General features: G+C 47.2%; 1 protein-coding gene across 1 annotated transcript; it reads left to right on the top strand.

The window, feature by feature from the left end:
- Positions 1-36,701: 36,701 nt before the first annotated feature.
- LOC140495679 (CD40 ligand-like) lies at positions 36,702-57,671 on the top strand. Its single transcript, XM_072594663.1, has 5 exons — positions 36,702-36,932; positions 37,773-37,907; positions 39,170-39,233; positions 42,962-43,051; positions 55,489-57,671. Exons 1-5 carry the CDS (start codon positions 36,702-36,704, stop codon positions 55,899-55,901), a joined length of 933 nt encoding a protein of 310 aa, XP_072450764.1. The 3' UTR covers positions 55,902-57,671.
- Positions 57,672-72,089: the final 14,418 nt, after the last annotated feature.

The raw sequence follows: 72,089 nt of genomic DNA, 5'->3' as shown, positions 1-72,089 counted from the left end.
GTGAGGGGGAGTGTGTGTGTGAGTGTGGGAGTGTGTGTGTGAGGGGGAGTGTGTGTGTGAGTGTGGGAGTGTGTGTGTGAGGGAGAGTGTGTGAGGGGGAGTGTGTGTGTGAAGGGGGAGTGTGTGTGTGAGGGAGAGTGTGTGAGGGGGAGTGTGTGTGTGAAGGGGGAGTGTGTGTGTGAGTGTGAGAGTGTGTGTGTGAGGGGGAGTGTGTGTGTGAGTGTGGGAGTGTGTGTGTGAGGGGGAGTGTGTGTGTGAGTGTGAGAGTGTGTGTGTGAGGGGGAGTGTGTGTGTGAGGGGGAGTGTGTGTGTGAGTGTGGGAGTGTGTGTGTGAGGGGGAGTGTGTGTGTGAGTGTGGGAGTGTGTGTGTGAGGGGGAGTGTGTGTGTGAGGGGGAGTGTGTGTGTGAGTGTGAGAGTGTGTGTGTGAGGGGGAGTGTGTGTGTGAGTGTGGGAGTGTGTGTGTGAGGGGGAGTGTGTGTGTGAGTGTGGGAGTGTGTGTGTGAGGGAGAGTGTGTGAGGGGGAGTGTGTGTGTGAAGGGGGAGTGTGTGTGTGAGGGAGAGTGTGTGAGGGGGAGTGTGTGTGTGAGTGTGAGAGTGTGTGTGTGAGGGGGAGTGTGTGTGTGAGTGTGGGAGTGTGTGTGTGAGGGGGAGTGTGTGTGTGAGTGTGGGAGTGTGTGTGTGAGTGTGGGAGTGTGTGTGTGAGGGGGAGTGTGTGTGTGAGTGTGGGAGTGTGTGTGTGAGGGGGAGTGTGTGTGTGAGGGAGAGTGTGTGAGGGGGAGTGTGTGTGTGAAGGGGGAGTGTGTGTGTGAGTGTGGGAGTGTGTGTGTGAAGGGGGAGTGTGTGTGTGAGGGAGAGTGTGTGAGGGGGAGTGTGTGTGTGAAGGGGGAGTGTGTGTGTGAGTGTGAGAGTGTGTGTGTGAGGGGGAGTGTGTGTGTGAGTGTGGGAGTGTGTGTGTGAGTGTGGGAGTGTGTGTGTGAGGGGGAGTGTGTGGGGGGGGTGTATGAGGAGGAGCAGGAGACCACTCAGCCCCTTGACCCTGCTGCCCTGTTTTAGATGATCCTGGCTGATCGTGTCTCAGCGTCATGCTCCCTTTCCTGCCTACTCCCCGATCTCCCTCAAAGCTGTTGTTGTAAATTCACTCAATGCCCCAGATTCTGGTGATGGACATTCTCCTTATCTTAGTTTTAAACCTGATCCCCCTTATCCTAAAACTCTGACCTCTGACCTCAATCTCCTCAGCGACTTCAGGATAGTATTGTCCAGGAAATGATCCCGGATATAGGCAGCATCTTGGTGAGGTTTGAGGATCTGTCCAGCAGTCACCGGCTTTAAGCTGTAACTGTTGAATTTTGCTTTCGCCTCACACTCTATCACTGCTCACCCTGACTACACCCAGATATTTGTAAATGTTGACCCATATGTTCATGAACCATTGTAACACAGTGCCCCCGGTTCCCCACCCCCTCATTCACCCCTCCCCCAGTGACCACCTCCCTATTCCCGACAATCCTGACTGCCATCTCTGACGCTTCATTCCATTGGCCAAAGTTCCAAACCTACAGCAACAACTGAATTGGTCGAATTTCTGAAATTCGTTATAGACTCATAGAGATGTACAGCACAGAAACAGACCCTTCGGTCCAACCCGTCCATGCCGACCAGATATCCCAACCCAATCTAGTCCCACCTGCCAGCACCCGGCCCATATCCCTCCAAACCCTTCCTATTCATATACCCATCCAAATGCCTCTTAAATGTTGTAATTGTACCAGCCTCCACCACATCCTCTGGCAGCTCATTCCATACACGTACCACCCTCTGCATGAAAACGTTGCCCCCTCAGGTCCCTTTTATATCTTTCCCCTCTCACCCTAATCTATGCCCTCTAGTTCTGGACTCCCACACCCCACGGAAAAGACCTTGTCTATTTACCCTATCCATGCCCCTCATAATTTTGTAAACCTCTATAAGGTCACCCCTCAGCCTCTGATGTTCCAGGGAAAACAGTCCCAGCCTGTTCAGCCTCTCCCTGTGGCTCAGATCCTTCACAGTGAGGATTTGAACTAAAGGATGGCATCATGACTCAGTGGTTAGCATTGCTGCCTCACAGCCCAGGGACCTGCGAACGATTCCACTCTTGGGTGACTGTGAAATGTACACAATCTCGCCATCGCTGTGTGGGTTTCCTCCTATAGTCCAAAGGGGGATGGATTGGCCATGGGGAATTACAGAGTTCCAAGGCTGGGTTTGGGAGGTGGATCTGGGTAGAATGCTTTTCGGAGGGTTGTAGGGATTTTATGATTCCAATCCTGGCAACATTAAAAATCTCACAACACCAGGTTCTAGTTTAACTGGAAGCACTAGCTTTCGGAGCGCTGCTCCTTCGTCAGGTGCTTGTGGAGGACACGATTGTAAGGCACAGAATTTATAGCAAACGTTTACAGTGTGATGTAACTGGGATTATATGGAAAAATACCCCGATGGTCTGTTGAGTCTTTCATCTGTTTGAATACCACGATAGTTTCACTTCTTTCATGTGTAAATCACAAAAGCTTTTTTTAAAAGTTACATTCTCAGGTTAACTGTAACAATTGGTGATAGTGAGACAATATGTTGAAGGTGTTAGCCCCCTGTGTTCTCTGTCTATGACCTGATGTTTAGATTGATTCTGATCTAAAAAGTGAGGTAATAGTCTTACATGGATTCATGCAGTTTTTGAGCAAAGTACAATGTAACTCTGCAAGTACAAATTCACCCCACAAAATATATGTGTATATGTGTGCAGGTGGGTTTGTGTGTGTGTGTCTGTGTGTGTGTGTGTGTGTGTGTGTGTGTCTGTGTCTGTGTGTGTGTGTGTGTGTCTGTGTGTGTGTGTGTGTGTGTCTGTGTCTGTGTGTGTGTGTGTGTGTGTGTCTGTGTCTGTGTGTGTGTGTGTGTGTGTGTGTAGTGCAGTGGGGTCACCTGTAATGTGACATGAACCCAAGGTCCCGGTTGAGGCCCTCCCTATGGGAACCGAACTTAGCTATCAGCCTCTGCTCGGCCACTTTTCTCTGCTGCCTGTCCCGAAGTCCGCCTTGGAGGATGGTCACCCGAAGGTCCGAGGTCAAATGTCCTGGAGGGAACACTCCTGTCTGGTGATTGTCCTGCGGTGCCCATTCATCTGTTGTCTTAGCCTTTGCTCGGTTTCAACCCTGGCAACATCCTTGTGAATCTTTTCTGAACCCTTTCAAGTTTCACAACATCTTTCCGATAGGAAGGAGACCAGAATTGCAAACAATATTCCAACAGTGGCCTAACCAATGTCCTATACAGCCGCAACATGATCTCCCACCTCCTGTACTCAATACTCTGACCAATAAAGGAAAGCATACCAAACACCGCCTTCACTATCCTATCTACCTGTGACTCCACTTTCAAGGAGCTATGAACCTGCACTCCAAGGTCTCTTTGTTCAGCAACACTCCCTAGGACCTTACCATTAAGTGTATAAGTCCTGCTAAGGTTTGCTTTCCCAAAATGCAGCACCTCGCATTTATCTGAATTAAACTCCATCTGCTACTTCTCAGCCCATTGGCCCATCTGGTCCAGATCCTGTTGTAATCTGAGGTAACCCTCTTCGCTGTCCACTACACCTTCAATTTTGGTGTCATCTGCAAACTTACTAACTGTACCTCTTATGGTCACATCCAAATCATTTATGTAAATGACAAAAAGTAGAGGGCCCAGCACCGATCCTTGTGGCACTCCACTGGTCAAAGGCCTCCAGTCTGAAAAACAACCCTCCACCACCACCCTCTGTCTTCTACCTTTGAACCAGTTCTGTATCCAAATGGCTAGTTCTCCCTGTATTCCATGAGATCTAACCTTGCTAACCAGTCTCCCATGGGGAACCTTGTTGAACACCTTACTGAAGTCCATATAGATCACAACTACTGCTCTGCCCTCATCAATCCTCTTTGTTACTTCCTCAAAAAACTCAATCAAGTTTGTGAGACATGATTTCCCATGCACAAAGTCATGTTGACTATCCCGAATCAGTCCTTGCCTTTCCAAATACATGTACATCCTGTCCCTCAGGATTCCCTCCAACAACTTGCCCACCACCGAGGTCAGGCTCACCGGTCTATAGTTCCCTGGCTTGTCTTTACCGCCCTTCTTAAACAGTGGCACCACGTTTGCCAACCTTCAGTCTTCCAGCACTTCACCTGTGACTATCGATGATACAAATATCTCAGCAAGAGGCCCAGCAATCACTTCTCTAAACTCTGAATATTGAGCTGGACCCCCACTGGGTGGTCAGATCTCAGACAGTGATGGCTGTGGTGGAACCTGGGACTAGCAGCTACAAGGTCTCTCTAATGTCTGGCAGCATTACAATGGCATACAAGAGGACCTACTGGGATAGGCCCTTGATGTCTGTGTCCTGTCCAGAAAATCCTCGTGAAGAGGCAGGTACGTTTTGCAGAGAAAACCTGCAGCTTAAACAGATTCCAGAAACCCCTCAGTCTGCCTCAGTCCCGGATCCTCCCCCTCCCCAGTCTCTGTCTCTCTGTAATCCTTCAGTCACTAACCTGCCCCTGTACCAGTCCATCTCCCAGCAGGAGCAGGGAACTGCAGGGGAATTGCTCACTGCCTGCCCTGGACTGGGCTTCTTTCCAGGTTCGAATATTCCCATGGAGCTCTCACTGGGAACGAGATGGGTCATTCCTGAGGGAGGCAGCAATGAGAATGTAGATAATAGACAATAGACAATAGGTGCAGGAGTAGGCCATTCTGCCCTTCGAGCCTGCACCACCATTCAATATGATCATGGCTGACCATCCTCAATCAGTATCCTGTTCCTGCCTTATCTCCATAATCCTTGATTCCACAATCCTTGAGAGCTTTATCCAACTCTTTCTTAAATGAATCCAGAGACTGGGCCTCCACTGCCCTCTGGGGCAGAGCATTCCACACAGCCACCACTCTCTGGGTGAAGAAGTTTCTCCTCCTCTCTGTCCTAAATGGTCTACCCCGTATTTTAAGCTGTGTCCTCTGGTTCGGCACTCACCCATCAGCGGAAACATGATTCCTGCCTCCAGAGTGTCCAAACCTTTAATAATCTTATATGTCTCAATCAGATCCCCTCTCAGTCTTCTAAACTCAAGGGTATACAAGCCCAGTCGCTTCAGTCTTTCAGTGTAAGGTAATCCTGCCATTCCAGGAATTGACCTCGTGAACCTACGCTGCACTCCCTCAATAGCCAGAATGTCTTTCCTCAAATTTGGAGACCAGAACTGCACACAGTACTCCAGGTGTGGTCTCACCAGGGCCCTGTACAGCTGCAGAAGGACCTCTTTGCTTCTATACTCAGTCCCTCTTGTTATGAAGGCCAACATGCTATTAGCCTTCTTCACTACCTGCTGTACCTGCATGCTTGCCTTCATTGACTGGTGTACAAGAACTTGAAACCTTCATCCCCCTACGCTCCCGGATCAATGAGTTCAACATGAGGCTAGATATAGAGCATTTATTCCACCGCCTTCGCCTCCATGCCTACTTCTTCAACCAGGACTCCTGCCCACCCTCTGACGACCCCTTCTCCTGCCTCCAACACACCCCATCCACCTGGACACCCCGTGCTGGCCTCTTACCCGCCCTTGATCTCTTCGTAGCCAACTGCCGCCGTGACATTGACCGCCTCAACCCTTCCACCCCTTCACCCACTCCAGCCCCTCACCCTCGGAACGCACAGCCCTCCACTTCCTCCGCTGCAATCCCAACCTCACCATCAAACCTGCAGACAAGGGAGGCGCGGTGGTAGTTTGGCGCACCAATCTTTATATTGCTGAGGCTAAATGTTAGTTTGCGGACACCACCTCCTACTGCCCCCTTGACCATGACCCCACCTCCAACCACCAAACCATCATCTCCCAGACCATCCATCACCTCAGGGGATCTCCCATCCACTGCCTCCAACCTCATAGTCCCACAACCCCGCACCACCCGTTTCTACCTCCTGCCCAAAATCCACAAATCTGACTGCCCCGGCCGACCCATTGTCTCAGCCTGCTCCTACCCCACTGAACTCCTCTCTGCATACCTCGACACGGTCCTGTCCCCCTCAGTCCAAGAACTCCCCACCTACGTTCGGGACACCACCCACGCCCTCCACCTTCTCCATGATATTCGCTTCCCCGGCCCCCAACGCCTTATCTTCACCATGGACATCCAGTCCCTGTACACCTCCATCCCCCATCACAAACGACTCCAAGCCCTCCGCTTCTTCCTTTCCCGCCAAACCAACCAGTACCCTTCCACTGACACCCTCATGCGACTGACTGGACTGGTCCTCACTCTGAACAACTTCTCTTTCCAATCTTCCCACTTCCTCCAAACCAAAGGAGTAGCCATGGGCACCCGCATGGGCCCTAGCTATGCCTGCCTCTTCGTAGGATATGTGGAACAGTCCATCTTCCACAGCTACACTGGCCCCACCCCCCACCTTTTCCTCCGCTACATCGATGACTGTATCGGCGCTACCTCGTGCTCCCACGAGGAGGTTGAACAGTTCATCCACTTTACCAACACCTTCCACCCTGACCTCAAATTTACCTGGACCGTCTCAGACTCCTCCCTCCCCTTCCTAGACCTCTCCATTTCTATCTCGGGTGACCGAATCAACACGGACATTTACTATGAACCGACCGACTCCCACAGCTACCTAGACTACACCTCCTCCCATCCTGCCTCCTGTAAAAACACCATCCCATATTCCCAATTCCTTCGTCTCCGCTGCATCTGCTCCCAGGAGGACCAGTTCCAATACCGAACAACCCAGATGGCCTCCTTCTTCAAGGACCGCAATTTCCCCCCAGACGTGATCGACGATGCTCTCTACCGCATCTCCTCCACTTCCCGCTCCTCCGCCCTTGAGCCCCGCCCCTCCAATCACTACCAGGACAGAACCCCACTGGTCCTCACCTACCACCCCACCAACCTCCATATACATCGAATCATCCTCCGTCATTTTCGCCACCTCCAGACAGACCCCACCACCAGGGATATATTTCCTATCAGCGTTCCGGAAAGATCACTCCCTCCGTGACTCCCTCGTCAGGTCCACACCCCCCACCAACCCAACCTCCACTCCCGGCACCTTCCCCTGCAACTGCAAGAAATGCAAAACTTGTGCCCACACCTCCCCCCTCACTTCCCTCCAAGGCCCCAAGGGATCCTTCCATATCCACCACAAATTCACCTGCACCTCCACACACATCATTTACTGCATCCGCTGCACCCGATGTGGCCTCCTCTATATTGGGGAGACAGGCCGCCTACTTGCGGAACGTTTCAAAGAACACATCTGGGACACCCGGACCAACCAACCCAACCACCCCGTGGCTCAACACTTCAACTCCCCCTCCCACTCCACCAAGGACATGCAGGTCCTTGGACTCCTCCATTGTCAGACCATAGCAACACGACGGCTGGAGGAAGAGCGCCTCATCTTCCGCCTGGGAACCCTCCAACCACAAGGGATGAACTCAGATTTCTCCAGTTTCCTCATTTCCCCTCCCCCCACCTTGTCTCAGTCACAACCCTCGAACTCAGCACCGCCTTCTTGACCTGCAATCTTCTTCCTGACCTCTCCGCCCCCACCCCCACTCCGGCCTATCACCCTCACCTTGACCTCCTTCCACCTATCGTATTCCCAACGCTCCTCCCTCAAGTCCCTCCTCCCTACCTTTTATCTTAGCCTGCTTGGCACACCCTCCTCATTCCTGAAGAAGGGTTTATGCCCGAAACGTCGATTCTCCTGCTCCTTGGATGCTGCCTGACCTGCTGCGCTTTTCCAGCAACACATTTTTCAGCTCTGATGTACAAGAACACCCAGATCTCTCTGTACTGCCCCTTTACCTAAATTGATTCCATTTAGGTAGTAATCTGCCTTCCTGTTCTTGCCACCAAAGTGGATAACCATACATTTATCCACATTAAACTGCATCTGCCATGCATCTGTCCACTCACCTAACCTGTCCAGGTCACCCTGTAATCTCCTAACATCCTCCTCCCATTTCACCCTGCCACCCAGCTTTGTGAAGCAGCTCCAGCATCTCCAGAACCTCCTACACCTCCAGCATCTTCAGAACCTCCTACACCTCTAGCATCCCCAGCACCTCCAGTAGGTCAGGCATCTCCAGAACCTCCAGCATCTGCAGCAGCTGCAGCAGCTCCAGAACTTCTGGCACCTCCAGGTACTCCAGCAGCCCCAGCAGCTACGGCATCTCCAGCTGTTCCAGCAGCCTCAGCAGCTGTAGCACCACCAGAAGCACCAGCACCTCCAAAACATCCCGCAGCACCAGAACTTCCAGGACCTCTCGCAGCTCCAGCTCCAGTAGCTCCAGCTGCTCAGCAGCCCCAGCAATTCCAGCATCTCTGGCACCTCCAGCAGATCCAGCACCTCCAGCAGCCCCACTACATCCAGCAGCCCCATCACGTCCTGCAGCTCCACCAGCTCCACCAGCTCCAGCAGTCCCAGCAGCTCCAGCATCTCCAGCTGCTCCAGGTCATGAAGGTAAGGAAGAAGGGAGCTTTACAGTCTCAGAATGGGCAGCACTGGTGCCCCTCCCCCACAAACACAACACTGACCAGCCCCAGCTCACCCTAACCACCCCCACCCTCACGCCCTCACCAATACAGTGCCAGTACGGTTCTCGCTGATGGATTGCGAGTGAAGGAGAGGGTGGATGGGCCTAACCCTGACCGCTCTCCCTCTCAATGAGCCAGTTCCTGTTCCCTTGTCCGCTCCTCATCAATGCCAGTCAAAATGGCAGCACAAAGCATTGGGCACAAACCCCTCTCGAAACTCAACCCTCCATTAAGATTCAGGCAAAAGCCTTCTCTATTCCTGATGAAGGGCTTTTGCCTGAAACATTGATTCTCCTCCTGGGATGCTGCCTGACCTGCTGAGCTTTTCCAGCACCACACTCTCGACTCTGATCTCCAGCATCTGCAGTCCTCACTTTCTCCTCAATCAAGATTGCCATGGCCTGACTCTCCATAGCAACAAGCTGGGATCCTACAGCGTGGCCTCTGACTGGAGCGGGGATCCCTGTCACCTGACGCCACACGGTGATCATGTGATACCCTGGAGGTGACCATCACTGGCAGATTGGAAGGAGTCGGGCTGTGTGCTGACTGGGACTGCCAGGGTTGTTCTGGGCTGGACTGCTCTCTGCTCACCAACGTGAAGCTACCAGGCAGAGTATCGTTGCATCACTCATTCTTGTTTTCTCCTGCCCCATCAGTGCCTTCACCTGAATCCCTCTGGTCAGTCACCCTGTGAGAGGCTGGAGTACACTCTGCCCCTCCCTCTGTCCTGTCTCCCTCACTGCTATGGCCAACCCCACCCACATACCGACTGTACCCCGACACCATGTGCTCAGGCCGATGGATTGTACATCACTCCCAGTGACTCATTAGGCGAATCTTTCAAAGATATTTCCCTCGACCTGAAACATTATCTCTGATTTCTCTCCACAGATGCTGCCAGAGTTTTCCAACAATTTCTGTTTTCATTTCTTTGTTTGTTTTTTGATTTGTTGAATGATATTGCTTCCTTTTTTAGCGAGATCAGCCCGATTCCCTAGACCCCAACACCCCCAGAGATCCACAAGGCACTGTGTGAGGTTTCTGGGCACTCTGGGGGTGAATACCAGCAACACTGTTAGGAGTGACGTGTCAGTAACTCAGGGTCATATTTCCAACATTGTCAGTGAGCAAGCTCGAAGGGATATGGGAAGAAACATCTTCCTCAGATTTGGAATGCGCTGGGAGGGTGGGGGAGGGGGGTTGCGTAAGAGGTTTCAAAAGAGAGCTGGGTATATATTTGGTTTGAAGGGCTATGGAGAAAGGCCAGGGGAAGGGATAGCTATTTCAGGAGCTACGACAGATGCAATGAATCGAACGGCCTCCTTCTGTTCTGTAAAATCCTAAGTTTCTCTGAGTGACATTAATCACCCACTGAAGGGTTGTACTGGGTGTTTTTCTGTGCGTTATTGAGGAGTAATACTGTTAGTGAGTAGATTTGGTTGATTTGGAGATTTCATTCATGTTTACTGATCATCTCAGACTGCATTGTGCTGTTACAGATAACGAAACACGCACCCAGGCTCAAGCAGATTGGCTGCTCACGTGGTTTCATCCTGCTCCTTATATTGATTCAGAAATCCAGCTCTTAAAACAACACAACTCTTAAAGCAATATCACTTTGATGGCAGGATAGGGAAGCTGGGAGTCCAGAAGGAGGGCCACTCGATCTGAAACATTAACTGTGGGTTCTCTCCTGGCCTGCTGAGCTTTATCAGCAATATCTGATTTTATTTGGGAAAGTTAGGAACTGTATTGTCCCTAAGCAACATTGGAAATTCTCTACAAGATGTGAAGGAATTCCTTGTCAATCATCTACTGTATCCAGTGTGGTCTCCTCTCCATCAGGGAGATAGGAACCTACTTGTAGATCATTTCAGAGAACATCTCTAGGATACCCTACCAACCCCACTGCCCTGTGACTGAACACTTCAACTCTCCCTCCCACTTCACCAAGGACATGCAGGTCCTGGGCCTGCTCCACCACCAAACCCTAACCACCCAACGCCTCATCTTCCACTTCGGGACCCTCCAACCGCAGGGCATCAATGTGGATTTCACCAGTTTCCACATTTCCCCTCCCCCCATATCCCAGTCCCAAGCCTCCAATTTGGCACTACCCTCATGACCTGTCTTACCTGTGCATCTTTCTTCCCACCTATGCACTCCACCCTATCACCTTCTTCCCCACCTATTGCACCCTCAGTCCCACCCCATACCCCTTGGGCCACAAGCCTCATTCCTGAGGAAGGGCTTATGCCCAAAATGTCATTTCTCCTGCTCCTTGGATACGGTATGACCTGATGTGCTTTTCCAGCACCACACTTACAACTCCACATTTCCCCCTGACTCATGCACACCCAAACACTATCGGTAATTTAACAAAAGCAATTCACCTAACCGGCACATCTTTGGACTGGTGGGGATGAAACCGGAGCACCTGGAGGAGACCATGGAGAATGTGTAAACTTCACCCAGACACACGCCTGAGGGTGGAATCAAACCTGGGACCCTGGTGCAGTGAGGCAGCTGTGCTAACCACTGAGCCACCTAAATAATTCAAGCCTGAACGAAAAGCTGAATCTGGTAGGACTCGAACCCACAACCATTGAATATCAACTTTGATAATAATGTAAAAGGCCAACGTGCTCTGCATTGCACCACACAGCCTCCCATGAGTAGCACTGCTGCCTCACAGCACCAGGGACCTGGGTTCAATTCCAGCCTTGGGTGGCTGTCTGGGAGACGATTACATATTCTCCCCGTGTCTGCGTGGGTTTCCTCCAGGTACTCCGGTTTCCTCCCACAGTCCAAAGATGTGTAGGTTAGGAGGATTGGCCATAGTGTTCAGGGGTGTGTAGAGAAGGTGGATTGTCTGTGATTTTTTTAAATTTTTTTCCCCAGCACCCATGGTGTGTGTGTGTGTGTGTGGGACACAGTGAGAGACACAAGGTGCACGAATCTTTATCCAATTTCCACCACCAGGAAGATAGGAAACACCCGAGTGACCAGTGACAAGCACCGCCCTTCACATCAAAGGGCAATGCTGTGTGATCAAAACAGTGAAGGGGAGGGTAGGGACTAAATCAAAATAGAGTTGGAGGGAGAAATAATACACTCCACTCCCTGCGGCGCCCACCTCTCCCTGAACGACTCCAGGGTGTTGGTGGACACCGCGTGCTCCTTCTCCAGAGACACCCGGGCTCTAACGTAACCCCGGAAGAGGGGCAGGCAGTCGGCCCTAACGACCCCCTCCACGGCCCGCTGCCTGGACCTGTTGATGGCCAGTTTGGCCAGGCCCAGGAGCAGACCCACGAGGAGGTCCTCGGACCTGCCCTCCCTCCTCCGTACCGGGTGCCCGAAGATCAGGAGCGTGGGACTGAAGTGCAGCCAGAAACAGAGGAGAAGGTTTTTGAGGAAATCAAAAAGGGGGTGCAAACGCCCACACCCAATATATACATGGTCCACGGACTCCACAGCGCCACAGAACAAGCAGTTGGGCTGGGAGTCCGTGAACCACCGCAATCTGCGGTTGCAGGGGACTGCTGCGTGCAGCACCCTCCACCCCAGATCCCCGAGAGAAAAGGGGGAGGACTCCCGCGTAGAGAGCCCTCCACTGGGGATCCCCACCGCCCGGTGGCAAATGGGCACGCCAAGGCGTGTCCGGACGGTGGATGAGGGAGAAGAGGTGGACGGTGTGCAGCAGCAGTCGATACAGGGCCTTCCTTTTTACCCCCTGGAAGGGAACAAAATTAAAATTCCGGAGGTGGCTCAGGCTCCCGCGGTAAGTACGGGACCTTGGGGCCAATGTGAAATTCCGTCCGGGCTGGGGTATTCACGTCACTTGAATTGAGTGGATTTGGCAAGTGCATCGATATGCTACATGCCATTTGGACACTCAGTAAGTAGATGTCAAAGGCAGCTTGTAGAAGAGAGCACCGCTCCAAAGGAGCACAGCTCGAGGTGACATTGTACAATAGCAGAGGATGGTTTTGACCCATCGACCTCTGGGTTATGGGCCCAGCACGTTCCCGCTGCGCCACTCTGCTGCTGCTTGTCTGTGATGTTCAGGGATGTGAAGGTTAGGTGGATTGGCCACAGTGTTCAGGGATATGAAGGTTAGGTGGATTGGCCACAGTGTTCAGGGATATGAAGGTTAGGTGGATTGGCCACAGTGTTCAGGGATGTGAAGGTTAGGTGGATTGGCCACAGTGTTCAGGGATGTGAAGGTTAGCTAGCACTCTTTGGGGGGATTTAAACTAATTTGGCAGGGGGATGGGATCCGGACTTGTAGTCCAGCAAGTAGGTTAGCTGTTTGACAGGATGTCCAAGAATGTAGGGAGGCTGTGGAGAAGGTAGCACTGACAGGGAATACTTGGTAACGAACCGGGACAAGTGATGGGCTTGTTAGTGGGTGAACATTTTGGTGATGGTGACCACAATTCTGTGACTTTCACCTTGGTTATGGAGAGAGACAGGTGCGTGCAACAGAGTAGGTTTTACAACTGGGGGAAGGGTAAATACGATGCTGCAAGACAGGATCTGAGGTGCATAAGTTGGAAGCATAGGATATCAGGGAAGGATGTCATTGAAATGTGGAACTTTTTCAAGGAACAGATACGACGTGTCCTTGATATGTATGTACCTGTCAGGCAGGAAAGAGATGGTCGTGTGAGGGAACCTTGGGTGATGAGGGAGGTTGAATGTCTTGTAAGGAGGAAGAAGGAGGCTTACATAAGGTTGAGGAAACAAGGTTCAGACAGAGCGTTGGAGGGATACAGGATAGCCCGGAGGGAGCTGAAGAATGGGATTAGGAGAGCTAAGAGAGGGCATGAATAATCTTTGGCGGGTAGGATCAAGGATAACCCCAAGGCCTTTTATGCGTATGTGAGAAACATGAGAATGACAAGACCGAGGGTAGGTCCGATCAAGGACAGTAGTGGGAGACTGTGTATTGAGTCGGAAGAGATAGGAGAGGTCTTGAACAAGTACTTCTCTTCAGTATTTACGAACGAGAGGGACCGTATTGTTGAAGAGGAGAGTGTGAAACGGACTGATAAGCTAGAGGAGATACTTGTTAGGAAGGAAGATGTGTTGGACATTTTGAAAAACTTGAGGATAGACAAGTCCCCTGGGCCTGACGGGATATATCCTAGGATTATGTGGCAAGCAAGAGAGGAAATTTCAGTACCGTTGGGAATGATCTTTTCGTCTTCACTGGCAACGGGGGTGGTACCAGGGGACTGGAGAGTGGCGAATGTTGTGCCCCTGTTCAAAAAAGGGAATAGGGATAACCCTGGGACTTACAGGCCAGTTAGTCTTACTTCGGTGGTAGGCAAAGTAATGGAAAGGGTACTGAGGGATAGGATTTACAAGTATCTGGAAAGACACTGCTTGATTAGGGACAGCCAGCACGGATTTGTGAGGGGTAGGTCTTGCCTTACAAGTCTTATTGAATTCTTTGAGGAGGTGACCAAGCATGTGGATGAGGGTAGAGCAGTGGGTGTAGTGTACATGGATTTTAGTAAGGCATTTGATAAGGTTCCCCATGGTAGGCTTATGCGGAAAGTCAGGAGGCATGGAATAGTGGGAAGTTTGGCCAGTTGGATAGAGAACTGGCTAACCGGTCGAAGTCAGAGAGTGGGGGTAGATGGTAAATATTCAGCCTGGAGCCCAGTTGCAAGTGGAGTTCCGCAGGGATCAGTTCTGGGTCCTCTGCTGTTTGTAATTTTTATTAATGACTTGGAAGAGGGAGTTGAAGGGTGGGTCAGTAAATTTGCAGACGATACGAAGATTGGTGGAGTTGTGGATAGTGAGGAGGCCTGTTGTCAGCTGCAAAGGGACTTAGATATGATGCAGAGCTGGGCTGAGGAGTGGCAGATGGAGTTCAACCCTATCAAGTGTGAGGTTGTCCATTTTGGAAAGACAAATAAGAATGCGGAATACAGGGTTAACGGTAGAGTTCTTAGTAAGGTGGAGGAGCAGAGGGATCTTGGGGTCTATGTTCATAGATCTTTGAAAGTTGTCACTCAGGTGGATAGAGCTTGTAAGAAGGCCTATGGTGTATTAGCGTTCATTAGCAGAGGGATTGAATTCAAGAGTCGTGAGGTGATGTTACAGCTGTACAGGACCTTGGTAAGGCCACATTTGGAGTACTGTGTGCAGTTCTGGTTGCCTCATTTTAGGAAAGATGTGAAAGCTTTGGAGAAGGTGCAGAGGAGATTTACCAGGATGTTGCCTGGAATGGAGAATAGGTCGTACGAGGATAGGTTGAGAGTTCTCGGCCTTTTCTCATTGGAACGGCGAAGGATGAGGGGTGACTTGATAGAGTTTATAAGTTGATCAGGGGAATAGATAAAGTAGACAGTCAGAGACTTTTTCCCTGAGTACAACAGAGTGTCACAAGGGGACATAAATTTAAGGTGAAGGGTGAAAGGTATAGGGGGGATGTCAGGGGTAGGTTCTTTACCCAGAGAGTGGTGGGGGCATGGAATGTGCTGCCTGTGGGAGTGGTAGAGTCAGAATCATTGGTGACCTTTAAGCGGCATTTGGATAGGTACATGGATAGGTGCTTAAGCTAGGACAAATGTTCAGCACAACATCGTGGGCCAAAGGGCCTGTTCTGTGCTGTATTGTTCTACAGTGGATTGTCTATAGTGGATTGTCTGTGGCTAATTCATCTAACCTACACATCCCTGAACACTGTGGCCATTCCACCTAACCTACACATCCCTGAACACTGTGGCCATTCCACCTAACCTACACATCCCTGAACACTATGGCCAATAGACCAAACCTACACATCCCTGAACACTATGGCCAATAGACCAAACCTACACATCCCTGAACACTATGGCCATTCCACCTAACCTACACATCCCTGAACACTATGGCCAATAGACCAAACCTACACACTCCTGAACACTATGGCCAACAGACCTAACCTACACATCCCTGAACACTAGGGCCATTCTACCTAACCTACACATCCCTGAACACTATGTCCAATAGACCAAACCTACACATCCCTGAACACTGTGGCCAATCCATCTAACCTACACATCCCTGAACACTATGGCCATTCCACCAAACCTACACATCCCTGAACACCATGGCCAATAGACCAAACCTACACATCCCTGAACACTATGGCCATTCCACCTAACCTACACATCCCTGAACACTATGTCCAATAGACCTAACCTACACATCCCTGAACACTGTGGCCAATCCATCTAACCTACACATCCCTGAACACTATGGCCATTCCACCTAACCTACACATCCCTGAACACTATGTCCAATAGACCTAACCTACACATCCCTGAACACTGTGGCCAATCCATCTAACCTACACATCCCTGAACACTATGTCCAATAGACCAAACCTACACATCCCTGAACACCATGGCCAATAGACCAAACCTACACATCCCTGAACACTGTGGCCAATCCATCTAACCTACACATCCCTGAACACTATGGCCATTCCACCTAACCTACACATCCCTGAACACTATGTCCAATAGACCTAACCTACACATCCCTGAACACTGTGGCCAATCCATCTAACCTACACATCCCTGAACACTATGTCCAATAGACCAAACCTACACATCCCTGAACACCATGGCCAATAGACCAAACCTACACATCCCTGAACACTGTGGCCAATCCATCTAACCTACACATCCCTGAACACTATGGCCATTCCACCTAACCTACACATCCCTGAACACTATGTCCAATAGACCTAACCTACACATCCCTGAACACTATGGCCAATAGACCAAACCTACACATCCCTGAACACTGTGGCCAATCCATCTAACCTACACATCCCTGAACACTGTGGCCAATCCACCTAACCTACACATCCCTGAACACTATGTCCAATAGACCAAACCTACACATCCCTGAACACTGTGGCCAATCCATCTAACCTACACATCCCTGAACACTATGTCCAATAGACCAAACCTACACATCCCTGAACACTGTGGCCAATCCATCTAACCTACACATCCCTGAACACTATGTCCAATAGACCAAACCTACACATCCCTGAACACTATGGCCATTCCACCTAACCTACACATCCCTGAACACTATGTCCAATAGACCAAACCTACACATCCCTGAACACTATGGCCATTCCACCTAACCTACACATCCCTGAACACTCTGGTCAATTCACCTAACCTACACATCCCTGAACACTATGTCCAATAGACCAAACCTACACACTCCTGAACACTATGGCCAACAGACCTAACCTTCACATCCCTGAACACTGTGGCCAATCCACCTAACCAACACATCTCTGAACACTATGGCCACTTCACCTAAACTACACATCCCTGAACACTACGGCCCTTCCATCTAACCTACACAGGCCTGAACACTATGGCCAACAGACCTAACCTTCACATCCCTGAACACTGTGGCCAATCCACCTAACCTACACATCCCTGAACACTAGGGCCATTCTACCTAACAGACCACAGGATTGGCTGTTGCAGGTTCCAGGGTTTAAATGTTTTAGTAGGGTCAGAGGTGGGGGTAAAAGAGGGGGCGGTGTGGCATTGCTTGTCAAAGATAGTATTACAGCGGTGGAAAGGACGATGGATGAAGACTCGCTGTCTGAGGTAGTTTGGGCTGAGGTTAGGAATAGGAGAGGTGAGGTCACCCTGTTAGGAGTTTTCTACAGGCCTCCTAATAGTCCGAGAGACGTAGAGGAAAGTATTGCAAGGATGATTCAGGAGAAGAGTGAAAGTAATAGGGTGGTTGTAATGGGGGACTTTAACTTTCCTGATATTGACTGGGAAAGCTATAGCTTGAGTTCGTTAGATGGGTCAGTGTTTGTCCAATGTGTGCAGGAGGGTTTCCTGACACAATATGTAGACAGGCCAACAAGAGGTGAGGCCATACTGGATTTGGTTCTGGGTAACGAACCAGGCCAGGTGTTAGAATTGGAGGTAGGTGAGCACTTTGGGGACAGTGACCACAATTCGGTGACTTTTACTCTAGTGATGGAGAGGGATAAGTGTGCATTGCAGGGTAAGAGTTATAGCTGGGGGCAGGGAAATTATGATGCGGTGAGGCACGACTTAGGATGCGTGGATTGGAAAAGTAGGCTTCAAGGCAAGGGCGCAATTAATATGTGGAGCTTGTTCAAGGAGCAACTATTGAGTGTCCTTGATAAGTATGTACCTGTCAGGCAGGGAGGAAAGGGTCGTGTGAGGGAACCGTGGTTTAATAAGGAATTGGAATCCCTTGTTAAAGGGAAGAGGGTGGTCTATGTAAAGATGAGGTGTGAAGGTTCAATTGGGGTGATTGAGAGTTATAAGGTAGCCAGGATGGATCTGAAGAGAGAGCTAAGAGCAGCAAGGAGGGGACATGAAAAGTCCTTAGTTGGTAGGATGAGGGAAAACCCAAAGGCTTTCTATAGGTATGTCAGGAATAAAAGAATGACTAGGGTAGGTATCGGTCCAGTCAAGGATAGTAGTGGGAAGTTGCGTGTGGAGGCTGAAGAGATTGGGGAGACACTGAATGAATACTTTTCGTCAGTATTCACTCAGGAACAGGACATTGTTGCCGATGTGAATACTGAGTCACAATTAATTAGAATGGACGGCTTTGAGGTATGTAGGGAAGAGGTGTTGGAAATTCTGGAAAGGGTGAAAATAGATAAGTCCCCTGGGCCTGATGGCATTTATCCTAGGATTCTCTGGGAAGAAAGGGTGGAGATTGCAGAGCCATTGGCCTTGATTTTTATGTCCTCGTTGTCTACAGGAATAGTGCCAGAAGACTGGAGGACAGCAAATGTGGTTCCCTTGTTCAAGAAGGGGAGTAGGGATAACCCTAGTAACTATAGGCCGGTGAGTCTCACTTCTGTTGTGGGCAAAGTCTTAGAGAGAATTTTAAGGGATAGGATTTATGCACATCTGAAGAGGAATAATGTGATCAAGGATAGTCAGCATGGTTTTGTGAAGGGCAGGTCGTGCCTCACAAACCTTATTGAATTCTTTGAGAAGGTGACTAAGGAGGTGGACGAGGGTAAAGCGATAGATGTGGTGTATATGGATTTTAGTGAGGCGTTTGATAAGGTTCCACATGGTAGGCTACTGCAAAAAATACAGAGGTATAGCATTGAGAGTGAGTTGGAGGTTTGGATTAGGAATTGGCTGGCTGGAAGAAGACAGAGGGTAAAGGTTCATCTTGGAGTGCAGTTACTAGCGGTGTTCCGCAAGGATCTGTTTTGGGACCATTGCTGTTTGTCATTTTTATAAATAACCTGGAGGAGGGGCTAGAAGGTTGGGTGAGCAAGTTTGCGGACGATACGAAAGTCGGAGGAGTTGTAGACAGTGAGGAAGGATGAGGCAGGTTACAGCGGGATATAGAGAAGCTGCAGAGCTGGGCAGAAAGGTGGCAAATGGAGTTCAATGTAGCTAAGTGTGAGGTGATTCACTTTGGTATGAGTAACAAAAAGATGGGGTACTGGGCTAATGGTCGGATACTTGGTAGTGTGGATAGACTATGGTGCGGCTGCATCTGGAGTATTGTGTGCCGTTTTGGTCGCCATACTATAGGAAGGATGTGGAAGCACTGGAACGGGTGCAGAGGAGGTTTACCAGGGTGTTGCCTGGTATGGTAGGAAGATCCTATGAGGAAAGGCTGAGGCACTTGGGGCTGTTTTCATTGGAGAAAAGAAGGTTTAAGGGTGACTTGATAGAGGTGTACAAGATGATTAGGGGTTAGATAGGGTTGACCATGAGAACCTTTTTCCACGTATGGAGTCAGCTATTACGAGGGGGCATAGCTTTAAATTAAGGGGAGGTAGGTATAGGACAGATGTTAGGGGTAGATTCTTTACTCAGCGAGTCGTGAGTTCATGGAATGCCCTGCCAGTAGCAGTGGTGGACTCTCCCTCTTTATGGGTATTTAAGCGGGCATTGGATAGGCATATGGAGGATAGTGGGCTAGTGTAGTTTAGGTGGGCTTGGATCGGCACAACATCGAGGGCCAAAGGGCCTGTACTGCACTGTATTTTTCTCTGTTCTATGTTCTATGTTAGGTGGGTTGGCCATAGTGTTCAGGGATATTTAGGTTAGGCGGATTGTCTGTGGTGTTCAGGGATGTGTAGGTTAGGTGGAATGGCCATATTGTTCAGGGATGTGTAGGTTAGGTGGAATGGCCATATTGTTCTGGGATGTGTAGGTTAGGTGGAATGGCCATATTGTTCTGGGATGTGTAGGTTAGGTGGAATGGCCATATTGTTCTGGGATGTGTAGGTTAGGTGGATTGGCCATGGTGTTCAGGGATGTGTAGGTTAGGTCGATTGACCATCATGTTCTGGGATGTGTAGGTTAGGTGGAATGGCCATATTGTTCAGGGATGTGTAGGTTAGGTCGATTGACCATCATGTTCTGGGATGTGTAGGTTAGGTGGAATGGCCATATTGTTCTGGGATGTGTAGGTTAGGTGGATTGGCCATGGTGTTCAGGGATGTGTAGGTTAGGTCGATTGACCATCATGTTCTGGGATGTGTAGGTTAGGTGGAATGGCCATAGTGGTAAAAACAAGGATGTCTGCCTTGAAAAAGTTTTCCTTCTCTCTCTACAAGAATCTCAGGGAGTCCCTCTCCCACTGCAACTCCCAGGTTATTTCCTCTGCCCTGAAGCTCTTCAAACATGTCCTGAAACAAACTCGCTACCACTGCAACATTTGCTTGTTCCAAACTTCCAGCTCAGCACTGTCCCCATGACTTGTCCTACCTGCCTATCCACTCCACCCTCCTCACTGACCTATCACCTTCATCCTCTCCCCCACTCACCTATTGTACTCTATGCTACTTTCCCCCCAACCCCACCCTCCTCTAGCTTATCTCTCCACGCTTCAGGCTCACTGCCTTTATTCCTGGTGAAGGGCTTTTTCCCGAAACGTCGATTTTATTGCTGCCTGAACTGATGTGCCCTTCCAGCACCACTAATCCAGAATGGCCATAGTGTTCAGGGATGTGTAGGTTAGATGGATTGGCCATAGTGTTCAGAGATGTGTAGGTTTGGTGGATTGGCCATAGTGTTCAGAGATGTGTAGGTTAGGTGGATTGGCCATAGTGTTCAGCGATGTGTGGGTTAGGTAGAATGGCCATGGTGTTCAGGGATGTGTAGGTTAGATGGATTAGCCATAGTGTTCAGGGATGTGTAGGTTAGATGGATTGGCCATAGTGTTCAGGGATGTGTAGGTTAGAGCGATTGGCCATGGTGTTCAGGGATGTGTAGGTTAGATGGATTGGCCATAGAGTTCAGGCCTGTGTGGGTTAGATGGATTGGCCATAGTGTTCAGGCCTGTGTGGGTTAGGTGGATTGGCCATAGTGTTCAGGCCTGTGTGGGTTAGGTGGATTGGCCATAGTGTTCAGGGATGTGTAGGTTAGATGGATTGGCCATAGTGTTCAGGCCTGTGTGGGTTAGATGGATTGGCCATAGTGTTCAGGCCTGTGTGGGTTAGATGGATTGGCCATAGTGTTCAGGCCTGTGTGGGTTAGATGGATTGGCCATAGTGTTCAGGCCTGTGTGGGTTAGGTGGAATGTCTGTGGTGTTCCGGGGTATGTGGGTTAGGTGGACACGTCAGGGCAATGTGGAGGAATGGGTCTGCGTTGATTGCTTTGTATTCATTTCTGGGACCTAGTGCATGGCTGGCTGGCCAGCATTGATAGACCATCCCTATTTGCCCCTTGAGAAGGTGGGTGTGAGCTGCCGTCTTGAATCGCTACAATCCATGTGCTTTGGGTTGACCCACAATGCCCGTAGGGGGGTGGAGTTTCTGCATTTTAACCCAACTACTGTGAAGGAACGATGGTGTATTTCGAAGGCAGGGCGGTGAGGATAACGTGCAAGTGGTGGTGTTCCCATGTACTTGCTGGCCTTGTCCTTCTAGATGGAAGTGATCATAGGTTCGGAAGGTGCTGTCTGAGGATCTTTTGTGAATCTCTGCAGTGCATCTTGTAGATTGTACACACTGGTGTTATTGAGCACTGATGATGGAGGGGTTGAATGTTTGTGGATATGGTGCCATTCAGGCACCTTGTGTGTTGTTGGAGCTGTACTCCTCCCAGTAAGTGGGCAGTATTCCATCACACTCCTGACTTGAGCCTGATGGTGATAGACTGTAGAGTATCAGAAGGTGAGTTACTCGCTGCAGTACCCCTCGGCTCTTGTAGTCACTGTGTTTATGTGGTGAGTCCAGTTGAGTTTCTGGCCCATGTTAACCCCCAGGATGTTGACAGTGGGGGATTCAGTGATGGTAATACTGTTGAATGTCAAGGGACGGTGGTTAGATTGTCTCTTATTGGTGATAGTCTTTGTCTGGCATTTGTGTGGTGTGAATGTTACTTGCCACTTATTGGCCCAAACCTGGATATTGTCCAGATCTTGTTCCATTTGAACATGGACTGTTTCAGTATCTGAGGAGTCATGAACGGTGCTGAACATAGTTTAATCATTGGTGAACATCCCCATTTCTGACTTTATGATGGAGGGAAGGTCATTGATGAAGCAGCTGAAGATGGTTGGGACGAGGACACTACCCTGAGGGACTCCTGCAGAGATGTCCTGGAGCTGAGATAACTGATCTCCACCAACCACAACCATCTTCCTTTGTGCTAGGTCTGACTACAACCACTGGAGAGTTTGCCCCCATTACTCATTGATTCCAGTTTTGCCAGTTTTGCTGTCCCTCTCCCCTCCCCTCTAGAATCCAGCTCTCTTGTCCATGTTTGACCCAAGGCTGTAATGAGGTCAGGAGCTGAGTCACCCTGGGGGAACCCAAACTGGGCGTCACTGAGCAGGTTATTGCTGAGCAGGTGCTGCTTGATAGCCCTGTTGATGACAACTTCCATCACTTTACTGATGATGGAGAGGAGACTGATGGGACAGTAATTGGCCGGGTTGGATTGGTTCTGCTTTTAATTTGCAGGACATACCTGGGCAATTGTCCACATTGTCAGGTAGATGCCAGTGTTGTAACTGCACTGGAACAGCTTGGCTCGGGGAACGGCATGTTCTGGAGCACAAGTCTTCAGTACTATTGCCGGAATGTTGTCAGGGCCCGTAGCCTTTGCAATATCCAGCCATTTCTTAGTATCATGTGGAGTGAATGGAATTGGCTGAAGACTGGTATCTGTGATGCTGGGGACCACTGGAGAAGCCCAAGATGGATCATCCACTTGGCATGTCTGGGCTGAAGATTGTTGCGAAAGCTTCAGCTTTAATCTTTGACCTGATGTGCTGGGCTCCTGCATCATTGAGGATGGGGAGATTGGTGGATTCCCCTCCTCCAGTGAGTTGATGAATTGTCCATCACTATTTATGACTGTAGGGGAGCACTTTGAGGCCAGCGACCATAATTCTATTAGACTTAAAATGGTGATGGAAAAGGATAGACCAGATCTAAAAGTTGAAGTCCTAAATTGGAGAAAGGCCAATTTTGATGGTATTAGGCAAGAACTTTCAAAGGCTGATTGGAGGCAGATGTTCGCTGGTAAAGGGACGGCTGGAAAATGGGAAGCCTTCAAAAATGAGATAATGAGAATCCAGAGAAAGTATATTCCTGTCAGGGTGAAAGGGAAGGCTGGTAGGTGTAGGGAATGCTGGATGACGAAAGAAATTGGGGGTTTGATTGAGAAAAAGAAGGAAGCATATGTCAGGTATAGACAGGATAGATCGAGTGAATCCTTAGAAGAGTATAAAGGAAGTAGGAGTATACTTAAGAGGGAAATCAGGAGGGCAAAAAGGGGACATGAGATAGCTTTGGCAAATAGAATTAAGGAGAATCCAAAGGGGTTTTACAAATATATTAAGGACAAAAGGGTAACTAGGGAGAGAATAGGGCCCCTCAAAGATCAGCAAGGTGGCCTTTGTGCGGAGCCACAGAAAATGGGGGAGATATTAAATGAATATTTTGCATCAGTTTTTACTGTGGAAAAGGATATGGAAGAGAAAGACTTTAGGGAAATAGATGGTGACATCTTGCAAAATGTCCAGATTACAGAGGAGGAAGTGCTGGATGGCTTGAAACGGTTAAAGGTGGATAAATCCCCAGGACCTGATCAGGTGTACCCAAGAACTCTGTGGGAAACTAGAGAAGTGATTGCTGGGCCTCTTGCCGAGATATTTGTATCATCGATAGTCACAGGTGCAGTGTCAGAAGACTGGAAGTTGGCAAACGTGGTGCCGCTGTTTAAGAAGGGTGGTAAAGAGAAGCCAGGGAACTATAGACTGGTGAGCCTGACCTCGGTGGTGGGCAAGTTGTTGGAGGGAATCCTGAGGGACAGGATGTACATGTATTTGGAAAGGCAAGGACTGATTCGGGATAGTCAACACGGCTTTGTGCATGGGAAATCATGTCTCACAAACTTGATTGAGTTTTTTGAGGAAGTAACAAAGAGGATTGATGAGGGCAGAGCAGTAGATGTGATCTATATGGATTTCAGTAAGGCATTTGACAAGGTTCCCCATGGGAGACTGATTAGCAAGGTTAGATCTCACGGAATACAGGGAGAGCTAGCCATTTGGATACAGAACTGGCTCAAAGGTAGAAGACAGAGGGTGGTGGTGGAGGGTTGTTTTTCAGACTGGAGGCCTGTGACCAGTGGAGTGTCACAAGGATCGGTGCTGGGCCCTCTACTTTTTGTCATTTACATAAATGATTTGGATGTGAGCATAAGAGGTACAGTTAGTAAGTTTGCAGATGACACCAAAATTGGAGGTGTAGTGGACAGCAATGAGGGTTACCTCAGATTACAACAGGATCTGGACCAGATGGGCCAATGGGCTGAGAAGTGGCAGATGGAGTTTAATTCAGATAAATGCGAGGTGCTGCATTTTGGGAAAGCAAATCTTAGCAAGTCTTATACGCTTAATGTTAAGGTCCTAGGGAGTTTTGCTGAACAAAGAGACCTTGGAGTGCAGGTTCAAACCTCCTTGAAAGTGGAGTCGTAGGTAGATAGGATAGTGAAGAAGGCGTTTGGTATGCTTTCCTTTATTGGTCAGAGTATTGAGTACAGGAGTTGGGAGGTCATGTTGCAGCTGTACAGGACATTGGTTAGGCCACTGTTGGAACACTGTATGCAATTCTGGTCTCCTTCCTATCGGAAAGATGTTGTGAAACTTGAAAGGGTTCAGAAAAGATTTACAAGGATGTTTCCAGGATTGGAGGATCTGAGCTATAGGGAGAGGCTGAACAGGCTGGGGCTGTTTTCCCTGGAATGTCGGAGGCTGAGGGGTGACCTTATAGAGGTTTACAAAATTATGAGGGGCATGGATAGGATAAATAGACAAAATCTTTTTCCTGGGGAGTCCTGAACTAGAGGGCATAGGTTTAGGGTGAGAGGGGAAAGATATAAAAGAGACCTAAGGGGCAACTTTTTCACACAGAGGGTGGTACGTGTATGGAATGAGCTGCCAGAGGAAGTGGTGGAGGCTGGTGCAATTGCAACATTTAAGAGGCATTTGGATGGGTATATGAATAGGAAGGGATTGGAGGGATATGGGCCGGGCGCTGGCAGGTGGGACTAGATTGGGTTGGGATATCTGGTCGGCATGGACGGGTTGGAGCGAAGGGTATGTTTCCATGCTGTACATCTCTATGACTCTACGACTGCAGAGTTTAGATCTGATCCATTGGTTGTGGGATCACTTAGCCCTACCTATCACTTGCTGTTTATGCTGGGATATGTTTGGGAAGGTTGGGTGGACTTGTTGGGCCAAATGACCTGTCTCCACCCTGTAGGGATTCTATGATTCTATAATCCTGTGGTTTTCCTTCACTCCAGTACAGTTTTATGGGGTGAAGTTGTGGGACTCACTCCGAAGCTGGGGGCTGGAAGTGGGGCTAATGGATGATTTCAGAAGAAAATTGGGTGTCCGTTTGAGGATGGAGAAGGAGTGAGGGATTGGATTGCTCTGCAGGGAGGTTGAAGATAACTGGGTGCCCCTCATGGACACTCCTCCTGTGCTTCAATGACCTAGCAGCCCAGCTGTGGAGAAGAGGTGCCCCATTTTGGAGAGTTTACATCGTGCACTGTAACCCAACAGAAACACTTGTGACGCCATATTGAATCGGGGTGTGAGGAATCGAGTTGTGAGGAATTCATGCTATTAGCTGGAGAGGCTTGGCAGTCTTTGGTCACACAAGCCCAGGAGAGCAGCTGCCCCAAGTTGTATCGAAGTTGCTGCCAAATACAGCGGCTCAGGATCTAACTTGACATGAGTCAGTGCAGTTTGCTGCTAAATAAATGCAGTAACAAGCCCCAACAATAAAGACAAATCAATCCCAAATTGGTTCAGTGTCACAATCATTTCTGTATTGCAGTGAGACAACTCTTAGTCATTGGCCACAACAAACAGAACACAATCGAGAAAAAGTGGAAGCTTTGAAACTGAAACAAATTACTCACACTTGTTTTTAAATCCAACTGGGTCACTTCGAGATAAAAACAGCTTAATCTGGACTTTTAAACAGTGACTTTGAGTAAATAACTTGAAGGAAATTCTCCTAAAGAGGAGAGTGGAAATGACAAGCAAAATGTCATCAACTTGAACAGATATTATACTCATCTCATCGACACCACCTCCTGATATTGAAGATGAACAATAATAAGTTGCCAGAAATGTAAGCATTCTTCATTAAAACTCCTCCCTTGTCCAATATTTTGATGGAGGAGTCATTTATTTAGATTTAAATTCACGCAAATGTTTATAAAATGTAGTTTTTGGTGTTGCTGGCTCGACCAGTATTTACTGCCCGTCCCTAGTTGCCCCTTGAGAAGGTCGGGGTGAGCTACCTTTTAAACTGCTGCAGTTCCTTAGGGAGGGAATTCCAGAATTTTGACCCAGTGACAGTGAAGGAACAAGCAATATATTTCCAAGTCAGGAATGTGAGGGGCTTGCAGGGGAACTTGCAGGGGGTGGTGTTCCCATGTACCTGTGGACCTTGTCCTTCTCAATGGCAGTGATTGTGGATTTTGGAAGGTGCTAGGGGTCAGGACGATTTCTTCATTTCCTTCAACCACAGACTCTCGAAGAGCTCTGTCATGCTCTAACCCCTTTCTCATGGCCTTTTCTTACTGCATCACTCGCAGCCCTGAGGGGGACAAACTCCTCTTTAAAAGCTCCCTTAAAATCTCATTCGTTGACCTCAATGAGATTATCCTTTCATACCTTGGCATCAATGATGTATTTGGTCATGTTCCTGTGTAGCTCCTTCTGAGAGATTTCAACATTAAATGTGTGACATTTCCCCACTTCCATGGGCGGGAAGATATTTAACTACAATGGAAAAAAAGCTGGACTATCTCAAACTACATCTTCAATCATTCATTTGCAAAAATAACCAAAACATGAAAATTCCTGGCCAGCTGTGAGTGGGACCCCACTGTTGCTGGAGCTTGGGTGTTCTGACATAATTTGTTTCAAGCACTTTGAGCTCTGTCTCAGAGACTTGATCAGACAGTATGCAAATATAAATCTTTACAGAGTTCACACCTTTAGGGGATAAAACTCTACTCTCATTGGGCCATAAATAGCAGCAAAACCCCAAATGTAAATCTCAACCTTGTATTCACTCCACTATGCTTTCACTTATTTTTATTCATTCTTTTGTTTTGATCTTTCACAGGACGTACATGTTGCTGCTAAAACACGTTCATTCTAAAATACATTCATGAACTTGATAGGTTTTTATGATAATTATCAACAAGCTGACGACACCAGGTTATAGTCCAACAGATTTATTTGAAATCACAAGCTTTCAGAAGTGCAGGTGACATGGTCACCATCATGAGCGGATTGATATCTGCTTAGCTGCAATAATGGGGGATAACCCACCTCCCTGGAGCATTAACAAACCCACACCTTAGGCATACAAATCCTCGCCATCACAGCCTCCCCCAGCCAGCACTCTGAAAGAACTAGCTTTCTCGTTATGCTTCCACAGCCCTGTAGATTTCTCCAATTCCTCTTTCAAATATTCCTGGTGAATCTGTTCACCCCCCCCAACCCCTATCAGACGGGGTATTCCACCCCATGTCAAACAATTCACCTCAGATTCCAACCAGAGCAAATTACCGCAGAAGCTGGTATCCACACTGAAAACCAAAAGTGCTGGAGATCACAACAGGCCAGGCAGCATCCCATGGAGAGAGAGCAAACTGATGAAAAATCATCTCAACTCAAAGTACTTGCAGAGTTGCATTGTACTTTGCTCAAAAACTGTATGAATCCATGTAAGATTCTGTTAATTCATTTTTTAGATTTGTATCAGTCTAAACATTAGGGCACAGACAGCAGCACACAGGGGGGTTAACACCTTCAACACTTTATCTGGGCTGACACCAACTGTTACAGTTCACCTGAGAACGTAATTTTTTTAAAAAAGTTTTGTGATTTAAATATGAAAGAAGTGAAACTAACATGATCATGCTAACAGATGAGAGACTTAACAAACAATCATGACGCTTTTCAATGTGTAATTTCAGTTACACCACACTGTAAACTTTTGCTCTAAATTCTGTGTCTTATAATCGTGTCCTCCACAACCACCTGATGAAGGCGCGTCGCTCCAAAAGCTAGTGCTTCCAATTAAACCTGTTGGACTATAACCTGGTGTTGGGTGATTTTTAACTTTAATACTCGAAACATGAGCTTGCTCTCTCTGGACAGATGCTGCCTGACCCACAGTGAGCTCCAGCATTTTGTGTTTTCACTTCAGTTCCCTGCGTGCCCTCCAGCCTGATCCTGCCAGATATTTACCTGACGAACTCACCTGCTTTCATTATCCAAACTCTCTCAGGGCATTGTTTAGGTCTGTAATTGATCTCCTGTCTCTCATTCTGCCGACATGACGATGCCCCTGCAAGTTAACATTCTGCTGGTGGTCTCCTTACCCTGAGTTATTCCTGTCCCAATTTCTCAGCTCCTTCCTATAAGCTGCTTGATCTGGGATATTCAATGTCTTGTGAAGGATGATTCTGCTGTGTGAGTGCTTCAGTACTTTGGGCTGGAAGGTGAGATGTAAATGTGGCTCTCTCCTTCTTTATTCCTGTTGTCCATACCTGGCTCATTAACTGCACTGAGCTTGGCTTGCTGAGTGTTTCCTGTGTTTGCCTTAACACCAGTCTCTAGCTCTCTGCCTTGAGCTGACTGATGCTGAACATGAGCCCACTGCAGTGCATCTTGTAACCACGAGAGCCGCATAAAAATCTGGTGCATCTCCACTCTGTTAAACGGCTCACATTCTCTCCCTCCTGAGGTTGTCATGGTTTCACAGAATCTTACAAACATTTGAATTGATCAGTGATTACCTCGGTCTCAGGTTGCCAGAATTAAACAGAAAAAATAAAAAGAGGTAATTTAAAGCTAAAAGTCGATTGGCCAATGCTGAGGATCTCTCCCATCACAAAGTTAGTAAACCACCCTGGAGGCTGCTTTTATGTTGCAACATATTTACCTGGCACCCAGTGAGCCAGAGATCACGGTGTGAGTGATGCTGTAACCCTGCAACTCTTGCTGCTTTTACCTAGTATCAAACAACAACTTACATTTATATAACACATTTAAAAACAACCAAGCTCGTTTATGTAGCACTTTTAACCTTGTAACATGTTCCAAGATCTCACAGCTGTGTTATGAAATGCAATTGCAAAAGTGGTAACATTGGGACCGAAGCCCTTCTCTGTTTGAATTGCTCTCGGAGCTGTGAGTGCTGTGGGTGAGGTCAGAATGTGCTCCTTCTGAGCTCTCTCCCATCAGCAGCAACACAGCCTTCACCACAGACAGAGCAAGGAGATACCCTCCCCAGAACAGGGATTGAGGTCCGATGGTGCTGGTATGAAGCTGATCCACATCCTCCAGGAATCCGAACCATTCGGAAAACGCACACTGCTCTGGCCAGGGACTGTGTGGGCTCCAAGCTGTTTCTGAACACATGACTGACCATGAACATCGCTGCCATTACTATGTGCCTTTGGTGCATGTTTGAATGAGGTACAAATTAATGTTGAGGGTTTATTCGTATCGTCCCTACCTGTTACACTGGGAAACTGAGGTTCATTCCCTGATAAGACACGCTCTTTTTCCCTTTCTGGAATGACACGGGAAGTAACTGTTCAAACTGGAAATCTCTGGCTTTGCTGGAGACGGGGCACACACCTTTTGTCTTTGTAATCACTTGCTGTAAACTACTGTTCTGTGATTCATGTCCCAGGACCCCCAGATCCCTCTGTATCTCAGACAGCTACAATCTCTCTCCATGGAAACAGTGTACTGCTTTTCCATTCTGCCTACCAATGTTAACAATTCACATTCTCCCACATCAGACACCGTTATTTTGTCCACTCACTTAACCTGCTCATATCTCTTTACAGACTCACTACCTCCTCTTGACATTTTACCTTTCTCTCTGAAGCAAAAACAAAAATTGCTGGAAAAGTTCAGCAGGTCTGGCAGCATGTGTGGAGAGAAATCAGAGTTAATGTTTTGGGTCAAGTGACCCTTTTTCAGATCAGAAGACCCTTCTTAGATCACAGCTCCATCACCTGAAAATGACTCATGTCCATAGTCTGTGCTCGCTGTTAGTGAACTGATCCATCTCTGGCTTTCACCACTTCATTCCCAGTTTCCTGGGATACTTTCTAAATGTTCTTCAGTGAAGTCAGAGATTATATACTTGTTCAAAGCTTCCACTATTTCTTTGTTCTGCATTGCCAAATTCCCAGGCTCATTCTCAAAATGAGCAACATTAACTCGCTTTTTTAAAATCATTCATGGGAGTTACTGGCTGGAACAGTGTTTATTCCCTGTCCCTAGTTGCCCCTTGTAAAGGTGGGGGTGAGCTGCCTTCTTGAACTGTCCCTGTGCTGTGGGTAGACCCACAATGTCCCTGAGGGAGGGAATTCCAGGATTCTGACCCAGCGACACTGAAGGAACGATGATATATTTCGAAGTTAGGATGGTGAGTGGCTCAGAGAGGAACTTGCAGGGGGTGGTGTTCCCTTGTATCTGCTGCCTTTGTCCTTCTAGACGGAAGTGGCCATGGGTTTGGAAAGTGTTGTTTAAATAGTAATGGTGAGTTTCTGCAGTCCATCTTGTAGGTCGTACACACTGCTGTTCCTGAGCAACAGGGGCGAGGGAAGTGAATGCTTGTGGATGTGACGCAAATCAAAGGGGTTACTTTCTCCTGGATGGTGTCAAACTTCTCTGTTCATTGTTAGAGCTGCCCCCATCCAGACAAGTGGGGAGTATTCCATCACACAACTGGCTTGTGCCTTGTAGATGGTGGACAGGCTTTGGGGAGTCAGGAGGGGAGTTACTCGCTGCAGGATTTCTCGTCTCTGACCTGTTCTTGTAGCCACTGTGCTTATGTGGTGAGTCCAGTTGAAGTTTCTGGTCAATGGTAACCTCCAGGATGTTGATAGTGGGGGACTCAGTGATGGGAACAATATTGAATTTCAAGTGGGTGATGGTTAGATTCTCTCCTGCTTGCAATTGCTTTACATTTATTTGGTGTGAGAGTTACTTGCCACTTGTCAGCCCAGGCCTGGATATTGTCCAGATCTTGTCGTATTTGGACAAGGACTGCTTCGGTATCTGAGGTGTCATGAATAGTACTGAATATTGTACAATTTGAATATTTCTACCTCTGACCTGAAGATCCAGATCAGATACATGTAGAATCTCTGACAGTGTGGCTTTGTTTTACGAGCTCGCTTTCTCACATACTCTGCTTTCTATCATTTAAAAAAATTTTTTTTGACGATTGATAGAATCTTTCCAATCTTGATTTATCACGAATGTTTGCAGATTCGTAGTGTGTTTGTTTCAAACTGATACAATCCTTACCTTCTTTATAAAGACATAAATGATGTACCCATCTTGTAGAATTTTTCTCACTAAGATAAATCTTTGCTTAAAATTTTAAATATGTTCTTAAGCGACCACCATTACATTTCTACTCACCCAACTTTTAACAGTTTCCCAATCCACTATCTCTGCCTTTGGACATTCATACGTACCTTTATTTAATTTCTCATCACTAGTCATGGACCCATGCTTCCTCCTTTCAAACAGATCTATGAAAGTCTATGGTGTTGTGATCGCTGTCACCTAAAAGTTCCTTCAACATGAGTTTTTAGAAATTTATTGACGTGACATTGCTGACCACATCAGCATTTAATGAATACTTTGTGTCAGTATTCAGAAAGAGAAGGGCATGATGGTTGGTGAGTCTCGGGAGAGTTTGATGTTATCCTGGGGCATGTCAGAAGGAGGTATTAGATATTTTGAAAAAACATTAAGGTTGACAAGTCTCCAGGACCTGATGGGATCTATCCCAGAATGCTGAGGGAGGAGACGGAGGAAATTACTAGGGTTTTGTAGGAATTCTTTGCACTCTATTATCATACGAGAGGTCCCAGAGACTGGAGATTTTTTTTCTATTCATTCATAGGATGGGTGGGCCAGTACTAATTGCCCATCCCTAATTGCCCAGAGGGCAGTTTAAGGTCAACCACATTGCTGTGGGTCTGGAGTCACGTGTAGGCCAGATCAGGTAAAGATGGCAGTTTCCTTCCCTAAAGGACATTAGTGACCCAGATGGGTTTTTCTGACAATCAACAATGAGTTCCTGGTCACCATTAGACTCTTAATTCCATATATTTATTGAATACAAACTCCACCATCTGCTGTGATGGGATTTGAACCCCAGTCTCCAACACAAGGAGTCCTGGATTACTCGTTCAGGGACATTACCAATGTTGATTAATCCTGCCTTGCTGTACCTTCCCAGGATTAAGGATAGGCTGCTCCCTGATTAGCTGTAGAATGTATTAATCTATGAATCTGTGAGGAATACACTCTCTAATTATCTTTTCACGTTATCACAAGGGACTGGCAGATTATCAGGGAAATGCAGGAATGTAGAGTTGAGGTTAAAATCAGATCAGCCGTGATCTTATTGAATGGGACAGCCAGCTGGAAGGACTGAGTGGCCTCCTCTTGTTCAGATGCTCGAACCTGCTACAATCAGTTTCTCCCATTCTCCATGGAGATTGAAGCCAGCCATAATTATTGGGGTACGTTTCTGACATACCTCATTTATTTCTTCCTCTGTGCCTTGTTGTACCATGTCATGACTCTTAGGGAACCCTATAACCTATTCCCACAGCTGGTCTCTTAGCTGTCCTATATCCTCTCTCTGGAAAAAAAGGAGAAAGTGAGGACTGCAGTTGCTGGAGATCAGAGCTGAAAAATGTGTTGCTGGAAAAGCGCAGCAGGTCAGGCAGCATCTATATCTTCTCTCTGCCCAAACTGATTCTACATCAGCCAGCTAAAGGTCATCTCTCTGAACTGAACTGGTGCCATTTGCAATTAGCAGACCATCTTTTTGGTGCACTCTGTAATTTTGACATGTCGAATATTCTTCAACCTTCAGACACCTCAAAAACCTCTCACTGATTGTGAAATTCCTTGCAAATGTGTGAAAGGTACTGTAGAAACTTGGGTTTTCTTTATTCTGACAGAGGCATAACCCCTTCTAAAAATCAATAAGATAGGATCCGTATGAAAACAGCAAATCGATCGAAGGCAGAAGATTTGAGTCTTATACTGTTAGCCCTTGCTCTTTGTTCATATTATTGTGTCATGTTCCTCTCCTGGTTGTAACTCATTAAGGGTTCCCACATCCTGTGGTAACTTCAGATACCTCGTTTCATTTGTGCCCTGCACATTTCTGTGGTAAACCCACAGCTGGGTATATTAGGGCAGGACATTTATAGAAAGGAATTGAACATTTTTACGATATCAGTGCTGTACATTTACAGTGAAATGCTGTCATCTCAGTCAAAGGAAGTCTCACTTTGGAATATACGCACACAACTGAACATTGCTAAATGTTAACTTCCAGGCATCAGGTGAAACTCAGGGGGCACAAGTGAATTTACAGCAACATTTACGAAGCATCTTTACGTTAGGAAATTCTCACAAATCACCTCACAAGACAATAACTGACAAAATGTGTCAGTGTGTCAAAAAATGCCACATTAGCACAGGTGACCAAAGTTTGGTCAATGATGGGAGTTAGTAGCTGACGGCTGTGGGGCCAATGGTGCAGTGAGGAATATCAGCCACTGCTCAAGGGGAAGAGAGGACCCCTCTGAGCTCAGACAATAGTGGAGCGGGTAAGTGAGGGCTCACAGAATAGAGACTGAGATCCTGGAAGGATTTGAACACAGGGATTAAAAATGTTAAAAGTGAAAGAGTGTTAAAATAGGTCAGACCTCAGCTAAACAATTGCTTTGTTGTTTTTTTCCACAAGTGCCAGTATGCAGTGGTGTATTTACTTACAAGGTAAAGGGAGTACACATTCAATGATAGGACCCGAGGAACTACAGACGATCAGAGAGACATCAGTGTGTGTGTCTATAAATCCTTAAAAGCAGTAAGATCCGCTGATAAGGTGCTGAAGGCATATGGGATACTTCTCTTTATTAGTCAAGGCATTGAATATAAGAGCAGGAAGGTTCTAATGGAGTTGTATAAGATGTTTAGTTAGGCCATCTCTGGAGTATTGTGTGTAGTTTTGATCTGTTTATCTGAGGAAGGATGTTCGAGCGATGGAGGGAGTACAGGGCTTACCAGACTGAATCCTGGGGTGGCAGGGCTGCTGGATGAGGAGAGAATGGTTTTAGTTATTGTTATATTTGCTGCAGTTGGAAGAATGAGAGGAATCTCATTTAAAAAATGTATAAAATTGCAACAGGACTAAACAGGGTGAACATAAGGAAGGTGTTCCCAATGACCAGGGAGTCCTGAACCAGGGACTCACAATCTAAGGATATGCTGTAGGCCATTGGGACTGGGATGAGGAGAAATGTCTTTACCCAGAGGGTGGGAGCCTGGGGAACTGTCTGCCACAGAAAGCTTTTGAGAACAATCTGTGTTGAAGATGGAGTTAGATCGAGTGTTCAGTGTTAAAGAGATTAAAGGATATGGGAGGAAAGTGGGAATCGAGTTGGACCATCAGCCATGATTGTATTGAATGGTGGAGCTGGCAAAAAGGGCCGAATGGCCTACTCCAGTTCTGTCTTTCTAAAAATAGTCTGAACTCGTACCTCTCCCATCCTCCCCAACCCATGTAAACATGGCTCATAGACTTATCGAGGAATCGCAGGCGAATCTGGAAGTCTGTCACGTGATTTACAGTCTCTCTTTATCCCCAATATCCCAAGAAAGGGAAGTCCTGCTCTCTGTCTTTTCTCCCCTCCTCAATTCCCAGGGTTGCTCCATTGGATTGGTGCCCACAGTGGCTAACATGCAGCAGTGGGTTTGCAGGAAGTCTGACCAGGAGTTTCTCCCACTACCACCTGACACCCTGTGGGGATCTTCAGGCTGAGAATCCATGTCTCTGAGGACATTACCAGTGTATCCTGTTTACAAATCCTGGTGTAGGCCTTGAACCCAGGACATCTGGTTTTTACTCAGTTCCAGTCTGGATCCCACTGCAGGAAAGACCAGTCAGAGCAAACTCACTCGGAGCTTTCCAAAGGGAGTTGGATAAACACCCGAGTGGGAATAGTTTACTGGATTATGGGAATGAGATAGATTGCTCTAAAAGGATCAGCTATGATTTCAATGATATTATTCTCCAACTCTCAGACTGTTTCCCAGTAAATAACCGATTCACTGGACAAATGAGCCTGTGTTCCAGCCTATTAGTCAGTGCTGGCCTTTGGGGGAAAGATTGACTGAGTGTCATTCCCCTGCCTTACCATCACAGACTGCATCAGATGATGATCCGACCCTACTCTCTGGCAGTATGTTCCAGCTCCTAACCCAATTCTAAATCGGAATTCCAGATCCCATCCAATCCCTGGGAAGTCCTTTCTCTCCAATCTCCTTGTTCTTTTCCTTTGCCAATTCCCTGAAAGCTCTATGCTCTGGCTGTCAATGTTTCCACTCAAAGGAACCCTTTCTCCCTCCCAGCTCTGTACAGGGCCCTCAGGACATTGATCAGTCCTGTCCTTGCCATGCCTACAGTCTGGGATCACTGCTGCAGTCTGTGTTTCTGAATCCTCTCTGATGCCATGACATCTTTCCCGTAGCTTCCCCCCCCCCACCCCCTCAGAGTGGAGTGGAATGTCACAGAGGAGACAGAGTCAGAGGTTTGTTCTGGTGCACAGTGAGCATCTCCCTCATGGAGATACATGAAACACAGCAGCCTGCTCTTGCAGGGCTATCTGGAGAGGCGTGTGGGTGAAGCCAGCCCTGATGACAGTGGAATGTATTGGGTATTGAATCTGTTTGTCAGGGTGGGTTTGGATTGGGAGAAGGTGCACAATGAGATTGGGAACATTGACACCATTAAACTCAGGGGATGTGAACGCAACACACTCTACACTACAGTGAGAGTCAGCAAAGATGACTTTAGTAGGTGATCATGTGGGTGTTCCAGTTGCATGTTCTCGGTTCCGAAAAGATCTATGAAGCAAACATGAAAATCGAATGAAGAGGTGTTGGGCTGGAGGGTGATGCAGACACTGCTTTAGAATTTGGACTCCTGACTATAACTGTTCAGCTGGTTTGACATCACAAACATTGAAAAGTTTAATTCTTGCATGGAAACAGGTCATCCTGTAAATGGGAAAAGGATAACTTTACACAGAGATTGCAAGAAAAGGAAAGTTAGAAATAGACAAAGGAAATAATTGCTACAGGAAATACCAGTTGATGAAGAGATTAACTTTGAGTATTGGTTTCAAACAACAGAACTGACTTTCTGGATTAAAGTGGCAACTAAGGCAAGAGATCTCGTTTCACATGATCGAGTGAGAGGGGAAACTGAAGGTGAGCTTTGAAGGAAGAGCAGAGGGTTTTGCTGTCACCAGCTACTCTGTAAAACCTGACCACGCCGAAACATATTTTCCAGGCAGGAAGTGTGGGGTTGGAGAACAGTGCGGTGAGCTGTATAACTTGGTGACGTTCCTGAAAGGGTGTGAGATGACAAGAGATTGAATGCAGTGCAGAGGAGCCTGCAGTCTGAGAGAGGGCACTGTCTTCACTGTGTCTGCGGTGGTTAACAACATGAACACAGCATCGAGCAAGTCCCCAGAGGAGCACCGAGAGGGTCCACAGCAAACTCCCTTTGTAGGGCGAGCCTTCATTTACCTGCTCGCCACGTTCCTGCTCGCTCATATGCTCTCCAGTGCTTTACTGTACGTCTACTTCTCCATCAAACTGCAGAAGGTGAGAGAAAACCAGCCTGAGCTGCTTCCAAACTGTTCCTCCCCCAGTGACCTCTCAGATCAACCCAAATGTTTGTCTTTAATCTTCTTTCCTTGGTTTGGGAATGGTCTGCAGGTGGAAATTGTAAGATTTGCTAAATTCAGAATTTAGAAACCCCCAAGTGGTGATCTATTTAAAACTGTTTTGGGAATTTAGCTTAAAAAATCCAGGAAAATGCCAAAGTTTCTATCCAGGATAATAAGACTCAGAAAGAGGACAGTGATCATTTCAAACTTTCAAACAGCAGGAAAACTAGAGGGTGTGTGTTTGTTTCACTGGTTGCTGCTGGTTTGTGGAGGTGCCGATGTTGGACTGGGGTGGACAAAGTTCAAAATCACACAACACCAGGTTATAGTCCAACAGGTTTAATTGGAAGCACTAGCTTTTGGAGCACTGCTCCCTCACCAGGTGGTTGTGGAGGACAGGATTAATAAGGCAGAGATGTGCTGGTTTGTCGGACCCACGGCACACTCATGGCCACAGGATGCTGGAAATCAGAAACAACAAAAGAAGTTGCTGGAAAAGCTCAGCAGGTCCGGCCCTTTGGGGTCACTGGACCGAAACTTTAACTCTGATTTTTCTCTCCACAGAAGCTGCCTGCCTGAGTTTTCCAGCTCAACTCGAACCTTGTACCTGAGTGTAGCTGCAGCTTAGATGGGACTCTCAGGAAAGCAAGGGACTGGAGACCATGGGTTACACTGAGGGGCTCTCTCTCTCTCTCTCTCTCTCTCTCTCTCTGTTTTAAGCACTTCCTGCATGGTTGGACTGATTTATATGTTGTTTTGTGTTTTTTTTCAAAAGGTCCAGGACATAATGAACATGGAATCAGATTCTGTATTCCTGCAGATTCTAAAAAAGTGCGAAAGTAAGGATCAGTTTGAAAAGAACAAACATTTCTGTGATGCAGAAAAATACCAGTTGCAGCACTTGCTGAAGGTAAAGAGACCACATCTTACTCAACATCCAGCAACTTTCTAGTGATTGACAATAATGGCTCCATAAGTGTGGTCATGATATCAATCTTTAGATGTGTCTAAACTCAGTGATTCAAACTAGGTCAACTGCACAAAAACAGGCCTGTTTGTTTGTGCTTTTGATGGTTGCCGGTGAGATCAGGATCAGCATTTAAACATTGGGTAGAGTTCAGGGGTTTAATTCCTCTCAGCTCATCAGGAAGTTGAGTTGTTCTGCCAGTTCTGGAGATGCAGAATTAACACCTAACAGAATTCGAACCAGTCAATGTGTTAATAAGGACAGTAGGGTCAACATGTCAATTTGGTTGGAATGGTGGGTTGTACAGGAGCCGGTTTGGAAGGGTAAAAGAGTGGCCTGTTAGACTGGGAAGCCAGGGAACTGGGGGCTGCAAGGTCTGGGGGGAATGGGAAGGGGGATGAGCTGCAGGAGACATTAAATGATAGGCTCTTACTTTGTTATAAAGTTGGACACATTTTATGAAACCTTGTTCCTAGGAAGGAATGGTTGAATGAGAGCTTTTTGTGAATTGTCTGGTATTGGAGCTGCTGAGGGAGTGCTACACTGTCACAGGGAGGTGACGATCTGAGATGGGGATCAAACCCCTTCGGACATGGGGGTTAGGAGAGTAGGGGTGGAAGATCATTGCTCCTTCAACTAACTTCACCAAAATCTCCAAAGGGCCGGTGTAAGTTCCATCTCTGTGGAGCACAGCTTAACCGCCGTGCATACACATTGTGCTTCTATCCAACTGTAAGCTTAGGATGGGTCTGAGGCACAGCAAGGCACCATACAAATGCAGGGCTTCCTCATGTAGACTGGGATGTGTTTGATTCAATAACAAGCAGTGTCATTAATGTTTGTGGATGTTGGTCACACAGAGAACATTAGGATAACACAGAATTTTAAAAACACTGCTTGCATTATCAAAGCGAGGATTCTAAAGGGATCTTGACTCTAAAGTTGCTGTAGTTATTCCTCAGCAACAAAGAAGAATCACACAGATTGAGAGTGCAGAGAGACCTCATCCCTATCTCTGTGGTTTCTCAAATGACAGCTAAATCCTGCAGATGCTGGAAATCTGAAGGAAGCAGAGAGAGAGCTGGAGTGGCTCTGGCAGTGTTGGTGGGTCTGGGAGATGCTGCAGGACTTGCTGATCTCCTGCAGCATTCTCTGTCCATGTCTCTGCTCTCCCTCCTAATCACAATGTTTCTTTCCTCTTCCAGTACCTTGTGAACAACACTGAAGGACAGCAGCAACATGAAGTTCCAAGACCAGAAAAGCAGATAGGTAACTCCCAGCTCAACCCACTCTCTTATTCCTGATAAATCAATATAAGCTTCACAAAGGAGATTACAGAACATAGACAAGGTCAAACCGACAAATTCTCCAGCAATAAGATGGGTCTCAGGTTTCATTTCTGGAAATGTCCAGTAGTCAAAGGACGTTGGGATGGAATTGGCACTAAGGAGCCTGTCTCTGGCCTGGCCTACTGATATAGGGGCTTTGTCAAAGCAATCACATAGGCAACTGTAAACTGATCAAAGCTACAGTTAGCTCCAAATGTTATTATCAAAATAGACCTGTGTGTGCATGGGTGTGCAGATGTGTGAGTGTGAGAGTGTGTGTGTGTGTGGATGTGTGTGTGTGCGTGTGGGTGTGTGCGTGTGGGTGTGTGTGTGTATGTGTATGTGTGCATGTGTGTGTGTATGTGTGTGTGTGAATGTGTGGGTGTGTGTGCATGTGTGTGTGTGTGGATATGTGTGTGTGTATGTGTGTGTGTGAGTGTGTGTGTGTGCATGTGTGTGTGTATGTGTGTGTGTGAGTTTGTGCATGTGTGTGGGGGTATGTGTGTATGTGTGGTGTGTGTATGTGAGTGTGTGCATGTGTGTGAATGTGTGAGTGTATGTGGGTGTGTGGGTATGTGTGGGATTCCACCACAGTGCAAGCCTGCAGCCAGGGACTCAGCCTGGAATGGGTGTCAGAGTGTGATCTATTGGTGATGTTGGTGTGTGTGTGCAGATGTGTATGTGTGTGTGTGTGTGTGTATGTGAGAGTGTGCGGATGTGTGTACGCGTGTGAGTGTGCGGACGTGTGTGTGTATGTGTGTGAGTATGCGGATGTGTGTGTGCGTGAGTGTGCTGATGTGGTGTGAGTGTGTGTGTGTCTGTGTGTACGTCTGTGTGTGTGTGAGTGTGTGGGTGTGTGTGAATGTGTGGGTGTGTGGGTGTGAATATGTATGTGTGTGTATGTGTGAATGTGTGTGTGTGTGTATGTGTGAATGTGTGTGTGCGAACGTGTGTGTGTCTGTGTGTGTGTGAATGTATGTGTGTGTGTGTCTGTGTGTGTGTGTGAATGTGTGTGTGTGTGTGAATGTGTGTGCGTGTCTGTCTGTGTGTGTGTGTCTGTGTGTGTGTGTGTGAATGTGTGTGGTGTCTCAGAGTAAGTCAGTGTCTGGCTGACTGTGTGGAATGGTGCAGGGGGAGATTTGTGGCAGATGGAGGCACCCATCTTCCCTGGTGGCTCTGGATTTAATCGAACTGACCACCTTATTCAGACAGTGGGCATCGGTGTGAAGTCACATACAAATTAGAGTGTGCTAAGTGCAGCAAATATCCTTTAGCTCATTCCAACACATTGATGAAGGGTTTGTGTGATATGGCAGCTCTGTTTTTTAATTGCCTTACTTTAACTGAATTTAAAATCCCCATCAGCCAATGGGAGGAGTTGGACTACTTGATGAGAAAAGCCAAGTCACAACTGTCCTTTTAGAAGCATCAGTGCTGCTTTCAAAAGCCTGACGAACTGATTGCAGGAGAGAATTGTTTCCTAAATCAATCACCAGTGAAATGTAAGGCAGAGAATGGCTGCTTCAGGTGGGGTTTAGAAACTTTCTTTGATCTTGTGGATAAATTAGTTACAGTTAGAGAGCCAAGTCATTGCACATTGCAAACTATTGCCACTTCACCTACTGAGAACTTCAAACTGAAGACACAGGTTCAGAAACCAGAAACCCACTGTCAGACAGCCATATGGTTAATGTGTGATCTGTGCCAAATAGTCAGGATGGGGGGAGGGGAGGGCCTTCAGATTCAGCCCAAAGATAAATGCCTTCTCTTCACTGATGGAGTCCACATTGATGGTGTATTTGATGTTGATGTGTTCACGAGAGAAGGGCAGCCTTGCTAAGGCAGTATTTAGTGCCTCTTCCCTGGCTCTCTGTACTGCAACAGTAACATCCAAAGGTAAATTAGATAAATGGTGAAGAAAAGGAATTCTTTCTCGGGCTAACAGGGGAGGTAAGGGAGTTGGAGTTAATTGTATTTTTAAAGAGCCTTTTTCTGTTATACACAATTCTGTTCCATTGGTAAATTGAATGAGACATTGGTCTGATTTTTTTATTTCTTATGCCTATGCCTGGACACTTTCACTCCCCAAAATGTTTGTTGTAGCTCTGCGTCCTTTAGTTGCCTGAGCCCTGTCCACAGTATCACCTTCCCAAATGCCACAGAGTCACGTGAAGGAAGATAATTGTTGACTCACCAGTCATTCCCCAGCCCTCAGTATGAGGTACTTTCCTGAATTGGCAATATATCACATAAAGAGCTGGCAATATCCTGGCAACATATCACATGTAGGGCAGAAACCCATTGTAATGTTGGTAGATGCTGAGATCTGATCTCTTACTTTGCAGAACATTGACTTGTTGTTTGTGCACACGATGTCGCTTCCAACCTCCTTCCAACTTCCCCTTTCATTGATTTTGTTCAGCCCTCTGAAGGGTAACCCACCCAGACCCATTCCCCAAACCCATTGTCCCACATTTACCCCTGACTAATGCACCTCCCCTGAATACTGTGGGCAGTTTAACTTGTGGCAACATTTCAGTGCAGCAGAATTTTGCTTTAATGGTGAGCACTGGAAGTGACATCTTATCCACATTGATGACTGCAGATTTGGTTCAGTTTGTGAGCACCCACTCAGGTCAGTGAAAGTAAGGGTTCAAGTCCCACTCTCTGATTTAAACAGAAGATGGTGATTGACACTGCAGTGAGGGGTTATGTACACCTCCTCCCTCTCAGCTAGAAGCTCCTTCAGACAAGCAAGCCAGGTGTCCTGCTCTATAGTAATCAGTAATGAACATTGTTAATGCACTTTATCTGGTCACTACCACAGTGTTGGTGGGAGCTTGCTGTGCTTCCTGCATGATGACAATATCTACACTTTAAAAAGTACTTTATGTTTTAAAAAATTCACTCATGGGACATGACCATCACAGGCTGAGCCAGTATTTATTACCCATCCCTAGTTGCCCCTTGAGAAGGTGGGGGTGAGCTGCCTTCTTAAACCGCTGCAGTCCATGTGCTGTGGGTTGACCCACAATGTCCCTTAGGGAGAGAATTCCAGAATTTTGACCCAGCAACAGTGAAGGAACGGCGATATATTTCCAAGTCAGAATGGAGAGTGAGTTGGAAGGGAACTTGCAGGGGGTGGTGTTCCAGTGTATCTGCTGTCCCTGTCCTTCTAGATGGAAGTGGTCATGGGTTTGGATGGTACTGACAGAGACTGTGAGATAAGTCTTTGTCAAGTCATACCCCACAGCGATCAAAACAGGTTTCTTTTTCTTTATGATGCCCAAGGATAACAATGAGTTATTCAAGTGACACAGTCTAATTATGGTTACCATCTCATGCTATGCAACCAGTAATCCAAAAACGCCAGCCAATAGTTCTCTTGTTATTTGCCTTGTGATACTTGTGAAGTGTGCGTGTGTATGTGTGTGTGTGATACAAGGTGACAGGGTGGAGAGGGAAGGTGGAGGGACAGTGTTCCAAAACAGTGTAGTGGAGGGGAGGAGGTGGGTGCTGGGTAGTGGGGTGGGTGGTGGGGTATGGGGGGGTGGAGGCTGTTGTATGGGGATGGGGAGTGGGGTGTGGCGGGTGTGGTGGTTGTGGATGTTGATGTTGAACGGATGACTGTGTTTCTTGTGTCTGATTCGGTTTAATCTTGATTTTCAGGGAGCCGTCCTGGTCCAACTATCAGCAGCATCAGACCTGGACAGACAGCTGCTCATCTCATCGCCACCGCTCCGTCCCACCACAGAGCAGGTACCAGAGCACAGCTTCACTCAAATCTTCCTCTTCCAGCTGTAACCTCACTGTAAAAAACGTCACATTTGCATGAGAAATACTGAGCTAGATGTGGATAAACATAGAATACAGAACAGTACAGGCCCTTCGGCCCACGATGTTGTGCTGAGCAATTATCTTAATCTGAGATCAACCTAACCTACACACTCCTCAATTTACTGCCGTCTCTGTGCTTGTCCAGCTGTCACTTAAATCTCCCTGATGTCTCTGATCACTGCTGGCAGTGCATTCCACCCACCCACCACACTCTGCGTAAAGAACCTACCTCTGATATCTCCCCTGTACCTTCCTCCAATCACCTTAAAATTATGACCTTTTGTGACCACCATTCTGCCCTGGGGAAAGGTCTCTGTCTATCCACTCTATCTATGCCTCTCATTACCTTGTACACCTCTATCAAGTCACCTCTCTTCCTTCTTCTTCTCTCCAGTGTGAAAAGCCTGAGCTCGCTCAACCTCTCTTCATAAGACATGCCCTCCAATCCAGGCAGCGTCCTGGTAAATCTCCTCTGCACCCTCTCTCAAGGATCTACATCCTTCCTAGAATGAGTCGACCAGAACTGGACACAATATTGCAAGCGTTGTCTTACCAGCATTTTATAGAGTTGCAACAAAACCTCGTGACTCTTAAACTCGGTCCCCCTGTTAATGAAAGCCAAAACCCCATATGCTGCCTTAACGCTTTCAACTTGTGTGGCAACTTTGAGGGATCTATGTACATGGACCCTAAGATCTCTCTGTTCTTCCACACTGCCAAGAATCCTGTCTTGAACCCTGTATTCAGCATTCAAACTCGACTTTCCAAAATGCATCACTTTGCATTTATCCAAGTTGAATTCCATCTGCCACTTCTCAGCCCAGCTCTGCATCCTGTCACTGTCTTGTTGTAGCCTGAAACAGCCCTCAACACTATCTATAACACCACCGACCTTTGTGTCATCGGCAAAATTATTAACCCACCCTTCCACTTCTTCATCCAAGTCATTTATAAAAACTACAAACAGCAGAGGGCCAAGGACAGATCCCTGCAGGACATCAATGGTCACCGATCTCCAGGTGGAATGCTTTTCTTCCACTATCACTTGCTGTCTTCTTTCGGCCAGCCAATTCTGTATCCAGACAGCCAAATTTCCCGAAATCCCACACCTCCTAACTTTCGAAATGATCCTACCATGGAGAATCTAATCAAATGCCTTACTGAAATCCATATACACCAAATCTACTGCTCGACTTTCATCAACTTGTCTCCTCACATCCTCAAAGAACTCAATTAGGCTTGTGAGCCATGACCTGCCCTCACAAAGCTATGCTGACTATCTTTAATCAAACTATGTTTTTCCAAATAGTCATAAATCCTACCTCTCAGAATCCTTCCCGGTACCTTGCTCACCACAAATATAAGACTGACTGGTCAGTAATTCCCAGTGATTTCCCTATTCCCTTTCTTGAACAGAGGAACAACATTCACTTCCCTCCAATCAGCCGGTACTAGTCCCATGGAGAGAGAGGTTGCAAAGATCATCACCAGAGATGCAGCAATCCCATTCCTCGCTTCCCGTAGTAACCTTGGATATATCTGGTCTGGCCCTGGGGACTTATCTATCTTGATGCTTCCCAGAATTTCCAGCATATCTACTTTCTTAATATCAACTTGTTCAAGCCTATTAACCTGGTCCACAGTATTCTATCAACAAGTTCCCTCCACTTCCCCTGATCAGCCCTACCCTCTGATTGTTCTCTTATTCCTCTCATACATGCAGAACATCTTTGGGTTTTCCTGATCCTTTGTGCTAAGGCTTTTATGTGCTCCTTCCTAGCTCTCCTCAGGCCATTTTTGAGGTCTTGCCTCGCTACCCTGTAATCCTCTAAAGCTGTACCAGATCCTTCCACAACCTTATGTAAGCTTCCTCCTTCCTTTTGACAAGAAGCTCTTCTGCTCCTGTCCTCCAAGGCTCCTTCACCTTACCATTCCTTGCCTGTCTCAGTGGGACAAAGTTATCCAACCCTCTGAACAAGTGCTCCTTAAACAGCCTCCACATTTCTGCTGTGCCTTTCCCGTAGAACAATTATTCCCAATATATCCACATCTCCTGTCAAATAACAGTATAGTTTTCCCTCCCCAATTAAATACTTTTCCCATACTGTCTGTTCCTATCCCCCTCCGTGGCTCTGGTAAAGATGAGACAGTTATGGTCACTGCCTTGGAAATGCTCTCCCACTGAGAGATCTGACACCTGGCCTGGTTCATTGCCTAGCACCAAATTCAATATGGCCTCCCTCCTAGTCGGCGTATCTACATACTGAGTCAGGAATCCTTCCTGGACGCACCTGACAAAATCGGCTCCATCGGGAGTAAGGAGGTTCCAATCAATATTGGGGAAGTTGATGTCACCCATAATAACAACTCTGTTCCATCTGCACCTTTTCAAGATCTGCTGTCCAATCTATTCTTCCATCTCTCTGTGTTTGTTGGAGGGTCAATAGAAAAACACCCAATAAAGAGGCTGCTCCTTTCCTGTTACTGACTCCCACCCAAACTGACTCAGTCGACAAATCCTTCTCAACAACCTCCTGTTCTGCAGCTGTGATGCACTCTCTAATTAATAATGCTACTCCCCCCTCCTCTTTTACCCCCCTCCCTGTTCTTTTTAAAAGATCTAAACCCAGCAACATCGTAGTTCCAAGTACTGATCCATGCTCGAAGTTCCTGACACTCCCTGCATTAAAGCAGACACACTTTAACCCATCCCTTTGCCCTGTGTGTCCTCCTGACAGACGCTCTGCATTCTATTTCTGACTGTTAAACAACTACCCTCTCCTCTGATTTGTAGCTCTGGTTCCCAGCTGCCTGCCAGACTAGTTTAAACCCTCCAAAATGCTCTAGAAAATCTCCCTCCCAGGACATTGGTGCCTCTCCAGTTTAAATGCAACTGGTCCTTCGTGTAGGAGTCCCACCTTCCCCAGAAGGTATCTCAATGATCTACGTATCTGAAGCTTTCCCTCCTGCACTAGCCCTGTAGCCATGTGTTTAGCTGCACTGGCTCCCTGTTCCTTGCCTCACTAGTACGTGGCACTGGTAGTAACCCTGAGATTAATATTCTGTGGGCTCTGCTTTTTAGCTTCCAACCTAACTCCCTGAAACCACGTTTTTGATCCTCATCCTTTTTTCTGGCTCTGTCATTGATGCCAATGTGCAACACGACTTCTGGCTGCTCACCCTCCCCCTTCAGACTCGATCAGAGACATCCTGGACCCTGGGAGGCAACATATCAACCGGGAGTCTTGTTCGTGACCACCGAATCCCCTGTCAGTTCCTCTAGCCATTGAATCTCCTCTCACTATCACTCTCCTATTCTCCCCCCTTCCCTTCTGAGCCAAAGAGCCAGGCCACTGAGGCTTTCCCAGTAGGCCGACCCCCCCCGCCTCCCAACAGTATCCAAAACGTATTATTGAGGGGAATGGCCAAAGGCGATCCCTGCACTGTCTGCCTGTTCCCTTTCCATCCCCTAACTGTAACCCATCTGCCTTTTGCTTGTACCTGAGGTGTAACTACCTCTCAATAACCCCCTCTGCCTCCTGAATGATCCATAGTTTATCCAGCTTCAGCTCCAGTTCCCTAATGCAATTTCCAAGGAGCTGGAGTTGGGTGCACTTCCCACAGATGAAATCAGTGGGACACTAGTGGGGACCCTTACCTCCCACATCCTACATGTAACTGCCCTAATATCCATTCCCACTGTTCGGAATTCCCAAAGAGACTATTGAAAAAAAAAGAATGACCTTACCGAATCAGCACACACAACCTCTTTTTATTGGTTAGAGGAGAAGGATGGGTGGGAGACATGACCGAAGTAGTGTTTCAGGTAAACCAACTGTCCAAAGATATGACCTCACTTACTCAGGAGTCCCGTGTGCGCTCCATCTGATCACAAGGTAAGCTTTTAAAGGATTAATGTACCCTCCCGGCAGCATCCCCCCCAGTCCTCACTCTCCCTCCTGCAACATCAATGAGAAAGGTTGTTGGGAATGCCATGTCAGTGTATGATTATTGCAGTTGTACTTGAAGCAGGTCCCCTGACTCTTCCTTCCCCAGTTGTTGGTGGGAGTGAGGTGGTGCTACAGTTGGTGTGCGTCACTCCCTCCTGACCATTCGGTGATGTGGGGATCTTTAACATCGGGGATCAACTGTACTCACTGGAGACAGGACTAGACCATGTTTCCTAAGGCTCAGTGCTATGGTCATAACTTTATTTGCAAAACTGAAATGATCTGGGAAGATTGGGTAAAACTCCAAAACCTTCTCATAACGCCAAACCAGGAGGAGTGCTGAATAGTGACACTGATTTGAAAAGTCCACAATAAGTCACCAGGGTGGTCAGAAAACTGGCAGGTTGAGTTTATTACAGAGAAATGTGAGAAAATGCAGTTTGATAAGAGAAATAGGGAAAGGCAATATAGACTTAATAACGTCATTTTAAACAGTGTGAAGGAACAAAGGGACCTGGGTGAAAGAAGGAATTATTGAGAGTGGTTTTGATAAAATATGTAGGATCTTCAGTTTCAGAAATAAAGGTGTTGATAAAGCTGAGAAGTAATGTTGAATCGTATAAACCTCTGGTTAGGTCACAACTGGGGTATGACAGTCAGTTCTAGTCAGTGACGATAGGAATGGCCTTGAGAAGTTAACCAGAACAGTTCTCTGCAGGAGAGATGTAGTGACGAGGGTTGATGGGGTGAGGGAGGATTGGGGTGGATAAACTGGAGCTGTTGTATTTGGAGCTAAGGAGATTGAGGGAGATTTGACGGGGAAGGAGGGGACGACAGGCTTGTAGAAGGAAGACAAAGAAAATCTCTTCCCGTGACTGATGGAGGAAAGACAACGGGGAGAGTTTTCCAGTGCAATGGGTCCTGCCTCTGTCCTGTAATGGGTCCTGTAATGGGTCCTGTCTCTGACCTGTAATGGATCCTGTAATGGATCCTGTCTCTGTCCTGTAATGGGTCCTGTAATGGGCCCTGTAATGGGCCCTGTAATGGGTCCTGTAATGGGTCCCGTCTCTGTCCTGTAATGGGCCCTGTAATGGGTCCTGTAATGGGTACTGTCTCTGTCCTGTAATGGGTCCTGTAATGGGTCCTGTACTGGGTCCTGTCTCTGTCCTAATATAAGTCCTGTAATGAGCCCTGTCTCTGTCCTGTAATGGGTCCTGTCTCTGTCCTGTAATGGGTCCTGTCTCTGTCCTGTAATGGGTCCTGTATTGGGTCCTGTCTCTGTCCTGTAATGGGTCCTGTAATGGGTCCTGTATTGGGTCCAGTCTCTGTCCTGTAATGGGTCCTGTATTGGGTCCAGTCTCTGTCCTGTAATGGGTCTTGTCTCTGCCCTGTAATGGGTCCTGTAATGGGTCCTGTAATGGGTCCTGTAATGGGTCCTGTAATGGGTCCTGTCTCTGTCCTGTAATGGGTCCTGTAATGGGTCTTGTCTCTGCCCTGTAATGGGTCCTGTAATGGGCCCTGTCTCTGTCCTGTATCGGGTCCTGTAATGGGTCCTGTCTCTGTCCTGTAATGGGTCATGTAATGGGTCTTGTCTCTGCCCTGTAATGGGTCCTGTAATGGGCCCTGTCTCTGTCCTGTAATGGGTCCTGTAATGGGTCCTGTAATGGGTCCTGTCTCTGTCCTGTAATGGGTCCTGTAATGGGTCTTGTCTCTGCCCTGTAATGGGTCCTGTAATGGGCCCTGTCTCTGTCCTGTATCGGGTCCTGTAATGGGTCCTGTCTCTGTCCTGTAATGGGTCATGTAATGGGCCCTGTAATGGGCCCTGTAATGGGTCCTATAATGGGCCCTGTAATGGGTCCTGTAATGGGTCCCGTCTCTGTCCTGTAATGGGTCCTGTAATGGGCCCTGTAATGGGCCCTGTAATGGGTCCTGTAATGGGTCCTGTCTCTGTCCTGTAATGGGTCCTGTCTCTGTCCTGTAATGGGTCCTGTAATGGATCTTGTCTCTGCCCTGTAGTGAAAAGCTCTAGTTTAGAGTGCTGCCCCAGGATTTGACGGCCAAGGAAAGTGTGATCTGAACACAGCTAAATGCTTTGATTACTGACAAGCAAACACCAACAACAAGCTGTGTGAGAGACTCCTGGCCAGCCCCATGAGGGAGAGAAGATTGTTAGCTCGAGCTCACAGTCTACAGTTCCAGGCTACAAAGTACAAGGTATCAGTAACTTAGCACCCCCCCCCCCCGCCCCCCCCCACCAACAGTGTGATCTGGACACACCACTCCAACGAGGAAGGGAATTGATTTAGATGCAGGGCAACAGGAGAATTGTGAGGGAGAGTGTTCTTCTTACACAGTGAGTGGTAACAGCTGCATGGGGTTAGTAACAGAGACGATCATTAATGTGGGAAGGAAATCAGATGAGGATGTGAATGAAGTAGGTCAGTGGGGAGTGAGCAGAGGTGTGGTGCTGCCTGGATTTCTTCATGAGGAGGTAATGCAGACTTCAAAAGAGAAAATGCTGGAAAATCTCAGCAGGTCTGGCAGCATCTGTAAGGAGAGAAAAGAGCTGACGTTTCGAGTCTAACTGACCCTTTGTCAAAGTCTTATGGTCTTAGGGTCTTATGGTCTTAAAGCTGCAGACTTGATGGGCTGATTGGCTGTCTTGTGTCATAAATGATGTCAGATTCTAGGAGGAGTCTCGGACCCAAGAAGTGACACCCCAAATTCTGACTTATACCCATTTCTGCAATCTGGGGCCAGTCACTTCTCTGATCTGGGCACAAAAGCATTCAAAGGCATGGCCGTCAGTGAATCTCTCACCACCAACACCAGGTCAACAGCATCTTCACCAGACTAACCACGTAGTGGCTACAAAGGCAGGTCAGAGACTAGGAATCCTGGAACAGGTAACTCCCCTCCTAACTCCCCAAAGCCTGTCCACCATCTACAAGGAACAAGTCAGGGGTGTAATGGAATACTCCCCACTTGCCCTGGATGGGTGCAGCTCCAACAACACTCAGGAAGCTTCACACCATCCAGGACAAAGCAGCCGCTTGATTGGCACCACATCCACAAACATCCACTCCCTCCACCACCGACACTCAGTAGCAGCAGTGTGTACCACCTACAAGATACACTGCAGAGATTCACCAAAGTGACTTCAGTAACACCTTCCAAACCCACGCCCACTTCCATCTAGAAGGACAAGGGCAGTAGATACAAGGGAACACCACCCCCTGTAAGTTCCTCTCCAAACCACTCACCATCCCGATTTGGAAATATATCGCCGTCCCTTCACTGTCACTGGGTCAGAATCCTGGAATTCCCTCCCTCAGGGCATTGTGGGTCAACCCATAGCACATGGACCGCAGCGGTTCAAGAAGGCAGCTCACCCCCACCTTCTCAAGGGGCAACTAGGGATGGGTAATAAATATTGCCTTAGCCAGGGACACCCACATCAATTGAAAATATTGAAAGAGCATGACTAAGAGGAGAGGGGGGAGGTGTTAGGAAATTACCCCAAGATGTGAAATTCCTCCCAGCTCCACCCCCAGCGTCCCTGCATGGTAAATACCCCTGCTCACCAACTCCCAGAACATAGGCAGAGCCCAGTCCATATGGGATAGGTCAGTTAAAACTTAATTTATTAAAAAGTGCAAAGTCATTGGACACAACTTGTCAGGACTGAAGGAAACACACAGGTTACTGTGCTATTCACCAGGCAGTGCTCAGTGTTATACTTCTGTCTGGATGATAAGGTGTGTGCGATTGTTCTCCCGTGATTACACAATGCGCTTTAACCTGGGGCCAGAACCTGAGCACAGTTTACTGTATGACTGTGACCTTTTACACTTCACAGCCCAGCCCCTTGAGGGTTCTGAGTCAGAACATCAATCACTAAGTGACCAACAGTTTGGTTCTCAAGCCTGTGCCTATTTACAGCTCGAAACTGAGCTTCACCACAGAGTTTCCGCCCGGTGCAACTACCCTGCATAGAGTCAGAGAGGTCGACAGCACAGAGCCAGGCCCTTCAGCCCATCACATCCATACCGGTCTAAAACAAGCAGTTCACTGTTCTCATCCCATCCTCCAGCACCAGCCCATAGCCATTAAAATGTGTCCACCTGTACTGCTTGAAGGCTGGACAGAGAGATCAGTTCCATTGGCTTTCTGGCCCTCTCATTGCGAGTTGATGAGATCTCAATGGAAGTCAGAAACTGATGTCTGTCCCACTACATTCCTGTAGCTACACCTTATCTGTTTGTCCAATGTCTCCCTCCACTCCCCATTCGCCCACCTGGCTCTATCAAAGCCCCTCCTCCATTATCCAGATCATTAAAAACCAAAGAACTGATTGAGTTACCAGTGATAGTGTCAGTGGTTTTCAGGGCACACTACAACACAGGACACATGCTCAGATCCCAACACAAGCTGAACCCTAAACAAAAGGCAGATAGAAGTCTCCAAAACCAGCTGTTCCTGAGAAATGTGTGACTGAATTGTCAGTTTACAGTCAGTGTCCTGAAGTTATCAATCTAGGAGTTATGGGACCAGTGGATTTCTCCTGCTCCTTCAGAGGGATAACAAGGCCACAGGGTTGATTGGGTGCTGAGTGAACCAACCCAGCCAGGGTAGATATGGATCTCTCTTACATTAGCTCAACATAAGAGGAACAGGAAAAGCACTGAGTCCACACAGCAAAGCCAGCAGCAGGTGAAGATTGCATTAGATTTAACAATAAAAAAACAGAGAGAGTACAGGAGAAACTCAGCAGGTCTGGCAGCATCAGTGACTAGAGCAACATAGTTAACATTTGGAGTCCAATTTGGAGGATAGCAAATGTGGTTCCCTTGTTCAAGAAGGGGAGTAGGGATAACCCTAGTAACTATAGGCCAGTGAGTCTCACTTCTGTTGTGGGCAAAGTCTTAGAGAGAATTGTAAGGGATAGGATTTATGAACATCTGGATAGGAATAATGTGATCAAGGATAGTCAGCATGGTTTTGTGAAGGGCAGGTCGTGCCTCACAAACCTTATTAAATTCTTTGAGAAGGTGACTAAGGAGGTGGACGAGGGTAAAGCGGTAGATGTGGTGTATATGGATTTTAGTAAGGCGTTTGATAAGATACCCCATGGTAGGCGACTGCAAAAAATACGGAGGTATGGCATTGAGGGTGAGTTGGAGGTTTGGATTAGGAATTGGCTGGCTGGAAGAAGACAGAGGGTAGTAGTTGATGGTAAAGGTTTAACTTGGAGTGTAGTTACTAGCGGTGTTCCGCAAGGATCTGTTTTGGGACCATTGCTGTTTGTCATTTTTATAAATGACCTGGAGGAGGGGCTAGAAGGTTGGGTGAGCAAGTTTGCGGATGATACGAAAGTCGGTGGAGTTGTTGACAGTGAAGAAGGATGTAGCAGGTTACAGCGGGATATCGATAAGCTGCAGAGCTGGGCAGAAAGGTGGCAAATGGAGTTCAATGTGGGTAAGTGTGAGGTGATTCACTATGGTATGAGTAACAAAAAGATGGGGTACTGGGCTAATGGTCGGATACTTGGTAGTGTGGATGAGCAGAGGGATCTTGGTGTCAATGTACACAGATCTCTGAAAGTTGCCACCCAAGTGCGGTGAAGAAGGCATATGGCGTACTGGCTTTTATTGGTAGAGGAATTGAGTTCCAGAGTCCTGAGGTCATGTTGCAGTTGTATAAGACTCTGGTGCGGCCGCACCTGGAGTATTGTGTGCAGTTTTGGTCGCCATACTATAGGAAGGATGTGGAGGCACTGGAACGGGTGCAGAGGAGGTTTACCAGGATGTTGCCTGGTATGGTAGGAAGATCGTATGAGGAAAGGCTGAGGCACTTAGGGCTGTCTTCATTGGAGAAAAGAAGGTTTAGGGGTGACTTGATAGAGGTGTACAAGATGATTAGGGGTTTAGATAGGGTTGACCATGAGAACCTTTTTCCACGTATGGAGTCAGCTATTACGAGGGGGCATAGCTTTAAATTAAGGGGTGGTAGGTATAGGACAGACGTTAGGGGTAGATTCTTTACTCAGCGAGTCGTGAGTTCATGGAATGCCCTGCCAGTAGCAGTGGTGGACTCTCCCTCTTTATGGGCATTTAAACGGGCATTGGATAGGTACATGGAGGATAGTGGGCTAGTGTAGGTTAGGTGGGCTTTGATCGGCACAACATCGAGGGCCAAAGGGCCTGTATTGCGCTGTATTTTTCTATGTTCTATGTTCTAAGTCATAGAGATGTACAGCACAGAAACAGACCCTTCGGTCCAACCCATCCATGCTGAACAGATATCCCAACCCAATCTAGTCCCACCTGCCAGCATCTGGCCCATATCCCTCCAAACCCTTCCTATACATATACCCATCCAAATGCCTCTTAAATGTTGTAATTGTACCAGCCTCCACCACTTCCTCTGGCAGCTCATTCCATACACGTACCACCCTCTGAGTGAAAAGGTTGCCCCTTAGGTCTCTTTTATATCTTTCCCCTCTCACCCTAAACCTATGCCCTCTAGTTCTGGACTCCCCAACCCCAGGGAAAAGACCTTGTCTATTTATCCTATCCATGCCCCTCATGATTTTATAAACCTCTATAAGGTCACCTCTCAGCCTCCGATGCTCCAGGGAAACAGCCCCAGCCTGTTCAGCCTCTCCCTATCGCTCAAATCCTCCAACCCTGGCAACGTCCTTGTAAATCTTTTCTGAACCCTTTCAAGTTTCATAACATCTTTCCGATAGGAAGGAGACCAGAATTGCACGCAATATTCCAACAGTGGCCTAACCAATGTTCTGTACAGCTGCAACATGACCTCCCAACTCCTGTACTCAATACTCTGACCAATAAAGGAAAGCATACCAAATGCCTTCTTCACTATCCTATCTACCTGTGACTCCACTTTCAAGGAGCTATGAACCTGCACTCCAAGGTCTCTTTGTTCAGCAACACTCCCTAGGACCTTACCATTAAGTGTATAAGTCCTGCTAAGATTTGCTTTCCCAAAATCCAGCACCTCGCATTTATCTGAATTAAACTCCATCTGCCACTTCTCAGCCCATTGGCCCATCTGGTCCAGATCCTGTTGTAATCTGAGGTAACCCTCTTCGCTGTCCACTACACCTCCAATTTTGGTGTCATCTGCAAACTTACTAACTGTACCTCTTATGCTCGCATCCAAATCATTTATGTAAATGACAAAAAGTAGAGGACCCAGCACCGATCCTTGTGGCACTCCACTGGTCACAGGCCTCCAGTCTGAAAAACAACCCTCCTCCACCACCCTTTGTCTTCTACCTTTGAGCCAGTTCTGTATCCAAATAGCTAGTTCTCCCTGTATTCCGTGAGATCGAACCTTGCTAATCAGTCTCCCATGGGGAACCTTGTCGAACTATGAGTCTTCATTTCAGATTGAAAACGTTAACTCTGCCCACTCCCTCCACTGAGATTTTCCAGTACTTTGTCTTTAATTCAGGATTCCTGCATTTCTGTCGTTTGATTTTATTTAAAAAGTTTGACAGTGAAGCCCCCAAATCCTAATGGGCCAATGACATTGTCAAGGTTCATTCATGAGGACAGCTCTCATCTCTCTGAGGACGTCAAGAGTCTGTCACTAACACTTGGGAGCAGTACCTTCACATGGAACATCAACCTGTTTGGGTCAGTTTGTACAGACTGTGTGTGATTCATTCCAGCCTCCCTTACAATACAGGCAGATTTTGCAGTCTTGCAGTGATGATACAGTGATGAGTGAGTCAGCGATAAGGTGCTGCACATTGTTTGAAGCACTGACACTCTTCACATGAACATAAAAAGAACCAACACTGTCTGTGCATCAAGTCAGTTTTTCTAATCTCCTAACAATCATGTTTCCTGGAATAAACGCTGCCAGATGGATTAACTGATCATTATACCTGCAGTGGAATCTTGCTGTCTGTTATTTGCTAATGTGATGCTAATTCAAAAATAATTCATTGGCAAAGAAACATTCCGTGATATCCCGAGGATGAACATCAGCATCATACCAATTCCATTTTAGAAGAGATAGACTCACAAGGATTCAAATGATGAACTTTGAACTCTATTGTGCTGTCTCTTATGTGATTAGACAATATGCTAAAGAACTGAAGGAGAATTAACTCATTCTGTTCTGGTGAAAGCCTGGTTTCATTCACTTCTGGTTCAGTCAACAGTGAACAGCTTGGGAAAGAGACAGTCTGATTAGAATCTAAACAATTCTAAAATAATGCCAGGCTTTTAGAGTGTAGTGTTTGAGTTCTCATTATTGTTATCCAACCACTAGCCTACATTTATTAGGCTTTGTTGCATGTTTTTGATGTTGAAGTTGTACAACCATTCAAACAAGACTTTTACACTAATAATTTATTTGCTGTTCTTTTAGTAGACACCAACTTTCCCAAAGACAAAGGCAAGCCAATAAGACAATGGATGGCTAAAGGCTTCCCAGCCTTTACACACAATATAAACTATACTAGTGGGAAGCTTGTTATCACTGAGCCTGGATTTTATTACGTTTACTGTCAGGTTAGTTTTCGACTGTCCAGTAACAAGACTGTCAACGCATCCAACGCCCCGTTTCTTCAATACATCTATTTGCAAAGAACAAAGAACCAAGTCACGCTCCTCATGAAGGCATCGAAAACACCAGTTGATAAAAAGCAAGCTGCTAGTTTCAACTCAGTCAATCAAGGGGGTGTGTTTCAACTGAAATCAGGAGATAAACTGTTTGTGAGTGTGACTGACCCCGAATTGCTCAGTTATGATGCCACTTATTTTGGTATCTTTCAGCTTTAAGTCTTTCTGTTAAAATGTGACATAAAGTCTGCCATCAGGTAGAAAGACTCAGGTGTTTTGCCACTGGCTCATTGTTTCGAACTGCAGAGTATCTCACTGGGAATCAACAAGATCTCTCCCTCCTCTAATTAGCAACAAAATACATTCCAGCAACAACAACATTTCAACGTTTCAACATTTCTTAATCATTCCTTTACTGGCACTAACCCAAAGTGCCAACATCCCTTCATATTCCTCATTGGAGCCCAAGAAAAGTACTGCATCCTAAAAACTGTAAAATCGAGAATAACAAAAGGTCAACCTCGTACTCTGCTCTAGTGAATTATCCCCTTCAGTAACACGGTGCAAGAAACTGACAGTGAGATGACTGTTCCTTGCACCAATTCCCAATTGCTAGTTGAGGCCTGGTTTTTATCAGATTGATGCTAACTGCAGTCTGCCTTAGTAAAGCCCTACAGTAACAAGGTGACCATGTGACCTTGCACATCTCGGGTTGCAATGCCAACTGGAATGCGCTGCTGCAGCCAGTCTCAGATTGACAGGGAATTCTGCTGGAAATAACCATTACTGACCTTTAAATACCTGGGGTAGTGGGCTGGGGGCCAATGTTAAATGTTGCGAATGAGCAGAATGCTGGGTGGGGACTGTACTTTGTTTATCTTATTAGTTTGTGATTAAACTCACAGTCTTTAGTAAGGTCTGTCTTCTGACTGTAGACAATTGTCAAGTGCATCCTGTCTTAATGCAACAGCGTGGAGCTTGTGAACAGAAAACCACAGCCCCACTGCACTCAGGCAACGTTAGTGACAAGTGAGCTTTATCTGAATGTGCCCTCATGCCCTTGTCTAAGCAGATTTTATATGAAACAAACAGTGAACAGGTTAAAAAGAGAAATGACTGTTAGTGAGATCCCACTGAAGGAAAGCTGAGAGGGACTTCTTGTAGCTGAAATGTTCATTTCAAGTGTGGGGCTATCATCATTCTCGAAAAACTGTACCATATTTGTAATTGTTCACAAATGCATTTGATATCTTATTCCTATCGCACACATAAAGCATCAGATTTGAAAGGGCCAATGAAACGCCTCAGTAACTTCACAGATAAACAGTTTGAAACAAGCTGATTGTATTCCATTGTCCCCTGTGAAGTGGTTTAGTATTCGAAGTGATGTGTCTTTGATAAAGTGGAACTGAACCATAGACACTCAGGAAATGAAGTTTTAACTCTTCTAAATAATGTGTTACCACTTCAGCAGTTCTTGCTAAACAGAATGTTGTTATTGCAGAGTAATTTTCCTCCTAGGTTGCTACTGACTTTATTCTACATCAACAAAATTGACCAAAATTGTGCCATAATAACAAGTTCTGACTGTAGTTTCAGGAGTCTTTTTTTCAGCTACCTATCACAAATCAAACTCTGCAAGTTCTATGTTGGTGTTCTCATGCTCCCATTAAGGAGCACACTCGTAGGAAGAAGCATTGGTCGGGTAATGCACTTGGAATTAGTTGAAGACCGTGCAGGGTTTTGTTTTTGCACAAGCACTAATTATTCCCGTTTCCCCCTGTCCCTGTAAGAAGTGTGTCACATGGTAATAGCTGGAAGTGTCACTGTGAGCTTCATGCTATCATCAATGGCACGCCATCTCCATGTGCGTTTCAGTGAAAAGACTTTTTTTTTGTATTTAATTTATATTCTGGAACAGGATAATGAAATTGCACTTGTCAAGTTGATAATTACAAAAGCAGGTGAATACCTATTTCTGTCAGTGTCCGTGAGGCTAGTTGTATTTTTTTGAGTGTAACTGGCATTTTGTACAGAACATAAATCTCAAGCTAATACACTCCAAAAAATAATCACTTTAGAAATTGTAGGTTTTACCTGATGTTAATAATATTAAGACTAAGCTATTTATTTGATTGAATTGTCCACAGTTCCTGTTTGTTTTACTGTATTTCTTATTTTTTGTGAATATTTATATAAGAAGTTTTTAGAATAAATAAATTCTATAATTTAGATATTTTCATCTAAACTTAGATGCAAATAAAAAAGTTCTTTTTCCTTAGAGACGAATGTTGGAGTGATTTTTCCTGTTTTCATGGATCAGAATTTATGAATCTCTGCAGCAGTTTGTATTGTATTTGCTGAGTGGTTAGTCGATTGTTCACTTCCTAATCAGGAAACTGCTGTAGGCGATTATCACAAACACATCACAGAGAACCAGGCTGTTCAGCCCAACACGTCCCCATCAACGCTTTGGTAAAACTAATCCAAGTGATCTGACTCACTCCTTTTTCCATTCCATAGCCAAGATAGATCTCCAATTCCTCTCTGTACGTTCCAGTTGAAGTGGCTTCCACTTGCCCTTTTGTGTGGCAGCTCAGAGCACTCAGTGTGTCATGGTTTTTATTACCTCACCTCCCTTCTTTTTACCAAGTGCCTGTGACATTGTTCTTCTCTTTAAAGACCCTGTCACTGGGAACAATTCCTCCCCTTTCTATTCAATCAAAACCTTCCATCATTTTGAATTCCTCTATTTTTTGGACTTTCTCTGTTGCTCAAAGAAACATTAACTCTCAATAAAACATTAACTAACAGGCTCCCACATATGACCCTAGTCCGAAATATAGATGAGGAAATTGTTTCCATTGACACAAGACCCCATATCTGAGCTCCAATAAACCCCAGTGCTCACTTATTCCAATGCTGCTAGTTATTAAGATGCTGATTGGCAACAAAAGACAGACAGGAGTCCCGAGTGACCTGGTGGGCTTATGTAGGTGTCTGGGCAAGATGAAATGTATCCCAGGCTGTAGAGTGAGACAAGGGAGGAAACAGTAGGGGTGCTTGCAGTAATGTTTAATTCCTGTCTTGCCACAGGAGAGGTACCAGAGGACTGGAGGACAGTCAGTGTGATACCGTTATTCAAGGAGGGAGCAAGAGATAATCCAGGAAACGACAAAGCAATCAGTCTAACCTCTGTGGTGGGGAAACAGTTGGAGACAATTCTAAACGACAGAATTATTCTGCATTTGGAAAGGCAGGGATTCATCAAGAACAGTCAGAATGGTTTGATTAAGGGAAGGCTGTGTCTGATCGAGGTGATTGAATTTTCCGACGAGGTGATCAGGTCTGTGGGTGGGGGTAATGCTATTGATGTAGTCTACTGGATTTCAGCAAGGCTTTTGATAAGGTCCCATATGGGAGTCAGGTAGCAAAGGTAAGAGCCTGTGGGATCCTTGGAAATTTGACTCCAGAATTGGGTGGAGTGGTAGGAGGCAGAGAGTGATGATTGAGGGGTGTTTTTCCAACTTGAAGTCTGTGACAAGTGGGTTCCTACAGGAGGTGGTGTTGGGGCCTTTGATGTTTGGCCCTATCTCCTTTTAATCTGAGCAGACCACTCAGAAGCTCCTGTTTGTTTATGCTAATTTCTTTAATTGTGTCACAGACTCTCTCCCTGCCACTCAGCCAATTCTAAATAACTTAGACTTGAATGTTGGAGGGTTATCAGTCAGTTCACAGACAATGTAAAAATTCAGTAAATAGGAGGAGAGCCTTAGTTTACAGGAGGGTGTAGGTAGGCTGGACAAATGTGCTGACCACTGGGAAATGAAATTGGATCCAGCTCACTGTGAGGTGATGCACATGGGCAGGACCAACAAGGTGTGGGAATACCTGATGAACGGTAGGACCCTGGGAAGCACCAAGGATCAGAGGGACCTTGGTGTGTTCATACACTGCTCCCTTAAGGTGGGCAAAGTGGTTGAGAAGGCATATGGGATACTTGTTTAACTAACCAAGGCACAGTGTTGAAGAGCAGGGGAGGTCATGCTGAAACTGAATGAAATGTTGGTTCAGTCACAGCTGAGTATTGTGTGCAGTTCTGGTATCCCCATTGTAGGAGGGATGTGACAACAGTAGAGAGGATGCAGAGGAGATTTACCAGGATGTTCCTAGGAGAGTGATGAAGGGAGATTGGACAGACTGGGGTTGGAGCAGAGGAAATTGAGAGGGACATGATTGAGATGTACAAAATTATGATGGATAGACAGGAAGGAACCTTTCGCCAAGATGGAAGGATCAATGACCAAGGGACATCGATTTAAGGGGAGGGGCAGATGGTCGAGAGAGGTACAATTTTATCCAGAGGGTGGTGGGAATCTGGAACTCGTTGCCTGTGAGAGTGGGAGAGGCAGAAACCCTCATCACATTGAAGCAAGATTCAAATGTGCACGAGTGATACCATGGTACACAAGACTATGGGCCACATGCTCAATAATGGGATGAGAATAGTTAGCTCATGGGTTTTGACTGGACCAGCCTTGTTGGGCTGAAGAGCTTTTCTCTCTGATGGTGATTTCTCTGACTCTATGGCAAAGGACTCCCCATCCTTCAGAGCCACTGGGTCAACATTGTGGAACTCCCTCCCTGATAGGGGAGCAGTCTTTGTGACGATTAAAACCCTGACAAACACTCACCGACCATGGAGTGATGTTTAGTAGAATCTTGGATGACATGAAATCTTGTGAATTAATCTCTCAGTGAGTCCCTGGATTTTACTCCCTGTCTCGTTGAAAAATGATACCTGAGCTGGTCTGGCACTCTGTTCCAAGATCATTGCACATCACACACTATCCATCATCTGCCCATCCCTAGGGGATCTGTGTATGTGAGAGAGAGAGAGAGAGAGAGATGCCAATACAGTGGTTGGTAGCAGGTTTGAAGTAGATAATCCATAAGCAAGATGAGGTAGGAGACTTTGAGCGATGGGGTGAGGGGGTGATACAGTCAACAGGGGAATGAGACAGGGGAATTTTCCAATCAGAAAAGGACCACAAAATGTTCAAACAGAAAAAAATTCCAACCGTAGTGAGGGGTTAGAGGTTCCCATCCTGAAATGGAAAGAGTATTGTGAAGAAGGTATGAAATCTTGTCACTCACTTTCAGTTCCCCCAAGTCTAGAATCTCCCAGGCGTGTACGCACTCAGAGGTCAATGATTCTACTTCCTCCACTCAACCTGTTCTCACCATCGACATGACAATCAGAATTTCCCCACCGTCCCTACAACGGAAAATGCTGAGAGCTGACACTATGTGGGGCACAGCCTTTGGAGAATGCAGTCTCATCTTACTTACCCAGTGCAAACAATGAGTGAAAGGGAAAAAATACATCGCAAGAAACTAGAGGGGCCTCCAAAGTGTGGAGGAAATATGGCTTAAAAATGCGTTGCTGGAAAAGCGCAGCAGGTCAGGCAGCATCAAAGGAGCAGGAGAATCGACATTTTGGGCATAAGCCCTTCTCCTTCTCCTTGGATGCTGCCTGATCTGCTGCGCTTTTCCAGCAACACATTTTCAGCTCTGATCCCCAGCATCTGCAGTCCTTACTTTCTCCTGTGGAGGAAATATGCCTGCCCAGTTCCTAATGAGGCCACACCTCTACCAATCTATCATCTGTATAACAGAGGCAGCCAGGACATTCCAGTTTAACAAAATCCCTGCTATTTCTAAAAGAATTTTGCATTTCTATGGAGTCTTCCCTGATTTCAGGATATTCCGTGGTGCTTTATCATTAATGAAGCATTTCTGCTCTAACCAACGCCCCAGCTGGTCAAGAACCTTGTGTTGGTTTATAGCTTTGAAGATGCTCTATCAATGCAAGATGTTGTTGTAAAGCTATTTAATTAGTTGTTTGCCTCATTGTTGATTGTGAGATCTTGCTGTGCACGAACAGCCAGTCTCAGTCCCCACTTTCTCACAGTAACTGCTGTTTAAAAAGGCTCATTGGCTGGAAAGCATTTTAGGACATCCTGAGATCCAGAAAGGTGCTACATGAATGCAGTTTGGCCTGTCACTGGTGAATACAGGCAAACTATAGTCTACGGCTGGGCTACAGGCAGCTGTTTCTATTTAGGGCCAAGTAGCTGACCCTGCCAAGGAACTGAGGAAGGATTTGCAAACTGCAGGAGGTTATTGCGTGGTTAGCAACTTCTGTTGTGGAAGTTTAAGGTTTGCAGCGTCTGAAGATAAACCTGAGCTGTAAAAATATAACATACCATGAGTGTGCTGATGACTCAGACAGGTAAAGACACTGCAATCAGGCTAACCAAAAAATTCATGAATTCTATAAAATTTACCAAATGGTGCAGGTCTTTAAATATTCTGAAAGAGGTTTTTGATCCTGAGATATTTCCACTTGCAGGAAGACCAAAACAATAAATCCCATTGGGAATTCAGGAGAAATTTCCAAACTTCCAAGTCAACCAACAGAATGTGAGACTGGGGCGGGGGGGCAGGGGGAATGTGGGACTCACTCCCACGGGGAGTAGGGGGGAATGGGAACTCACTCCCACGAGGAGTGGGGGGGAATGGGAACTCACTCCCACGGGGAGTGGGGGGGAATGGGGGACTCACTCCCACGGGGAGTGGGGGAGAATGGGGGACTCACTCCCACGGGGAGTGGGGGAGAATGGGGGACTCACTCCCACGGGGAGTGGGGGAGAATGGGGGACTCACTCCCACAGGGAGTGGGGGAGAATGGGGGACTCACTCCCACGGGGAGTAGGGGGGAATGGGAACTCACTCCCACGGGGAGTGGGGGGAATGGGGGACTCACTCCCACGAGGAGTGGGGGGAATGGGGGACTCACTCCCACGGGGAGTGGGGGAGAATGGGGGACTCACTCCCACGGGGAGTGGGGGAGAATGGGGGACTCACTCCCACGGGGAGTGGGGGAGAATGGGGGACTCACTCCCACGGGGAGTGGGGGGAATGGGGGACTCACTCCCACGGGGAGTGGGGGGAATGGGGGACTCACTCCCACAAGGTTGATATTGTGGGATGCTTTATGTTGAACAGTATGTGTTGTTTGAATGCTGCGAGGTTTCTATGAGATTTCTGTGAGATTTCTGTGTGGTGTCTGTTGTGTAAGTTGTGTGTGAACCATCTTGGTCAAGCAGCATACTCCCAGAGGGTGCAGGAGCAGAACACTATGGGCATCAGCAGTCTGCAATAAACCTGAAAATGCTGCCAACACTCAACTGATCAGGTCGTGCCCATAGTGATGGAAACAACAGCATTAATGTGTCTGGTCAATGGACCTCACCAGGAACTGGGAACAACTGGAATTTTAACAGCTTTTAAAAACTGATGGGAGGAGGTGGGAAAGAACTAGAATGTTATGGCCTTTAACTGATGATATTCAAATAGGTGGAAGTGGTAGGATATTTTTTTATTTCAAAATTGGTTGTTATTCATAAAATTATCTTTATATATACATAGTCACTAAAGCAGTTCAGTTCTGTACAGTAACATACAAAGAGTTTGACTCCCATCTAGCCAACAAAACCAAAGGCATCTCTTACTTGTACAAGACTATATTTACACATAATTGAGGCATCAGGAGGGCCCTGTCACTGGACAGACCCCCCTAAAGACCTTTACACATTGGCCTGTCCCCACCGCACCTTGGCAGCAGCTGCTCCAGGCTTTAGTGCATCTCTCAGAACCTTGGGATGTGCCAGTCTGCAACACTCGGTCACGGTTAACAGCTTTAGCCAGAACACCAACAAAGTTCAGGCAGAGCCAACAGCGTCCTTCACTGAGTAACCGACCCTATCCACCCCAACCATTCCTTGTGGCAATGAGTTCTGTATTCACTCCAGTCATGCATTTTATTTTAGTTATTCATTCACAGGGCATGGGTGTCACTGACCAGACCAGCAGGCATTGCCCATCCTTAATTACCCAGAGGGCAGTGAACAGTCAACCACATTACTGTGGGTCTGGAGTCACATGTAGGCCAGACCAGGTGAGGATGACAATATCCTTCCCTAAAAGACATTTGTGACCCAGATGCATTTGTCTGACAATCCCAGAGTTGAATCCGGATCTCCAGTATATTACTGAGACTCTGCAGTCCTAATCAAGTGATTGTAACTCAAGACTATTGCCTCCCCCTGGTAAAGGTGATAAAAGCAGGGTCTGCTGGTGTGTGCACTTCATTCAAGGCTGTGGTGCTGGCAGTGAGTAGTTTGAGATGGCCCACAATGGGGATGGAACAGTACGGAGGCTTGCTTCCTGAGGCCACTGCACAAGATGTGTAGGTTCAACCACCCACCCAACTCGAATGAGATTGTAAAGGTGGCCTGTGTTATTTATAGCTGAGCTTGTCGTGAAAATGTAGGCTTGTCTGTTGTGATCGTGTGAAGTGGGGAAAGGAATAAAGTGACTCACATGTTGTGGGAATAATGAACTAATTATAGACTTTGTTTTCTTGAACCACAAGATGTACCTTTTAAGGAAAATGATGTGAGGAGAGATTTGGTTTCTCGAAGACTGCAGTTTTAGCACCAGTTTGGAAAATGAAAGAAACTTAAAATGGAAAGTTGCCACATAAGCAAGAAGTTTGTTTTCGTAGCAACAGAAATCAAGATGTAGGTGAGTGTCACTCAGCACTGAATCCGACTGCACCCTGGTGTCAGGGAGAACAGCATTGCACAGCTCGATGTCTCTGTACACACTTGGCCCAGCCAGACACCATTGGTGTTGCTCCTTACTGTCAAACAAAGACAGTCATTTTGCTGAGTCTATGTTGGGACGATTATAACCAACGCATGTCCCAGACGTGCAGATACATGGTTTACGATGCCACGATGCTTTCCATCGGATTCAAGGAACTTGAATGGTTTAGGGACAACAGTTTTCCCAGGAAGAATATTCAGGGCTGAATAAGGAAAAAAAAACAGAGAGTTTTAGCAGCCAATCAACAGATGCCACAGAGGATCATCGAAAATGCAGGGGGGGGGGGGGCGATATTGAGCAAGTAACTAGGAGATCCAAGAGGGGTCATGGAAAAACACTGGTGGGTAAAGTTAGGGAGAATGCCAAAACATTTTATCGGGGGAAGAGGATAACCATCTAAAGAATAGAGCCCATTAGGGACCAAGGTGCCAATCTGTACATGGAGCTGGAGGACGTTGGCAGGCTGTTAAATGATTTCTTCACGCCTGTCTTCACTTTGTAGGTCCAGAATACAGCAAGAGGGGCGACTGTAGATCTTGAGCAGTTTGACATGGGAAGTGAGGATATATTGGGGATTTTGGTAGGTTTCTAGTGGACAAACCCCAGGTCAGGGTGAGTTGTGTCCCAGGTTGCTATGGGTGAGGGAGGAAATTACAAGAGCTCTGACCCAAATGTTTAATTTGTCTCTGGCCCCAGGAGAGGTGCCAGATGCCTGGAGAACAGCTAATGTCATTCCACTTTACAAGAAGGGTGTTAGAGATAGACAGGGAACTACAGACCAATGAGTCTCACATCAGTGACAGGGAACTATCAGAGACAATTAATCTGTACTTGGTTTGATTCAGGATAGTCAGTCGGGCTTTGTTGGAGGGAGGCCATGCCTTACAAGTTTGATGGAGTTTTTCAAAGAGCTGATCAGATGTGTAGATGAGGGTAGTGACATTGATGTAGTTTATACGATTTCAGCAAAGTCTTTGACAAGGACCCACATGGGAGATTGATAAAGAACAGGATCCAGGATCACTTGACAAGATGGATCCAAGATTGGCTCAGTGACAGGAGACAGAGGGTGGTGATAGGAGGCTGTTTGTGTGACTGGAGCCTGTGGTCAATGGCATACCACAGAGATCAGAACAGAGGATCTTAAGGTACTTGTCCACAGATCCCAGGAGGTGACAGGACAGGTTAATATGGTTGGTTAAGAAAGCACAAGGCACACTTACCTTTATCAGATGAGGTGTAGATTATAAGAGCAGGGAGGTTATGTAGGAGCTGTACAATGTGAGGTCACAGCTGGAGTACTGTGTGGTGTTCTGGTCCCCACACTATAGGAAGGATGTGAATGCTCTGGAGGGGGTGCAGAGGGAGATTCACTAGGATGTTCCTGAGATGGAGCATTTCAGTGATGGGGAGAGGCTGGATAAGCTTGGGTTGTTTTCTTTGGAGCAGGGAATTTTGAGAGGGGACCTGGTAGAGGTGGATAGAAAACAGCTGTTGGCCTTTAGTGGAAGTGGAAGAACAAGGGGGTATCATTATAAGGTGGAAAGGCAGGACGTTTACAGAGGTATGGAGGAAACACTCTGAGGGTGATGGGAGTTTGGAATATACTGTCAGGGAGGGTAGCTGGGGTAAGAAACCTCACAAACTTTGATAAGCATTTAAAATGTTAGAATATTCAAGAATATGGGTCAAGTGCTGGAAAGTGAGACCTGGGTGGATAGGTCACACAGACTCATTGAGTCGAAAGGCCTGTTCTGTGCTGGATGACCCTATGACCCTCTGGCACCTTTTCTGTGATGATGTTTTAAGTGTCACCCTCACGATCACACATTGATGTTCAATAATCTTTTGAAAGTTCTCTGAGCCTTTCACAGTGAAGACAAACACAAAATATCAATTTGAAGCCTGGTTTGTTTTCAGTTATTAATTTCTCACTCTCTCAAAGACAAATACTCACATATGTTATTCTTTTCCTGGTGTGACATTGCTGATTAGGTTTCTGTCATACACTACTTTCTGCCCTGTTATTATTTTTTAATAATTCCCTGTAGGTTCATCAAACCTGAAGATATTCTGACGTCTCTCTAATCTTCACATATTTGTGTATTGTTTCTTTACAAATTAATAGACAATAGACAATAGACAATAGGTGCAGGAGTAGGCCATTCAGCCCTTCGAGCCTGCACCACCATTCAATATGATCATGGCTGATCATCCTCAATCAGTATCCTGTTCCAGCCTTATCTCCATACCCCTTGACTCCACTATCTTTAAGAGCTCTATCCAACTCTTTCTTAAATGAATCCAGAGACTCCCCATCCCTCCCCATCATTTTCCGCCTTCCACAAAGACCGTTCCCTCCGTGACTACCTGGTCAGGTCCATGCCCCCCAACAACCCACCCTCCCATCCTGGCACTTTCCCCTGCCACAGCAGGAACTGTAAAACCTGTGCCCACACCTCCTCCCTCACCTCTATCCAAGGCCCTAAAGGAGCCTTCCATATCCATCAAAGTTTTATCTGCCCCCTGGGGCAGAGCATTCCACACAGCCACCACTCTCTGGGTTAAGAAGTTTCTCCTCATCTCTGTCCTAAATGGTCTACCCCGTATTTTTAAGCTATTATCCTTAAGTTAAGTTATTTATTCAGTTGTAGGTGAGAATCCTTCAGAAAGAGCCTTTCTTTCTAACTGGGCTAGATCTCTGCATTTCACAGGATCGCTCCCTCCAGGACACCCTAGTCCATTCCTCAAGCATCAACACCTCTCCCCCTTCCTGTGTAACCACAGAAGGTGCAATTCCTGCCCCTTCCCCTTCTCCCTGCTCCCGATCCAAGGGCCTAAACCACCTTCCCAGGTGAAGCAGCATTTCACCTGGACCTCCTCCAATCGCGTGTGTTGTATTCACTGCATCCAGTGTGGCCGACTCTACACTGGAGAAACCAAACGCAGACTGGGTGACCACTTTGCAGAACATCTCTGGTCTGTGTGCAAGCATGACTCTGACCTTCCCTTTAGCTGGTCATTCTAACACAGTGTCCTGCTCTCCCAATTTCTCCGCCTCCACCGTATCTGCTCCCAGGAGGACCAGTTCCACCACAGAACACACCAGGTGGCCTCCTTCTTTAGAAACCGCAATTTCCCTTCCCACGTGGTTAAAGATGCCCTCCAACGCATCTCGTCTACATCCCGCACCTCTGCCCTCACACACCACCCCTCCAACCATAACAACGACAGAACGTCCCTGGTGCTCACCTTCCACCCTACAAACCTTCATATAAACCAAATCATCCGCCGATATTTCCGCCACCTCCAAACGGACCCCACTACCAGGGATATATTTCCCTCCCCATCCCTTTCCGCCTTCCACAAAGACCGTTCCCTCCGTGACTACCTGGTCAGGTCCATGCCCCCCAACAACCCACCCTCCCATCCTGGCACTTTCCCCTGCCACCGCAGGAACTGTAAAACCTGCATCCACACCTCCTCCCTCACCTCTATCCAAGGCCCTAAAGGAGCCTTCCACATCCATCAAAGTTTTACCTGCACATCCACTAATATCATTTATTGTATCCGTTGCTCCCGATACGGTCTCCTCTACATTTGGGAGACTGGGTGCCTCCTAGCAGAATGCTTTAGGGAACATCTCTGGGACACCCGCACCAATCAACCACACCGCCCCGTGGCCCAACATTTCAACTCCCCCTCCCACTCTGCCGAGGACATGGAGGTCCTGGGCCTCCTTCACCGCCGCTCCCTCACTACCAGACGCCTGGAGGAAGAACACCTCATCTTCCACCTCGGAACACTTCAACTCCAGGGCATCAATGTGGACTTCAACAGTTTCCTGATTTCCCCTCCCCCCACCTTACCCCAGTTCCAACCTCCCAGCTCAGCACTGTCCCCATGACCTGTCCTACCTGCCAATCTCCCTTCCCACCTATCCACTCCACCCTCCTTTCTGACCTATCACCTCCAGCCCCACCCCCATCCACCTATTGTACTCTTTGCTACCTTCTCCCCAGCGCCACCCCCCACCCCCCCTCCCATTTATCCACCCTGGACACTCACTGCCTTCAGTCCTGATGAAGGGCTTTTGCCCGAAATGTTAATTCTCCTGCTCCTCGGATGCTGCCTGACCTGCTGTGCTTTTCCAGCGCCCCACTCTAATCTCGTCCTGCTCTCTTACCCACCTGTCTGTCCTCGGCGTGCTGCAGGGTTCCAGTGGATTCCAGCAACAGCATCTCATCTTCACACTGGGCTTTTACAGCTTTCAGGACTGACTACTGAGTTTGACGCCTTCAAATGGTCAACTAACTCCTATTCCTTCCCCTTCTTCCAGCTTTAGCTGGTTATAGTCTCTGCCACCATGTCCTCTCTCCCCTCCCGCGCCCCCCCCAACCCCAGTGGGAATGTCCGTTGTTCTGCCATTCTCACACGCTGATCACTTAATCTGAACTATCACCACCCTTACCCCCACCCTCAGCACTCCACTTCCTCCCTGCCCCATAAATGCGGTCCCCTTCAGCTCGAGTCGAACTGTTAGCTCGCTGTCTCTCTGGATGCTGTCTGAGACACTGTAATCTCCAGTGTTTATCATTTTCTGTTCAGAATCCAGCATCTGCAGGAATTTCTTCCTCAATCTTTGCTGAGTTAGTCAGTAACCTCCTCACGTCTCTCACTGTAACTTTACTGCTCGACAGTTTGACCTTGTTTCCCAGTTCTGGCCAGTTCTGCCTTCACGATATTATAATCACCTTTGGTCAGGCTGAAAACACTTCTTCCCTTCAAAGTGAACATGATGTTATGATCACTGTCACTGAGAGGCTCATTAACCATGTGATTTTTGATTAATCCCACTTTATTGTACACTACCAGGTCGATAATATAATCTGCTCCCTGGCTGGTTCCAGAATGTTCTGCTCTGAGCAGTTGTCCCAAATACATTGAATGAAACTCACTTACTGGTGCATAAGATGATCTTTCTGAAAGAGTTAACATTAGGCTCCACCCAAACTGATGCCAGTCCGACAATACTCCCAGGCCAATCTTACAGCCCTGCATGAATCTTCACAATTCGTTATTACTCAACACCAATTTGCATGTGGCTCAGGCCAGGCAGAAGGGAGATTGTCCAATGAACATCCCTTGGCACTGAGAGAATGGAACCTCCAGCACCACAACTGGCCTCTCCAGGACAAGGTCAAACTGAGCCTCATCAATGTCAGCTCTGTGCCAGATAGAGTCAGGCAGCTGCAGGTCCCAGTGCCCAAAGAGGCCCAGTGCCCAGAGAGATCCAGAGGGAGCAGGTACCAGTGCCCAGAGAGACCCAGTGCCCAGAGAGACCCAGAGGGAGCACATCCCAGTGCCCAGAGAGATCCAGAGAGACCCAGAGGGAGCAGGTCCCAGTGCCCAGAGAGACTCAGAGGGAGCACGTCCCAGTGCCCAGAGAGACCCACTGCCCAGAGCAACCCAGAGAGAGCAGATCTCAGTGCACAGGGAGGCCCAGAGGGAGCAGGTCCCAGTTCACAGAGAGACCCAGTGCCCAGAGTGACCCAGAGGGAGCAGGTCCCAGTGCCCAGAGAGACCCAGTGCCCAGAGAGACCCAGAGGGAGCACATCCCAGTGCCCAGAGAGACCCAGTGCTCAGAGAGACCCAGTGCCCAGAGAGGCAGTGATCCCACTGGGAGTTGTAGCCAAATTCCAGGAGTGTGCTGGAGGAGGGTGAATGTGAGAACCTCAATCGGCTGAGCTCTCACAGCCTGTCCCTTCCTCTTCATCCACTTTCTGAAGCATTTTGTCTCTTCATGTTTCCCCTTCTCTTCCTCATATCCCTCATTCTATCCCGAGTGGTCAGTTTCTGCAGGATCAGGCATGCCCTTCACTTAGCTGCTCAGTGCACCATGCTCCACGAGGGAAGGGAGACAGTCAAAGAACAAAGAGCAGGAACAAACCCTTTAGAATTCCCAAGTACCCACTGCCCCTTGTCCTTCCGCATGGAAGTGGTCGTGGGTTTGGAAGGTGCTGCCTGAGGATCTTTGGTGAATTTCTGCAGTGCATCTTGTAGATAGTACACACTGCTGCTATTGAGCATCGGTGGGGGAGGGAGTGGGTGTTTGTGGATGTGGTACCAATCAAGCGGCTGCTTCGTTCTGGATGGTGTTAAGTTCTTGAGTGTTGTTGGAGCTGCCCCCATCCAGGGCAAGTGGGGAGTATTCCATCACACTCTGGAGTTGTGCCTTGGAGATGGTGGACAGGCTTCGGGGAGTCAGGAGGAGAGTTACTTGTTACAATACTCCGAGTCTCTGACCTGTTCTTGTAGTCACTGTGTTTATGTGGTGAGTCCAGTTGAGTTTCTGGCCCATGTTAACCCCCAGGATGTTGATAGTGGGGGATTCAGTGATGGTAATACTGTTGAATGTCAAGGGACGGTGGTTAGATTGTCTCTTATTGGTGATGGTCTTTGTCTGGCATTTGTGTGGTGTGAGTGTTACTTGCCACTTATTGGCCCAAACCTGGATATTGTCCAGATCTTGTTCCATTTGAACATGGACTGTTTCAGTATCTGAGGAGTCATGACCGGTGCTGAACATTGTGTAATCATTGGTGAACATCCCCATTTCTGATCTTAAGATGGAGGGAAGGTCATTGATGAAGCAGCTGAAAATTGTTGGACTGAGGACACTACCCTGAGGGACTCCTGCAGAGATGTCCTGGAGCTGAGATAACTGAACTCCTAACAACCACAACCATCTTTCTATGTGTCAGGTACGACTCCAACCAGTGGAATGTTTGCCCCCTGATACCCATTGGTTCCAGTTTAGCTCGGGTTCCTTGAAATCACATTCTGTCGTACACAGTATTGATGTCAAGAGCTGTCCCTCTCCCCTCCTCTCCTCTCCCCTCCCCTCTGGAATTCAGCTCTTTTGTCCATGTTTGACCCAAGGCTGTAATGAGGTCAGGAGCTGAGTGACCCTGGGGGGAACCCAAACTGGGTGTCACTGAGCAGGTTATTGCTGAGCAGGTGCTGCTTGAAAGCACCTTCCGTCACTTTACTGATGATTGAGAGGAGACTGATTGGGCGGTAATTGGCCGGGTTGGATTTGTCCTGCTTTTTATGTACAGGGACATACCTGGGCAATTTTGCACATTGTCAGGTAGATGCCGGTGTTGTAACTACACTGGAACATCTTGGCTAGGGGAACAGGAAGGTCTCCAAATCTGTTGCTGAAATGCTATCAGGGCCTGTAGAGACAGAGAGAGAGAGAGAGAGAGAGAGAGAGAGGGAAAGATGGTGAAAGAGAGAGCGTGAGAGAATATCTTGTGATGGTTTAAGACTTGGTGCCCTGTGTCCAGCACAATTTTTCCAGATTTCTTGGTGGTTCGAAGTTCCCAGCTCCGGTATCCATTACGCAAATACCTTTGACCCCTTGTCCAAGTCCTCATTAGGACATGGAGACCCGACTGTTCATATCATTCAAGAAAGGAGAGACTATTATCTCTGGGATGGGAGGAGAGGGGGGAGCGAGGGTGTGACCATAAAATTCCAGCCAGGCCCCTCCCCAAACAAAGGGAAGCAGGAATCTGAAACTCTGACCCCTTCCCTGTCACTTCCCCACCCACAGCTCAACCTCCAACAAAGCTGCTGAGGGGACAGAGCAATTGAAAATGTCCA

The sequence above is a fragment of the Chiloscyllium punctatum genome, chromosome 25 (genome assembly GCF_047496795.1).
Source record: "Chiloscyllium punctatum isolate Juve2018m chromosome 25, sChiPun1.3, whole genome shotgun sequence".
NCBI lineage: Eukaryota > Metazoa > Chordata > Chondrichthyes > Orectolobiformes > Hemiscylliidae > Chiloscyllium > Chiloscyllium punctatum.
The sequence above is the reverse complement of the archived record's forward strand: the minus strand, read 5'-3'. Positions and strand labels throughout refer to the sequence as shown.

Coding starts and splice junctions, on each gene's coding strand:
- LOC140495679 (XM_072594663.1), top strand. CDS start 36,702: ATGCAGTGCAGAGGAGCCTGCAGTCTGAGAGAGGGCACTGTCTTCACT. Junction 36,933..37,772: donor TCTCCATCAAACTGCAGAAG/GTGAGAGAAAAC, acceptor TTTTTTCAAAAG/GTCCAGGACATAATGAACAT. Junction 37,908..39,169: donor AGTTGCAGCACTTGCTGAAG/GTAAAGAGACCA, acceptor TTCCTCTTCCAG/TACCTTGTGAACAACACTGA.